Source organism: Triticum urartu, chromosome 4 (genome assembly GCF_003073215.2).
Source record: "Triticum urartu cultivar G1812 chromosome 4, Tu2.1, whole genome shotgun sequence".
NCBI lineage: Eukaryota > Viridiplantae > Streptophyta > Magnoliopsida > Poales > Poaceae > Triticum > Triticum urartu.
In genome coordinates, this window is record NC_053025.1 from 482336488 (window position 1) to 482408576 (window position 72089).

Below are 72089 nucleotides of genomic sequence, written 5' to 3' on the forward strand. Positions count from 1 at the left end.
GATCGAAGGTGATCTGTCAAGCCGACCATGGGTTGAATTTAGGGGCGACAGGCTCTACGGCGTAGACGTCCCTTAGTGCGCGCTTGCGCTCCCTCTTGGGGATATGCGTGACATATATCATTTTCATTGTTTTCACCTCAGGGGGGATTTCTTCTGCCCCCCTGTGTTCGGTGGGCGGGGCTCATCATCGTCCTTGCTTGGCGGCCCTTTCCCCTTATGTTCGGTATTTAACTTACTGGCATGTTTAAAGACCCAACAGTTTCCATTGGAATGATTGGCAGGCTTGTCGGGGTGCCATGAATCTGGCAAGGCCGGTCGAGTATTTTGTCCAAATTAGATGGCCCGTCCTTATTTCCTTTGAATGGCTTCTTCCGCTGATCGGGCTTAGAGCCACTGAATCCAACGTTGACCGATGTATCTTCAGTTTCTTCATTATTGTTTCGACGCTTGTGTTTGTTACGTCATGGCCTTCCGTTGCCATCCCTGGCTTTGGAGGTGCTAGGGTCGCTGGTACTGTTGCTGCTACAAGCTAACCAGCTATCTTCTCCTGCGCAGAAGCGGGTCATGAGTGCGATAAGAGCTCCATAGACTTCGGCTTTTCCTGACCAAGGTATCGGGCACGAACGCTGTGCTTAAAGGCTGCTAGGGCTTCGGCGTCCGGACAGTCGACGATTTGGTTCTTTTTAATTAAGAACCGAGTCTAGAGTTTGCGGGCTGACTCTCCAGGTTGCTGGACTATGTGACTAAGGTTATCAGCGTCCGGTGGCCGGACATAAGTACCTTGTAAGTTGTCTCGAAAGGCATCCTCCAAATCTTCCTAGCTGGCAATGGAGTTCTCTGGGAGGCTATTCAACCAGTGTTGTGCTGGTCCTTTTAGTTTTAGGGGGAGGTATTTAATGGCGTGGAGATCGTCACCGCGAGCCATGTGAATATGGAGAAGAAAATCTTCAATCCATACCGCGGGATCTGTCGTTCCATCATATGCTTCAATGTTTATGGGTTTAAACCCTTCTGGAAACTCGTGCTGCATTACCTCATCGGTAAAGCACAAGGGGTGTGCGGCGCCTCTATAGTGGGCAATGTCCCAACGGAGTTCGGATGGCATCCTTCTTTGGTTTTTGGCCCGGGTTTGGTTGTGCTTATCGCGCCAAGCTTGATGGCCATCATCTCGCGTTGGAGCACGTCCCCTTGATCCATAGATTGATCTAGTCTGAACGGCTCTATTGTCCAGGTCCTGACGTAAGTCATAGGTATAGCCCGGAGCTGCTACCTCTTTGCCTCGACGGTGAGGTGGCGCGGACTGGTGTTCGGCATAAGCAGCCGCTTTGTCTCGTCCATGTGGTGGTCGGTTTGGTTCGTCAGCGTGATTATATCTTCATGGTATTGGCTCAAGGGCCTCGTCGGAAAATTGTGATAGTAGCCGACGTTTTGGATAACTCTTTGTTGGGTGCTCGAGGCCGTATTCTTCGGCAGCCAGGACCTTGGTCCATCTATCGTTGAGCGTATCCTGTTCGGCCTGAAGCTATTGTTGTTCCTTTTTTTAGGCTCCTCGCAGTGGCGATTAGCTATCGCTTGAAGCACTCTTGTTCGAGGGGTTCCTCTGGCACGATGAAATCTTTGTTGCCAAGACTGACATCCTCCTCGGAGACCGGTAGATAGTTACTATCCTCCAAATCCTCATTCTCGACGGGTTCGTCGGGGTTAACATGTCCCTCCTCCCATTCATCCTGCTCGGACGCAGGCTCGATGGGGTCTTCAGGGTCTTCGGCGTCATCCGGAGTGTTGTTATCTCCGGTGCCGGTATTGCTTTCCTTTTCGCGACGCCATTTTGAGCGGCGCCGCTGATGTCGATGTTTTGATGGTGCATCGGCAAGCTTGTCCTCGGTCAGGTTGTTATCACTGTCGCCATCCTTCTTTTCAGGGGCATCCACCATGTACACGTCGTAAGTGGAAATGGCCGTCCAGCGCTCGGTGAATGGCGTGTTTTGGCCTGGTTCGTCTCCGGCATCGTCGTCCATACCGTCGATGTCTTCGGAGGCGTAATCTAGCATGTCGGTTAAGTCCTCGATAGTGGCTATTAAGTGGGTGGTGGGTGGGGCGCAAAATTCCCCGCTCTCAGCCCCTAGTCCGGGCTGGGCATAGTTCGGAGGTGATACTTCCGTAATGGCGAGAGATCGCATTAAGTCCAGAGCCTCGTTTAGGAGCGAAGGCTGGACGGGAAAACGGGGACCCGCAGAGCTAGGAATGGTAAACGCCACCTGGCCGTGCTGAATGGACGCAGACCTCGAGAGTTCGGAGATAGCATCCAGAGGTGGGTTCGGCTCCCCGATGATAGGAAGAGTCTTGTTTGACTCTAGGCTTGCCGATAATATAGTCGCCTCTGGGTCTCCGGCAGGGAGCTCCATAGTAGGAGAGAGTCCGATGGGGTTAATACTCCTGTCTTCGGACAAGGTGGTCCGCTCTGGATCTAAGGCCAGGGCAGGAACGATAGTTGATCCTTGAACGGTGCCTGATGGTGGACTCGACGGGTTTCCTTCTTGAAGGTGAGGAATAGCGGTTGAGGTCGTGAACCCTTCGAAGATCAAGTCTCCTCGGATATCAGCAACATAGTTCAGGCTTCCGAACCTGATCTGATGACCAGGGGCATAGCTATCGATCTGTTCAAGCTGACCAATTGAATTGGCACGCAGAGTGAAGCCGCCATACACAAAAAGTTGACCAGGGGGAAAGTTTCCCCGGAAACAGCATCGTTGTCGATGATCGAACGAGCCATCGAACCTTCCACTGACGACACAGTGGAACTCTCAACGAAAGCACCAATGTCGGTGTCAAAACTGGCCGATCTCGGGTAGGGGGTCCCGAACTGTGTGTCTGAGGATCGAAGGTAACAAGGGACAAAGGGGACTCAATGCTTACCCAGGTTCGGGCCCTCTTAATGGAGGTAAAACCCTACGTCCTGCTGGATTATATTTGATGAGTATAGGGGTGATACGTATCCAACGTATCTATAATTTTTGATTGCTCCATGCTATATTATCTATTGTTTTGGACATTATTGGGCTTTATTATCCACTTTTCTATTATTTTTGGAACTAACCTATTAACCGGAGGCCCAGCCCAGGATTGTTGTTTTTTGCCTATTTTAGGGTTTCGAAGAAAAGGAATATCAAACGGAGTCCAAACGGAATGAAACCTTCGGGAACGTGATTTTCTCACCGAACATGATCGAGGAGACTTGGACCCTACGTCAAGAAACAAAGGAGGAGGCCACGACGTACGGGGGTGCGCCTACCCCCACCCCCAGGCGCGCTCTCCACCCTCGTGGGCCCCCTGTTGCTCCACCGACGTACTCCTTCCTCCTATATGTACCTACGTACCCCCAAACGATCAGATACGGATCCAAAACCCTAATTCCACTGCCGTAACTTCCTGTATCCACGAGATCCCATCTTGGGGCCTGTTCCGGAGCTCCGCCGGAGGGGGTATCCATCACGGAGGGCTTCTACATCAACACCATAGCCTCTCTGATGAAGTGTGAGTAGTTTACCTCTGACCTTCGGGTCCATAGTTATTAGCTAGATGGCTTCTTCTCTCTTTTTGGATCTCAATACAATGTTCTCCCCCTCTCTTGTGGAGATCTATTCGATGTAATCTTCTTTTTGCAGTGTGTTTGTTGAGACCGATGAATTGTGGGTTTATGATCAAGATTATTTATGAACAATATTTGAATCTTCTCCGAATTCTTTTATGTATGATTGGTTATTTTTGCAAGTCTCTTCGAATTATCAGTTTGGTTTGGCCTACTAGATTGATCTTTCTTGCAATGGGAGAAGTGCTTAGCTTTGGGTTCAATCTTGCAGTGTCCTTTCCCAGTGACAGTAGGGGCAGCAAGGCACGTATTGTATTGTTGCCATCGAGGATAACAAGATGGGGTTTTTATCATATTGCATGAATTTATCCCTCTACATCATGTCATCTTGCTTAAGGCGTTACTCTGTTTTCATGAACTTAATACTCTAGATGCATGCTGGATAGCGGTCGATGAGTGGAGTAATAGTAGTAGATGCATGCAGGAGTCGGTCTACTTGTCTTGGACGTGATGCCTATATACATGATGATACCTAGATATTCTCATAACTATGCTCAATTCTATCAATTGCTCAACAGTAATTCGTTCACCCACTGTAAAATACTTATGCTCTTGAGAGAAGCCACTAGTGAAACCTATGGCCCCCGGGTCTATCTTCATCATATTAATCTTCCAATACTTAGTTATTTCCTTTGCTTTTTACTTTGCTTTTATTTTACTTTGCATCTTTATCACAAATATACCAAAAATATTATCTTATCATATCTATCAGATCTCACTCTCGTAAGTGACCGTGAAGGGATTGACAACCCCTTATCGCGTTGGTTGCGAGGAGTTATTTGTTTTGTGCAGGTACTAGGGACGCGCACGCAACCTCCTACTGGATTGATACCTTGGTTCTCAAAAACTGAGGGAAATACTTACGCCACTTTGCTGCATCATCCTTTCCTCTTCGGGGAAATCCAACGCAGTGCTCAAGAGGTAGCAAGAAGAATTTCTGGCGCTGTTTCCGGGGAGGTTCGCGCAAGTCAAGATCTGACTCCCGACAACGAGCCATTTCTGGCGCCGTTGCCAGGGAGTCTACGCAAAAGTCAACATACCAAGTACCCATCACAATCCTTATTTCCTGCATTACATTATTTTCCATTTGCCTCTCGTTTTCCTCTCCCCCACTTCACCCTTGCCGTTTTATTCGCCCTCTCTCTCTCTCTCTATCCTCCCTCTCTTTCTCTATTTGCCTTGTTTCCATTTACTTGTCGTTATGGCGAGTCCTCTATCTTCTCCGTTGTCTCCCGAGAATGAAGTTCTAAATTTTAAGCAAAGGGAGGGAGAAAATCTAAAAGACGCTTGGTATAGAATTTGCAATGCTCAAAATAGATCTACCAGGAAGAAATCTACTTCCGTTCTTCTTCGCAATATTTATGTAGGCGTTGCTCCTTGTTACAGATTTGTCCTTGATACCATTACCGGGGGGAATTTCTTGGGTAGCCACACTTTTGATTCTTATAATGCTATGATAGATTTATTTGGCTCACCACCTCTTTTGGTTAATGGAACTGTATTAACTTTGGAGCATGGAGTGCAAAGGCTCGAAATTATTGAAAATAAGGTTGCTGCTGTAGAGTCAATTGAAAATTTGGATAAAAAGATCCACAACCGAATCTCTCAATATGGATCTAAAGTAGGAGTCACTTTGAAAAATATTAAAGAGAAGGAACCCATAGTTAATGAGAAAATAAATTAGGATTCCACTAGAATTGATAAACTTGAGGGTATTATTACCAACTTGGGAATCACTTTTTCTCCCGTAAAGAATACTCCAAGTCCCCCTACTAAAATTTCCAAGCTTATGTATGTTCCTAAAAATAAGGGTGAATCCTCTAGTAAGGAAACTGCGGACCTCAAATCTATAAGTATTCATCCCAATCTTGTTGCTATCATTAAGGAACCATTTGTTACAAATGAATTTTTCGATCTTGTGCCTAAAAGTTTGAAAATAAATAAAAAGAAAGAAATTCCTAAGGATGGTAGATGCCTCATTGAAGAATTACCTACCAAAGATGGCAATACCTAGATCTATCCTTGCTTTTTATGCCTAGGTAGGGGAGTTAAACGATAGCGCTTGTTGGGAGGCAACCCAATTTTATTTTTATTCCTTGCTTTTTGCTCCTGTTTAGTAATAAATAATTTACCTATCCTCTTTTTTGGTTGTGTTTTTTGTGTTTAATTAGTGTTTGTGCCAAGTAGAACCGTTGGGAAGACTTGGGGAAAGTCTTGATATCTTGCTGTAAAAAACAGAAACTTTAGCGCTCACGAGAACTGCTGCCATTTTTATTTGGAAAGTGCTATTTAGTTAATTATTTTTGAATATGATTAATAGATAAATTCCTCACGTCCAGCAATTTATTTTAGAATTTTTGTGGTTCCAGATCTTGCGCTAGCTACATATTACTACAGACTGTTCTGTTTTTGACAGATTCTGTTTTTCGTGTGTTGTTTGCTTATTTTGATGAATCTATGGCTAGTAAAATAGTTTATAAACCATAGAGAAGTTGGAATACAGTAGGTTTAACACCAATATAAATAAATAATGAGTTCATTACAGTACCTTGAAGTGGTCTTTTGTTTTCTTTCGCTAACGGAGCTCACGCGATTTTCTACTTTAAGTTTTGTGTTGTGAAGTTTTCAAGTTTTGGGTAAAGATTTGATGGATTATGGAACAAGGAGTTGCAAGAGCCTAAGCTTGGGGATGCCCATGGCACCCCCAAGATAATCTGAGGACACCTAAAAGCCAAAGCTTGGGGATGCCCCGGAAGGCATCCCCTCTTTCGTCTACTTCTATCGGTAACTTTACTTGGAGCTATATTTTTATTCACCACATGATATGTGTTTTGCTTGGAGCGTCTTGTATGATTTGAGTATTTATTTTCTAGTTTACCACAATCATCCTTGTTGTACACACCTTTTGAGAGAGCCATACATGATTTGGAATTTGTTAGAATACTCTATGCGCTTCGCTTATATCATTTGAGTTATATAGTTTTGCTCTAGTACTTCACTTATATCTTTTAGAGCACGGTGGTGGATTTGTTTTATAGAACTATTGATATCTCATGCTTCACTTAGATTATTTTGAGAGTCTTAAATAGCATGGTAATTTGCTTAAAAATCCTTATATGCTAGGTATACAAGATTAATAATAAAATTCTCTTATGAGTGTGTTGAATGCTATGAGAAGTTTTATGCTTGATAATTGTTTTGAGATGTGAAGATGGTGATATTAAAGTTGTGCTAGTTGAGCAGTTGTGAATTTGAGAAATACTTGTGTTAAAGTTTGTGATTCCCGTAGCATGCATGTATGGTGAACCGTTATGTGATGAAGTCGGAGCATGATTTATTTATTGATCGTCTTCCTTATGAGTGGCGGTCGGGGACGAGCGATGGTCTTTTCCTAACAATCTATCCCCCTAGGAGCATGTGCGTAATACTTTGCTTTGATAACTTGTAGATTTTTGCAATAAGTATATGAGTTCTTTATGACTAATGTTGAGTCCATGGATTATACGCACTTTTCTTCCTTCCACCATTGCTAGCCTCTCTAATACCGCGCACCTTTCGCCGGTATCATACACCCACCATATACCTTCCTCAAAACATCCACCATACCTACCTATTATGGCATTTACATAGCCATTCCGAGATATATTGTCATGCAACTTTCCACCGTTCTGTTTATTATGACACATTCCACACTCCATCATTGTCATATTGCTTAGCATTATCATGTAGTTGACATTGTATTTGTGGCAAAGCCACCGTTCATAATTCTTTCATACATGCCATTCTTGATTCATTGCATATCCTGGTACACCGCCAGAGGCATTCATATAGAGTCATATTTTGTTCTAAGTATCGAGTTGTAATTGTTGAGTTGTAAGAAAATAAAAGCGTGATGATCATCATTATTAGAGCATTGTCCCAAGTGAGGAAAGGATGATGGAGACTATGATTCCCCCACAAGTCGGGATGAGACTCCGGACGAAAAATTAAAAAAGGAAAGAAAAGAGACCATAAAAAAAGAGAAAAGGCCCAAATAAAAAATGAGAGAAAAAGAGAGAAGGGGCAATGCTACTATCCTTTTACCACACTTGTGCTTCAAAGTAGCGCCATGATATTCATGATAGAGAGTCTCTCATTTCGTCACTTTCATTTACTAGTGGGAATTTTTCATTGTAGAACTTGGCTTGTATATTCCAATGATGAGCTTCCTCAAAATGCCCTAGGTCTTCATGAGCAAGCAAGTTGGATGTACACCCACTTAGTTTCTTGTTGAGCTTTCATATACTTATAGCTCTAGTGCATCTGTTGCATGGCAATCCCTACTCACTCACATTGATATCTATTGATGGGCATCTCCATAGCCCGTTGATACGCCTAGTTGATGTGAGACTATCTTCTCTCTTTTTGTCTTTTCCACAACCACCATTCTATTCCACCTATAGTGCTATATCCATGGCTCACGCTCATGTATTGCGTGAAGGTTGAAAGAGTTTTGAGAATGTCAAAAGTATGAAACAATTGCTTGGCTTGTCATCGGGGTTGTGCATGATTTAAATACTTTGTGTGGTGAAGATAGAGCATAGCCAGACTATATGATTTTGTAGAGATAACTTTCTTTGGCCATGTTGTTTTGAGAAAACATGATTGCTTTGTTAGTAGGCTTGAAGTATTATTATTTTTATGACAATATTAAACTTTTATCTTGAATCTTCCAGATCTGAATATTCATACCACAATTAAGAAGAATTGCATTAAAATTATGCCAACTAGCATTCCACATTAAAAATTCTGTTTTTATCATTTACCTACTCGAGGATGAGCAGGAATTAAGCTTGGGGATGCTTGATACGTCTCCAACATATCTATAATTTTTTATTGCTCCATGCTATATTATCTACTGGTTTAGACATTATTGGGCTTTATTATCCACTTTTATATTATTTTTGGGACTAACCTATTAACCGGAGGCCCAGCCCAGAATTGATGTTTTTTTGCCTATTTTAGGGTTTCGAAGAAAAGGAATATCAAACGGAGTCCAAACGGAATGAAACCTTCGGGAACGTGATTTTCTCACCGAACATGATCCAGGAGACTTGGACCCTACGTCAAGAAACAAAGGAGGAGGCCACGAGGTAGGGGGCGCCTATCCCCCCCTCCAGGCGCGCCCTCCACCCTCGTCGGCCCCCTGTTGCTCCACCGCCGTACTCCTTCCTCCTATATATACCTATGTACCCCCAAACGATCAGATACGGAGCCAAAACCCTAATTCCACCGCCGTAACTTCCTGTATCCAGGAGATCCCATCTTGGGGCCTGTTCCGGAGCTCCACCGGAGGGGGTATCCATCACGGAGGGCTTCTACATCAACACCATAGCCTCTCCGATGAAGTGTGAGTAGTTTACCTTAGACCTTCGGGTCCATAGTTATTAGCTAGATGGCTTCTTCTCTCTTTTTGGATCTCAATACAATGTTCTCCCCCTCTCTTGTGGAGATCTATTCGATGTAATATTCTTTTTGTGGTGTGTTTGTTGAGACCGATGAATTGTGGGTTTATGATCAAGATTATCTATGAACAATATTTGAATCTTCTCTGAATTCTTTTATGTATGATTGGTTATCTTTGCAAGTCTCTTTGAATTATCAGTTCGGTTTGGCCTACTAGATTGATCTTTCTTGCAATGGGAGAAGTGCTTAGCTTTGGGTTCAATCTTGAAGTGTCCTTTCCCAGTGACAGTAGGGGCAGCAAGGCACGTATTGTATTATTGCCATCGAGGATAACAAGATGGGTTTTTTATCATATTGCATGAATTTATCCCTCTACATCATGTCATCTTGCTTAAGGCGTTACTCTATTTTCATGAACTTAATACTCTAGATGCATGCTGGATAGCGGTCGATGAGTGGAGTAATAGTAGTAGATGCAAGCAGGAGTCGGTCTACTTGTCTCGGACGTGATGCCTATATACATGATCATACCTAGATATTCTCATAACTATGCTCAATTCTGTCAATTGCTCAACAGTAATTCGTTCACCCACCGTAAAATATTTATGCTCTTGACATAAGCCACTAGTGAAACCTATGGCCCCCGGGTCTATCTTCATCATATTAATCTTCCAATGCTTAGTTATTTCCTTTGCTTTTTTACTTTGATTTTATTTTACTTTGCATCTTTATCACAAAAATACCAAAAATATTATCTTATCATATCTATCAGATCTCACTCTCGTAAGTGACCGTGAAGGGATTGACAACCCCTTATCGCATTGGTTGCGAGGAGTTATTTGTTTTGTGCAGGTACTAGGGACGCGCGCGCAATCTCCTACTGGATTGATACCTTGGTTCTCAAAAACCGAGGGAAATACTCATGCTACTTTGCTGCATCATCCTTTCCTCTTCGGGGAAATCCAATGCAGTGCTCAAGAGGTAGCAAGGGGGTACAAGATTTGATCTACCTCGAGATCGTAGTGGTTAAACCCTAGATGTCTAGCCTATATGAATTATCATCGCCCCTATAAACTAAACCCTCCGGTCTATATATACACCGGAGGGGCCTAGGGTTGTACAGAGTCGGTTTTGCAGAGGAATGAAATTACATATCCGCACACCAATCTTTCCATCCACACATAGGAGAGTCCTACCCGGACACTAGGGAAGGTCTTTTGCCTTGTATTTTCACGGCCCATCAGTCCGGCCCACATTCAGTAGTTCGGACACCCAAGGACCCCCTAATCCAGGACTCCCTCAACTATTGCCTAGCATAGTTCCTTAGAGTAGTAGGCATTGAACCGCTTACCCTCCCCCTCTTCCTTGTAGGCACAGTCGTTCTTCTTCTCCTCCTCCTGCCCCTCAAAATTTTCGTATCGCTTATATTCATCCTTATCCTCCACTATACCTCCTAGATATTCCTGCCCCCCCCACCCCAAGCGTTGGTAAATTCTGCCTTGCCCTTCCCAGTGATGGCAATGAAAGCGTCATCCTTGATAGAGGCTATGAACTGCACATTGGCGCATGTGGTTGGCAATGACCTTGAGGCGGAGTAAGAGTGAGACACTTAGCGCGGTATGTTGGGAGAGAGGCAAGAGAGAGATCAAGGTGAGGGAGATAATTTGATCTCTCTACATTTTTTAGTCGCGAGAGGAGAGGCATATCGAGGGATGCAGGGGAGGTCGAGAGAGGAAGCTCAAGTAGCTAAGGGGGAGGTGTTAGTCAGGGTTTTTCATGGGTGGATTTGGACCAGATTTATTTTTGCTGAGGTCAATTGCACATGGGTAGAAGATATTAAACGCCTCCCGATGTCTTTCTACTACACACAGATATCTATAATAGCTTGTGTGCAACTTATCACACACGATCCGCTCTTTGCAACTGGAAGTGACCTACTATTATCGCATATGAGCTTTATTCCTGAAGAACTTCACACATTGGTTACTTCTTCAGATCATGCGATCATCCTAATTATACATGATTTTTTACGCCCATGGATCAATTGGCACCGAGTTTGTGCTTTATGATAAGGTCCGAAATAGCATTTTTGCAACATGGCAATAACTCTCCAATTGCCTAAAAGGTCCCTAGTAAAAAGTGGTGCATCGCTGGGAGATATTGCCTTAGCATTGCAATGGTTGAATATGCCAAACATTTTCCTGTTCAAACTGTGCAACTCTATAGGACCGTAGCACATGATGTCCCCTGTCACGGACAATAGAAAAAGACACGACTATATGATCAAAGAAGTGAAGAGGAGTATGAGACAATGCACAATAATGCTTAAGAATATTGATCATCCCAAAGTAGGTTTGCACATGTGTGAGACAAAAGGCATAGCTCATAAGGTGCACTATGTCTTGGTCTTTGTTTCAACCTCGTTTTTAGCTGAACGGGACACTAAAATATATGGCGCGCATGAGGGAGCGGGCCACTGTCTCCGCGTATACTTTCACATCCACATTGAAAAGTGGCACAATAACTCCCTGCACTTGAGGATTATCAGTTACCCATTCGGTTTCCTCCTAGAGCTCCGTACACAGCCCGGGCAACACTGGTGCGATCCACATGTGATATGATTTAGTAAAATAATGGAATTCATATACTAAATAAAAGGCATGATCTCTCATCCAGTTTCAAGAAATATATGCCGATATACATCGCCCAGATAGTGGTGGAGATGAAAAATAAGTGGTCTTGGAATTAAATATATGTACTAGTGAAAGAAGGTATTGCTATTTGGTAAAAATTACTTATCTTGAATGTTGTGAATCTGGCAATTATTTTTGTTTGGGGGGGGGGGGGGCATTCCATTTCATTTAATCAATAGTGGTTGTACAATCATTTGAAATGACAATGCATTGTCAACCAACAAGCCGTATGGTGTTGACCACGACCCATCGTTGCCATAGCATGTGTAGCCTTATTCTCGGATCTACCTAGTTTTGTGATTTGCATTAATATTTCTTGCAACATCTCCGAGACGGCCGCCACTTGAAACATATTCCTTGATCTTCCATTTGAACCCGATTCAAGGCGCTTCAAGATCTCCGCACAGTCTGTCTCCACCTGGATAGGCAAGAGAGTCCAGTGCAATGTTAGCTTCAGGCCCTTCGCACACGCCGATAGCTCAGCCTCCAGTGTGCCCGGGTAGTTATGGATCCATTTGCATGCTGTGTAGATAACCGCACCCGTTTGATCACGTAGTATGATACCGGCACCAGCCGTTCCATCTACCTGTACAAACGAACAGTTAAAGTTGAGCTTTGCAACACCCATTGGGGAGACATCCAACTAGGTTCTCCGGCTTATGTTGAGCACCTTTGTTGGATAAAAGAGTTGGTTGCTTCCCCTTGAGGACGTCCACCTCTGACCCATGTTTGATGAGTGGCAAGGAATCGACATAGCTACAGAGAAATTTCTTCGATGCCCCGATTAGGATCAGTGGCTTGTCATGGGTAAGTTCATTCTGAACATGCCATACACACCATAGTAGCATGAGTAGGAGCATACGCATGGGTCTCATCTAGTTGCTAGAGGCAAAGAAGGAGCCATTCTGGTTCCATACCTTTGACTGAATCATCAACAAGAAGGTCCCAAACTGATCTCATCGCAATCCAAAGATTACGTGCATGTGGGCATCGAACGGGTGCATGAAATGCGGGTCACCCCTTGAAATAAGCGGGTAGCTATCTTAAAAAAAATCAATGACTAAAGAAAGTATAGATCGCATCATGATCAAGATGATGGCACAGCTTATTTTCCCTGATGGCCAAGGCCCCTCTCACAACCTTCCACGTGGTCACCCGAACTTTTGGTGGGGCACTGCAGCTCCACAGTAATTAGATGGGTGAAACAACCGGTGGAGGAGTAGAAAGCATAACTGCTTGCCTAAGAAGTAAGACCTCAACTGGTCAAACAGTGTCGTTTGTCGGCGGCTCGGTCTTGAAGATTGATGGGTCAACTGGATAAGAGATTGTAATTGTGCTTCGTGATAAAGTCAAAAATAACATTTCTGTAACGTTGCAATAAATTTCCCATTGCCTAGAAGCTCCCAAGTCAAAAATTGGTGCATCGATGGAATAGCGCATGATGTCCACCGTCAAACATCTCGTAGATCAAATCGTGCAACTCTATAGGACTGTTGTGCATGATGCCCACCATCACACACAATAGTTCAAGACACCATTATATGATCAAAGAAGAGAAAAGGTGTATGAGACAATGCGCGATAGTGCTTAAGAATATCGATCGATCATCCCAAAGTAGGACGCACAACGTCCCGGACTTTGCTTCATACCTTGTTTTTCAGCTTAACTACTCATGGCAGAGCAGGAGGAGCGGAAGAAGCATAGCTCGTAGGGTGCGCTACGTCCCGGTCCTTGTTCCATAGCTTGTTTTTCAGCTAAACGCAACATTGACCGGAAATCTACGGCGCGCGAGGAGCAGGCCACTGTCTACGCACCTAAACACGAGGACGGCTGCTAATCACCCACGGGATGTCAAAATGACAAGACCAATCGTTCACATCATGCAACGAAAGTAGAACACCAGACAAGGACGAACCGAAGATTTCAAATCACACGCGGCATGGCAAGAGCTCGTTGCGTAACATGGACTGTTGACGGCGTGAACGCCACAAGGCCACGATAAGACCCGGCGTGCCCCACAGAGAAAAAATCTACACAGTAGTAGATCGGCTAAGATCTACTGGTCTTTTCCGACGCATTGATGATCAGATATTTTTGCTCCTTCCCACAGAAGGCGCAAATCATCACGATCAATCACCGAGACGATATTTCTGAGATCTTTTGGTGGTAGCCCGAGCGTGTGACGGAGAAGCCGATAGTAGAGCGAAATATTTTACGACACGACACGCGACATCCGTCGGTGTCCGCTCGGAGCTGGAGCCGCGCGTTGCTTTGGGACTACGACATCATGTGATGTGCCGCTGATGGCTCCTGCCGTCGCCACGTAAAGCCGGCGGGCGACAGCGAGGTCAGAGCCGGCGCGGCGACGGTGCGGCCGTGCGAGAAGAGGAGGCGCCGTCGCGGGCCCCCACTGCCGGACCACGACGCCACGGGCGCTCGTCGGGAGGATGGCGTGAGGGAGGTGGGTGTCGTCGCGGGTGGCGACGTGTTGGGCGTCCGGGGCCGGGGTCTCGCTGTCACGGAGATCTGGGTGCTCGCCCTCGGATTCGAGCACGAGATTTTATTTTCGTTGGCAAACAGGAAAAGCCTTTTGTTCAATTCAATGGTCCCTCGCGTCGCGTCGCGCTTTGAGGGATGCCAAGATCGAGCCCGGCCAATGGCGCGACGGCAGCGCCCCGCGGTGGACAGGACAGAGACGGACGTCTTGCTGTTGTTCCGACGGTGCTCGGCAGCGTCGGGTGCCAAGTGTTCGCCTCTGCGTCAGCTCACATGATCGGCCGCTGGAGACAGCTCAACAACGTGAACAGGAGCAGTACCAAGTTCAAGGAGTCCAAACGAAACGAGCATCCGGAAAGAAAAAAAACAGCTATGGAACAATGTCGTGCAGATCTGATCACGCCCTTCTCCGTGTTGTTCTGCAAGATTTATTATACGGTGGGCAAACAATCACATTTTTATTCTTCTAGCCTCCGAGAACACCAGTCAAGGGAGCAACATCATCGCACCGCTTGGCCCACAATACAAACCTCACAGCTTAATAAACCCTGGATCCTTTTTACTCTACATATAAGATTTATCTTGGTAAAGTTTGATCATATTCGTATTGAAAAAATATCAATGTTTACAACACTAGAGTTATGCTCCCTCCGTTTCACAATGTAGTACGTCCACGCTTTCCGAAATTCAAGTTTGACCGTAAATTTAACCAACGAGAACAACTGTGGCGGAAGCAAAACTTATACCACTGAATTCGTATTTTTGATATGAATTCAGTGATGTAATTTTTGTTCCCGCCACAGTCGGTCTTGTTGACTAAATTTATGGTCAAATTTGAATCTCGGGAAGCACAGGCGCACTACATTGCGGAATGAAGGGAGTACAATATGAAAATTAAATTCATAACACATCTAATTATATTGATTTTGTATTGTGAATGTTGGTATTTTTTATATATAAAGTTGATCAAACTTTACCAAGCTTGACTTGAGGCAAATCTTATATGCGAATTAAAAAAGACCAAAGGGAGTGCGATATAGAACATGGAAGAACACTATATTTGGCTGTGCTAATGGTGGGTGCAAACAATAGCAGCAATCTGAACTTCGTTGTCACACCAACTTCGCATGCAAATGATAACGTTTTGATGCTTTTGATCCCACGGAGTGGGAGCATTTCCCAACTTCTGTTGCATGTGATTCTCATCTGGCTTTGCCTTCCACCATTCTGAGCATGATGATGGTTGTACTAGATGAAACAGGGCATGAATTTGAACATGCCCCACTACAGAAAAATCAATCTAACAGCAAGGCAATTCTTAATCCGAAAAGAGTTCACCAAGTTGCAAAATAATCACACAATTCTGACCACAACTTTCTTCACATGGCTGATCTGAACAATGGCGAATACTCATGGAGTCTAGATTCAAGATGACCTCAGTTTTACAGGAATATTTATTTTGGTTGCCAACAACACAAGATATAACTGGACTCCTGGGCAACAAAGCGAAATATGGCCTCTTCCTTGGTAGTCTTCAAGCTGGATAGAACCCATTGACACTCATACCTCCATCCACTGAGATCGTCTGGCCTGTTATGTAAGTGGAACCAGGCATGCAAAGAAAAGCAACCAGCGATGATACCTCTCCTGGTTCTCCGACACGCCCCAGTGGAGTTCGACTCACAACGGAGGCCTCAAATTCCTTGTTAGCCAAAAGCTGCACCAAAAACAAATAGCAGAGGTTCAGGGATCAGAGTTACCATTTTCCAAGAGGTTACATGATAGGGCCCCGCCCCATGCACCGAGTACAGGCAGATGTGCTAACTACAAAGAGTTCATAAGCAATTGTTCTTGCACAAAAGAAGCTTTAACATGTGGCTGCAATATAATATATTCTTTCTATGTTTACTACTATAGGACTAAGAAGAAAATTTGAGATAACAGAATGTAGTTTTGATGTGCTTCTATACACATGTACAAATGACCATGAATGGCATCAGTTCTACTCCCTCCGTCCCAAAATGTAAGATGTTTTTTGACGCTATCATAGTGTCGAAATATTGGGACGGAGGGAGTAATAAAATTAAGAGCATATTCAAGGAATGAGAAACTGGAGCTGCCCACAGAAAAAAAGGGAAGGAGAAAAAACAGAGCGTGGCTTAGCTAGTTTCAGTTGGACACTACTGCTAGCTCTCAAATTTGTGGACATTTATGTTATGTGTACCACGGTTAGCTATAGCAATTATCGACACACAGTTAGGTGGCTTATATATTCAGGGTACCAGGCAATCTTCAGCAGGAATTCAGGATCCCAACTTTAGCATGGCCACCGCACAAGGACAGCATGCCCAAATCAAGAAAAGGAATTTAGGATCCTAACATTAAACTCTCATTTTCTGAATTGCTGCAGGCATGACTGTATATTGGTCTGTATCATTATTTTAGGACCCTGATAAGTACCGAATGTCAGGTACGAGCGCATGGCAACTCCGAACGTTTTCGACGGCAGGTTTAGTGACGCGAGAATGGCAACTTTAGTTGCCAAACATGGCAAGAAACTTGCCGTGTGTCACTGGAAATCGCCATCCTTGTGTGACTGGAATTGCCATTGAAAAACGTCAGGACCGGAGTGCCACGCACCTGACGTGTGGTACTTATCATTTGGGTTATTTTACCCTACTTAACAGTTTTAATCCTAACCATGCATGATTGACCCTCCCTTTCAGCAATCCTTCCAGGGTACACTTATTGTGGATTAGCGGAAGTAGATACATGATACACCTGCTCCCTGCTACCATCTTGTAACGTGGGAACCTAATACGTCAAGAGCTAAGGTATACTAATTATAACCATTGTGAAATAAGATAATACTGATAACCAAACAGCTGCACTCTGTTCGTTCTCTGATAGTAATGACGGTACAGGCTGAAACCAACATGACTTTTACTACCCTAAATGTAATTTGAATATAAGTATAAGCATACTTTTTGCGATAATTTCTATCGACTGGTCCTAAAACATGCACTTTGTTCATTCTCTGATAGTAGATGGAATGTATAGGCTCATATCAACATGATTTTGCTACTCTACATGTAATTTGAATATAAGTAGAAGCATACTTTTGTGCTAATTTCATCAAGAACTGATACTAAAACATGTTTAGTATCATAAATGAGTCAGCTTGCTCTGTTCAGATACTCAACGACATAATCATATCACTATAACTAAGCACAGGTTGCGCAGCAATGCTCTCAAGAAAAATAATGCAGTTAAACACATATATGGAAGAAAGCAATAGAATAATGCATAATTAGTCCTCAAGTCAAACAGGTAAGAAGGATAACCACGACGCAGTTAGAGTTGCTATAGTCTGCATACTACGTCACAATCATGATTCATAATATGTTCCAAAGTACTGTATAGACTTGAGAGGAATAATCAAATTGAGACCCTTACTCCTTCTGTAAGCGAAGTCGTTATGTACCATGGAGCAACAGAGTTTGTTCTTATGCCATCTTTTGCCCATTCACATGCTAGGTTCTTGGTTAACTGGTTGATGGCACCTGAACAAAACCAGTAGCTAGTTACGCATAGTAGATGTCTGAAAAATCATAGTAGATGCTCAGGAAGTCAAAGTCACAGGCGGGTAGTGAGCTCCAGTAGTTACCTTTAGTCATGGCATATAGAGTACCGCTAAATACGGCTACTAATCCACAGACAGATGATATGAAAACAATGCTGCCCAAACCAGATGCTTTTAGAAGAGGATGTGCAAGTTGGCAAAGATGATATGCAGATTCAAGATTAGTGGCCATCAAAAAAGAGTAATCTTCAGCGGAAAATTCAGTAGTTGGCTTCCTTATGTTTGTCCCCACATTGTTTACCTTAAAGAGGAAATGAAGAAAGTCAGAGCGAATCAGCACAAACAATATGCAGACCCAAGGTAAGTGGCCCTCAAAGAGAGTAAACATTTCTCGCAGAAAAAGAGTGACTAAACTTCTACAGGACATTCAGTAGTTGGTTTCCTTATGTTTGTTGCTCCAATGTTTACCTTAAAGACCAAGTGAAAGAAGACGGCACAAATCTACACAAGCACTCAGGTTATGGAATCAACACTACAAAACACATGGGAAATTAAAACGGAGATCCAACAAACAGTTTATCTTGCAGGGCACCCTGCAGTCCTGTACTCTGACAAAACCCGGATTTTGGTGGAATGCTCTATATTTGAATAAAATGCAGATCTTCAAGGAAAATGTTATTTCCCCGTAAAGGACAACAGGAGCACTGCCCACTCAATTAAAAAACAGTTCAATTTCACAACGCACATATGTAACAAGCGACAAAACCATTTTGGTCGACTAGAGAAGCAAAGAACCTAAAAGCTAGCCATTATCGTCGGAAACAACACGCTGGAAGGTAAGTACTCACGCATTCACTGCTCAACACCGAATATGAGACCACTCCATCTAAGAAATGATGTTTATCCGGATAAACTTTGGGCCGCTGCTCCACCAGTCAGCTAACCTGCCCTGGATGGTAGCTGTCTGAGTCAGCTGCTCAAGATTGGACCAGGCCGCCACCTTCTTCCACACCTGCTTGGAAAAGCTACAATCCATCACGACATACTCAGCTGATTTATTTTCCACCCTGCATTGGTTCAATCCACTTGTTTTTGTCAAGAGCACAGTGAACCTTACTATTCTTGAATCTCACGCTACTACTAGCAATGGTACAATCTCCGCCGCCACCTTCCCAGGAAGCCATCCAGATTCCAAGAACTTGGCTGTCTGGTCGTCTCCCAGGGTTACCAAAGTCGTGGCACTGAAGAGGGCCCGATCGAACGGCACCGTGTTGCCCGCCCAAGGTTTATCAAGATCTGTCTATTCAGACCATCAAAGGAAAATATTGACCTATGAGATTTAGCAAACTTCACCAACGCACCAAAAGTTAAACATCAGCTTTCGCACCTGTGGTAATACTAGTACAGCCAATACAGCCATCAACACATTTCATTCAACCTTGTGTTTACAAATTTTCAGATTTTGAATTCACCTGTTCTATGCAGAATTATTAAGATAAGAAACATAATTTCATTGGGAATGTCTGTCCGCAGCGCGTTTTTGTGAAATCAACATACACATGATGCTGAAAGTGAAGAAAGGTCCATAAATAAACACACGGACATGATTGATAGTGAGAGGTGGCCAGGTGGGAGTCAATGTAGTTCGCAAGCTACATCGGGCAATTGCACGGACCAGTGGGTTTAGTACTTGACTTTCCGAAGGGCTCCGTGTTTGGTTTGCCATGTTCCGTGCTTCATTACTGTTTCATTTGTACTAGGTTGGAGAATAGTACATGGGCAATTAGGGGGTGAATTTCAACTACGTGTGTGTGCTTAACTGCAACTCACAGCAGGCTGGTATTCCCAGAGAAAAAACCGATAATACAGTACTGCATTTCTGACGGATGGATATGATATATACTAGGAACGAGAAAGAAGAGAAATGAAGATGCGATTTGGTTCCAACTCACGAGGATGTTGAGCTTGCCGCCGAAGCGTTCGGCGACGTCGCCAATCAGGCGCTCCCGCTGCTCCCGGACGGAGAGGTCGCAGACGGAGGTTGTGACGCGGAAGCCCCTGGCCTCCCACTCCTTGAGGCGCTCGCCCAGCTCCGCCTCCTTCCGGGAGCAGGTGTGCACGGCCGCCCCCAGCGCCGCAAGTTCCTCCACCACCGCACGCCTGCGCATCACACGGGCTCCTCAGGCCGGCCATCGAGGGGATCTCTCGGGGTTTGGGGCGCTGCTGGGGAAGAGAAAGAGGTGTCCGAGGGGGTACCCGATCCCGCGGGTGCCGCCGGTGACGAGAGCCGTCTTGCCGTGAAGAGACCACCTTCCTGGAGCACCCGGCTGGCTCGATCCCGACGGCTCCGCCGCAGCCATCTGCCAACCACCCGCCGCTCTCTTCGGATTCTGTGCTTATCGGTTCCACGAACAGACGACCGGAGATGCACTGGTTGACACTAGACAGTGAGGTAGTGTGCGGTCGTTTCTCCTGGAGTACTTGTAGTATTTAAGTTTTTCTTTTTTTTAGGGAAATACCATAATTGCTGATACATGCACCCTCTCGCATACAATTAAAGAATTTGAAAGAAATTTAAAGAAACCTGTAATCGAAAAATAAAATAATAATAATTGTATATGATGTAGCAGCTGCGTTTTCATCATTTCTTACCTTTTTGGCATGAAAAGAAGGAATTTAAGAGCAACTCCAATGGGGCGACCCATTTCGTCCGCCCGCGTTCATTTGGGTCGGCGCGGACAAAAGTGGTGGCCCAACGCGTCGACCCAAACGGACGCGTGTCCGTTTTTCGTGCGCGGGCGACCTATTCCAGGCCCATTTTTGAGGCGGATTTGCGTCGGCGCGAACACGAGACGGACGCGCGCGCGCCTACTCCTCTCCCCGGGCCCGCCTGTCGGTGCGAGCCACAACCATTTCCCCCCATTTTTCCAAAAACACTCCGCCAGCGCGCGCCCCCCGCCCCCAACCAGCGATGGAGGACGCCATCGACCTCGACCTCGACGCCGCCGCCAGCCTCGCCTCCCTCGCCCCGTCCGGCGCCGTCGCCCCCTCCGGAAAAGGCAAGCCTCGTGCCCCGCGCAAGACCGCCGCGGTGACCAAGCCGAAGAAGGCGCTGATGCCCGAACAGCGGGCAAAGGAGTCGGCCAAGAGGAAGGGTCGGAGGCATGCCGCGGACGCGAGGGATGAGGCCGCCGCGCAGGCCGCCATCGCCGCCGCCGCGCAGCAGGAGTTCACCAACGCCCGCGTCGCCGCTGTAACGAGGGAGGCGCTTTACATGCTTGGGGTAAACCCTAGCCAGCACCACCTCGTCCAAGCCGTCGTCGCCGCGGCTAGCCCCGGCTCGTCGATATTTCCTCGGATGGTGCCCGACTCACCCCGCGCATCGGCTTGTAACCCGGTCCCCGGCTTCCACGTCTACCCGCAGGCCTCCCGCCTCTCCGGGGAGTGCTCACCCGACGTGAGCGTGGTCGCGCCTTCCACACCCGCGCCCGCGCCCATCGACCTCAATGCCACCCCAGTGGTCGGTGGCTCGTCGTCCAGCGGCGCGAGGAAACGCGCGCGACAGACGCCAGCCGGCGGTCTCCGGGACGCCCGCAACCTGTTCGACGAAATGTCATCCGCCATCGACGAGGACTACATGCAACACCTCATCTTCGAGGGTGGTGCGCCGGGCGCTGGCTACGATCCTGACGAGACGCAAAGCCAGGACGGCCGTGGGGCGTTCACGCCGGCCGCTGGCTATGATCCCTATCAGGCGGCCTTCATGCGTCATCAGGTCGGCTCGACCTGGACGGCTTCCCCCTCGACCACGAGTTCCCGGACGAATATGAGCTAAAGGAAGAGTACGAGTGCGGCATCGAAGTGGAGCCTTTGTTCGAGGACGAGCTCGCCAACCAAGCCGCCGGGCCGAAGCCGAAGCGCAAGAGCAAACGCACGAGGCATACACAGCTGCCGAGGACAAGCTTCTATGCGAGTGTTGGCGAGACATTGGACAAGACCCAAAGACGGGCGCCGAGCAAAAGCATTCAACCTTTTGGACTCGTGTGCACCGCGAGTTTCATGAGCGCAAGAAGTTTCCACCCTACCAATTTGTGAGCACGCGCGGGTGGGTCTCCATTTCCAAGCGGTGGAGGGTAACGCAACAAGAGTGCAACAAGTTTTGTGCCACCCTTGAGAGCGTCAAGGCCCGCCCCGTGAGCGGCATCGGTGTGCAAGACATGGTATGATAGCAAGCAAGTCGGCCTCTTTTGTGCCATCAAGATCATTTTTTACGTCTTCATTTGCTATCACTTGCCCATATGCTTGCATGGAAATATTTTGTAGGCATTTCAAGCTTTGGAGGCATTCAAGGTTCAACACAATGGCAAGTGCTTCAACCTCTCCCATTTGCTATCGTGTCATCAAGGACGAAGAGAAGTTCAAGGCACAATATGCCGCGCTCAAGGCATGTGGGGGGAAGGGCGCCGTGGAGGATGTTGGGTAGGGCGAGCCGGCACGACCACGGGGGAAGACCAACTCCAAGAAGGAGGACAAGCGAGATGCGGCCACCAACACCTTGATCGCAAGCGTGGACGGCATGATGAATAAGAAGGACTCAAGGGACGAGGAGCGCCGACGTTTCAAAGAAGAGCAAATGAGCGCTTTCATGAGATCCAAAGGAGGAGGCTTAAGATTGACGCCGAGAAGCAAGCCAAGATGTTCGAGCTCGAGGCCGAGAAGCAAGCGAAGATGCTAGAGATCGAGGCCGCCAACGCCAAGACAAAGGCGAAAGAAGTGGCTCTTGCAAGCATGATGACCAGGGTGGAGATCATGAAGGTGGATCTCAACGCCTTGTCGCCAAGGAAAAGGCCGTGGTTCGAGAAGATGCAGGCCGACATGCTCAAGTTCCAGGGCGACTGATCTATGGCGTCGAAGGCCATCTTTTTGTATGCCGGCAGGTGTGCCGGCATGACCACGGGAGCCGCGGTGGCGTGGTCGAACTCCAAGTCCCACCATTTTTTGCGTGCTGGCATGTGTGCCGGTCGGCTGACGAGCAAGTGCGCCAGCAGGAACTGTGGTATTTTCTGAAGCCGGCATTGTATGACGGTGCTGGCATGGTGCTGGCATGATCGACTGCGGGCCTTTTTTAATTCAAAAGTTGAATGCGGACATGAAATGGCTCGGCGCGTTGGACGCATTGCTGACCCAAATGCAAAACTGGGCGGACGGCGGGCGGGCGGCCGACCCAAACGGCCAAAAAGCGGACAAATGCACCGTCCGTTTGGGTCGCTCCATTGAAATTGCTCTAATGTGTTTTCTGTAATGAGATGACTATGCCGTCAATCGTGATGGCCAGGATTAAAAGAGAAGTCTGAAACTAGATCATTACCGGGGCTAAAGATTTGGGTATGTAATTCCGGGAGAGTAGTCTCATTCAGCGGCGGAGCTTTTTTCGAGAGCACGTGAAAGGCGTGCCTTAGCTTTATAGAAGGGGAGAAAAAAATTACAAGATATTACAAGGCTGCAGGCATCATCGAAGCGTGCCTACCAGCTCCACAGACACCACCTAGGCAACTACTCACAAAAGTGAAAAACTCCACTCCCTCTAGCTAGCGCCCAAAGCTGACGCTCCCTGAGAATGTTCCCGACTAGTTGTAGTTCATTACACGCGTCGTTCCTACCGAAAACCCTACCATTCCTCTGCTTCCATACACTCCAACAAATCAACATAACAAAAGAGTCAAAATCCTTCCGTTGAGTCTTGGGTATCCTCTTCCTCGAAGCTCCCCACCAATCTTCCACCCTGTCCTGGTCATTTGGCAGCAGCTCCAACAGTATGTCTACCTTGGTGAAGCACTGGAACCAGACCTGTCTGGTATAGACACATTGTGTGAGTATGTGGTCCACCGTGTCTTGCTCCTGATCACATAGAAAGCATGGAGATATCGTGTCTTGAAGGCCATGGCGCACTCGCCTGTCCGACGTCCAGCCCCTGTATTGGACAGCCAGCCACATAAAAAGCTTGCAGGAGAGAGGAGCCCCACTCTTCCAAATTGCGTCCGCAAGCTGGAATCTGATTCCCCCTTCACACATCATCGCATATGCAGAAGCCGCAAAGTAGGTGCCTGCAGGGTTCCATCTCCAGATCATTTTGTCCTCCTCTCCTACGTGCAGCTCAAAGTTCATGGTGGCCTCGCAGAGCCTGATAAGTTGAGCAAGCCCTTCCGTGTCCAGCTCTCCGCTCACGTCGTTCATCCAGTTATGAAGGTACAGGCCGTCCTTTACCAGTCGCTTGTTGATCACCTGTATTTTGACCTTGGCAACCAATAACAGTGCCAGCTCATTCACCGTCGATCCGCTAATCCATCTGTCCTTCCAAAAGAGTGCCTTAGTGTCGTCCCCTACCTGCCAGTGAACCATGCTAGAAAAGGCCGAGCTTACATCCTTGTCCATGAGCGCCATGAGTCCTTGCCATGGTCGAGTGTCATCATGTCTCCTGAGCCACTCCCACCTCATCCTAAGCGCGATACCGTGACGGTGGAGGTCAATTACTCCCCGTCCTCCCATCTGCTTCGGCCTGCAAACCCTCTGCCAGGCCACCGCGCACTTTCCTCCATGAATTTGTTCAGAGCCAGCCCAGAAGAAGGCTCGGCATCCATTGTCCACCTTTTCTAGCGCCCCCTTTGGTGCTTCAGCCATGAGCATATGGTGGATCGGTCTCGCCCGCATTACCTGGTTCACAAGGATCAACCTGCCAGGCCGAGTCACCAGACCTCTCCGCCATCCCGGAAGAATCTTCAATGCTGCATCAATAATAGGCTGCCAGTCGGATCTAGTCAGTTGCTTGATACTGAGCTGCAGACCCAAGTATTTGCATGGAAACTTAGCGATCTGCCAAGGCACCATGCTCCGAACCAAGGCCTCATCTTCCTCGCTGCTCCTGATGAGTATTGCAGATGACTTGGCAAAGTTGACTTTGAGGCCAGAAGCTTCTCCAAAGATCCTCAGCGGCGGAGCTACACACCAGGTTTGGGGCCTGGGTCGCAGCGCCGAAAGTATTCGTTGACCATAGCGGTTTTCTTTACCGTTAGTCATCGTAGATCACTATAGCGTGGAAGATGGCCCCGGGCCAGTGCTAGTCTGGCTTCGCTCTTAGTCTCGTTGTATTGCCTTTGTTTGTCATCTTTTAAAATTTTATTAATCCCTGTTCGAGGACGGTGCGTCAATCTGCATTGGCTGAGCAACCCATCCGAGTTTGAGCCCTGGCTCAGACACACGGTGCGTATACAGTTTCTTATATAAAAAAATGCCAACAAGGGTTAACTCTTGGATTGATCTTATTTTTCTTTACACAAATGATAATGCCCACACGTGTGACATGTTTGCATTTCGTCCACACACGTTGATCCTCGTTGATTCTGTTTGCACGAATCTTAAAGAAATCTGTTGGAATTTCAGTGCCACGTAGGCATAGCATGTTGTGTGGGCGTTAGAGCGCTCGCCCATACAACCCGCAACACGCGGTTGTCGGCTGCGCCGTGTGGACGAACAAGTTCCCGTCCACACAGTCACCACCTAGTCCGCCCGCGTGTGGGTGAACTGCTCTTCGCCCACACGACACTCGTACGTTGCTAGATGCAACTATAGTTGTCCGTACGTGGCAACCAGATAAACACACATGACAAGTATGATTAACCACACATGACAACTATGGTTGGACCACATATGGCAACTGCAGTTGCGCGTACGTGACAACCAGGTAAACACACATGACAAATATGATTAACCATATATGACAACTATGGTTGGATCACACGTGGCAACTAGATAAACACACATGTCAACTATTGTTTGATCACATGTGGCAAGTAGTTAATCACATACGGCAACAATGGTTTGATTATACGTGGTAACTACCATAAATTAGACATGACAACTATAGTTAACCAAAACAGAGAGAGTTGCCATACTTTTACAATTACATTTGTCATCCCGCATAACTAAAGTTGCCATCTCCGGGGTAACTAAAGTGTCATCCTGCGGGTAACTAACGTAGTTGCGCCATAACGTGTGGGCATATTTGCTTCATGCCACATGCATGAGATAGGGATGAGTAGTACTTGTTGGACGTGCGGCACAAAGTAACTGTGCTCACATGTATGAGCAGTTCTAATTTCACCCACACATGACCCGTGTGGGCTACCTCCTGCTTAAGTCACACACGGTCTGTGATCAGATGTCTAATATGCCATATGCATGGTGAATATCGATTCTTAATTACTAAGATGAGGCAAAATTGTTGCCTCCTTAAAAAAAATATAAGGATCCTTTTGACACAACAAATTTTTTTGCGGGCACTTTTGACACGTGCCTCCTTTAAAAAAATATAAGGATCCTTTTGACACAACAAATTTTTTTGCGGGCACTTTTGACACACCATGTCATACTTTTTTCTTTCTTAAACTGTGGTCAAATTTTCTTTTACTCGTGGATCTAAATCACATGTCTCATTTTCCGTCACTCTTTCAATTACTATTCTTCATTTTCATGTTACATCCGCCACTGCCTTAACCACTTGCCGTTAGGTATCGAGAAATAAGGGATCCAGTGCTTGCCGCGCCTCCTGAGAGTTCAGTTGATTTTGGCCGTTCGATGCGTTTGGTTGATGCGTTTCTGTCCGTTGGATCGATGCGGTGATGGATTCTGGCCGTCGGATCGAGCCGCGCGCCTGTAGCAATGAATAGTTACGTCTTGCGATAAATATCTGCTGCCACCGCCCGTAATTCCAGCGCCCCACCGAGGGTATTTTGGGTATTTCACATTGTGGGTTTGTGCGTGTCGATGGGTGGGTGGGTGCTTCCTCTCCTTCCGGGTCCTCACTTCCCCGATTGCCGATTGGGCGAAACCCTAGCCACCACTCCCCGTCGCGCCCCTCTCCTCCACTCCCCATCGCGCCCCCTCTCCTCCAATCCCCGCAGCCGACGACGAGGTCTCGCCCTTCGCCGAGCTTGCCACCACCGCTGCTCTCCCCTCGCCATCGCCGGGAGGAGTGTGTAGGCCGCCGCTCGCGTCGTTTCTCCGCAGCCGCCACCGCCCCCTTCCCTTCCAAGCCCGCGGAGATGACGGCGCCGGCGCTGGCGCTCGCGGTGGTCGGGTACTGGGACTGAGTCGCCGCCGCCACATCATCTTCTCCTCCTCCCGACACCGCATGAGTGCGGGTCGCCGTCGCATCAGATGAGGTGGGGCTACAACCACGCCCCCTTCACCTCTTCTACCCAGCCGTGCCACTCGGGACGACAAGATCCAGCCATGGCGGCCGAGATCCAGTTGGCTGCCATCTGCCATCGATATGAGGAGCGCTCGCGCCGCTGCTCCGCCGTTCGTCGTCCACTTGGCCGCAACCATGCACAAGAAGAGGTGATGTCACGGCAGCAGGGTCCTCACCTGTCTCCGCTCCCTCGTCTCCCCCTTCTGCTGGCAAGGGTGCTGAGCAGCAACAGTTCCATCTCCCTCCCCAACGCGTCATTGCCTCATCTTGAGCTGCAGTGAACCAGAGGTGCCAAGTCTCTCCTTACTCTTTCATGGCGAATCCATTTTTATTGTCACATGTTTGATGGTTTTCTCCTCTCAGCCCAGAGAAAGAGATTTGATGTGATGATTGAGGTAGAAGGCATGGATTGTTTGGGGCTTCTCTGAAATAAGCGTCTCTAATGCAGGAAAACAACATGAATGAGCTTAAGAGATTTAATGAAGAGATGAATACAGTCGGAGCCTGGGATTTTTATACACAGAGATGGTGCATAAATAAGCAAAACAAAAAATGCGCCAATGCTTTGCCAGAATTTCGTTGGTCCTCTCAAAATTGTGGGGAAACCAAGATTGAATTTAGAGATGTTTCATATGCTTGGTCGTTGACACACCTCTCTTCAAGGCAAGGTCATTTCCAAGGTGATCTCATCCTAAGTCACTCAGATATCATGTTATCCTCTTGCTGGAAGTTTATTTGTGACATCTCAGTCCAGCATAAGCTTGTTTTGAGGGGATGTCTCTTTTTGTGGTCGTTAGGTTTGATAGTCGTTGTAATAGCATTCTTACTATATCACCTGAATTTCTAATCTTATGTTCCTGCTATTATGCTCTCGCCGTAGGTGATTACAGCGCTAGGACCTGCCCCTGATAAGAACCAGGGCACCCGTTTAAACAGAATGATGACTGTGTGAGGCTTAAAATATCGCCATCATAGCAGGTATAGTTGAAAACTTTTACAGCCCTCCAAGCCCTATGGGCTGCGCCAGAACTTAGATTTTTGATCCCTGGCATAAGTTCCTGTAGGTATTGGCATTTAACCTTTGTTTACAACTACTAAAGGAATGCATATGGTTGTCCTTAGCACTTATAGTTGATCTTTATCTGAAAATAAACGCCATCTGTTTGCCAACTTTGCTTGGAACAGGGACATGGAAAGATGCAAGCGTTACTATCTTGCAAGCTCGCTCTAAAAGATAAATTTGAATGGATCTTTAATTAGACAACGCAAAAACCTTTCCGTGTTTGTTGAGCCCTGTGTACAGTATTTCCTAAGCAATCTCAATCCAATATGTATAGACTTCTATTTGTTTTTTAAAGTAATCATTATTATGCTTCGGCAGTTGACTCGTTCTTTGTCCTTTTACCATGTCTGTCCGTTCAGGTGTATTAGACGTAAGGGTTTATTTTTTGGGAATTTATTTAGATGTCAGGTTGCTTTCTGTACTTTGATCTGCAGCTCATGAGCCTTCCGTGGGTCCTATAGGATGACATGTACTCGATGTGTAGTTTCCATTTTATATATTTCACTCTTCCCTGGTGTTGTCTCTTACTGCTCGCACGGTTGAAAAATCCATTTTATTCACATGGTATCACACGATTCACACACCACATTATCTAGATTTGTTCAAGTACTTGTGATTTACTAATGCAGGGGTGATGCTGTCACTTCCATGGTCCACCAGAATGAAGATCGCACTCAGTGCTGCAAGGGGGCTTGCCTTCCTGCATGAAGCTGAGAAGCCAGTTGTCTACATGGATTCAAGACATCCAACATATTGCTCGACGGGGTACACAAACCGCGTTTAATCGCTTCGATGTTTACTTCCATTCGACACTGGTTTATATAACACATCGTTTCTTCACAATTTGACTACTACGGTCACCGAATCCTTGGAACAGGTAGCCAGCCAAGGTTGCTTCAGCTAAGGGTTGCGGATGTTTTGTTTGGCTTGCATGAATTAAACCATGCTTCCAGTTTTAAAGTACACTTGAGCCATAGTTCCTGATAGTTCCAAGCTGATGTTTGTTTCCCTTGCATGAATTGAACATGCTACTCTAAAATCAGAGAGCAGACAACTGTAGGTTTATTTTTTAGTTTAAGTATAGTAGCTACTAGCTATTGTATTTGCAATGCGAGCAGATTGTAAAATATGCAAACCCCTGATGTATACTAGGAAGTGTTTGTTCATTAGTATGGAAACATGTGTCGTAGTGTCTAGGACCCGCCGGTGAGCTGATCCACTCTTTAGTTTCCACCTTTTACTTTTAGCGTTTAATTTTGTTGTCGTTTCCTACGGATTTTCATTATTTCTCTTCTTTATATGTTCAAATTGTAAAGGAGGTAATATGCACGTGTATGTCCTTGCCCGTGGAACCTTCGAATGTTCGAAGAAACTTGCTCTGAGCTCTGTGTGATCAAGTTTATGTGTTTCTATTGTACAGTGTCCCGGACAAAAGGACCAAGTTTTGGCGGGTGGGCATCGGGAGTCCAGTTGGTTGGCTTCAGCCTTTGAGGTGCTGTCGGCTAGCGGCGCCGCTTCTGAGTGTCTCCTCAACTCACTCCCGTGGCACCTTCGGCCGGTAAGATTTCCCCTTCTCTCTCTGTAACGTCCTCGATGCGGTTATAGCTCCCACGTGTCGAGGCACGACTTAGGGACATAACCGCATTGAAAGCAATGTCGCAAGTTAGGCAATCATCACAACATCCCATGTAATATAAATAATAAATGGGAGATACATAGTTGGCTTACACTTGTCACGTCACACAAAGTACATAAATAGCATTATAACATTCAAACACTCATGGCCCGACTACGGCGCCAAAATAAAAGATAACCCAACATGCGACACGGTTCCGATCATCCCCAACTGGGCACCACTACTGATCATCAGGGAAAGACACGTAGTATCGTGGAGAGTTCTCGTCGAACTCTCACTTGAGCTCAAGCGCGTCACCTGGAGCGGAATCATCAGGCCCTGCATCTGGTTTGGAAGTAATCTATGAGCCACAGGGACTCAGCAATCTCGCATCCTCGCGATCAAGACTATTTAAGCTTAATAGATAAGGCAAGGTAAATATGTGGAGCTGCAGCAAGCGACTAGTATATATGGTGGCTATCCTGCTCGCAAAAGAGAACGAGAAGAGAAGACAAAGCGCGAACGAGTAATTAGAGGGCATCCTGCGGCAAGCATTACTCCAACACCGTGTTCACTTCCTGGACTCCGTCGAGAAGAGGCCGTCACGGTAACTCACACGATTGATTCATTTTAATTAAGTTAAGGTTCAAGTTGTCTATAACCGGACATTAGTAAATTTCCATCTGCCCATAACCGCGGGCACGGCTTTCGAAAGTTCAAATCCCTGTAGGGGAGTCCTGACTTAACCCATGACAAGCTCTCACGGTCAACGAAGAAATAGACCTCCTCCCGAGACGTTTTGATCAGACTCGGTACCTCGGTTCTTCAAGACACTTCGACAGGTTAAAACAAATTTAGTAACACCGCCCGAATGTGCCGACAAATCCCGATAGGAGCTGCACATATCTCTTTCTCAAAGCACATTCAGATTGTCTTAGGTACGGGTAGGCCAGCCCAGAGTTGCCCCTGGTGGCCACCGGCAGCTGACAGGTGGACCAACACTCAGAGAAGCACTGGCCCGGGGGGGTTTAAAATAAGATGACCCTCGGGCTCCGGAAACCCAAGGGAAAAAGAGGTTGGGTGGCAAAAGGTAAAACCAAGGTTGGACATTGTTGGAAAAGCTTTAATCAAGGCGAACTATCAAGGGGTTCCCATTATAACCCAACCGCGTAAGGAACGCAAAAATCTGGGAACATAACATCGATATGACGGAAACTAATGTGGCAAGAGTGGAACAAAACACTAGGCGAAAGGCCGAGCCTTCCACCCTTTACCAAGTATATAGATGCATTAAGATAATATAGTGATATCCCAACAAGTAAATAATGTTCCAACAAGGAACGGTCTCCAATCTTCACCTGCAACTAGCAACGCTATAAGACGGGCTGAACAAAGCGCCGGAGGAGAACGAAGCGCCGGAATGCAAAACGGACAACGGGGAAAATGCTCGAATGCATGAGACAAATACGTATGCAAATGCAATGCACATGATGACATGATATGAGATGCATGACAACGAGAACAACACACGGAGACAAACACCCGAACCCGAGAAAATAAAATAACTTAAAGCCGGAAACGGCAAGAGTTGGAGTACATATAGGGTAAATCACATTCGGGGTGTTACACTCTCTCTCTCTCTCTGACTGTCCGATTGATTTTTGTTTATTAATCTTTCTTATCCATAATGATTATCCCTCTTTGTTTTATTGTATTGTTAGCCAATTAAAAGTATTTTATTGTAGGTGTATATTTTTCTGTATGGTATATATTATGCGAGTTATTTCTAACACATCTTGATCATATTTTTAGAATAGCTGCTCCTATATTTTTTTAGTGCCTGCTGTACTTTGCTTAAATGTTTCTTCTTGGAAGGATAAGTTGTAAATAATGGATGAAGAATACCTTTTCGAGCTTAAGCATTTGATTTCTGGCAATGTGGTGTTTTCTCTTTACAGATGATCCTCTTGCTTTCTTTTTTAATAAATAGATAAGTTGGATCCAGTGTGTCTCCATGTGTCCATGTGTGTTTTGGGTGAATACGCAATGAAACCAGGGAAAGTGGCCTCTTTGTATCTTGGTTCTGTTTCTATTGTTAGTTCCAAAAGATACATTCACTTATTGGCGACTTTTAACTCTGTAACATGTCTATTCTTAGTGTAGATATTATTTTTATTCTAGCTGCATTGCTGTGAGCGAGCAGATTTCTTATGGGGAATGGTGATGATTGCTTGAGCTTTCATTTTGATCCCCTTTGTATCCCAAACATAGTTTTCGCACAGTCGATGTATGTACTGGTTCCGGATACTCCATGTAGCGGTTTTTGTTTGTTTTATTCATATAAGTACTAGATTCCCGTACAAAACAGAGATGAACTGCACTATATGTTTACTGATCTGTTGGGCCCAAATAAAGTGTCTTCGTGCTTCACTTTTGGCTACTTTGATTCTAATGCACATATGTGCATTCCTTTTTGTCATTCACTTTGTTATTCATTTGATTTTCCATTTCTTCATTTTTAATGACAAAGCATGCTTTTTTTTCTTTTCGAATTAGCTTAAAATCACAATCAAAGAGTTAAGTTTTTACTTAATTTTCATAAACAACTATATGGCTTAAGAAAGGTGAAGAGCAAGGCCAATCAGGATTTATGTATGGTTGGTTTCTTGATCCAGGATTGTTAACAGGGTTTACTAAAGGCAAGTTGGTTTTACCAAGCGAGACAGATAAATTTATTAATACTTGCAATATACGTCTCACAGATTATTTGCATCAGGTTCGTGTGAAGTGCCACCTGTGAAGTTGATCGACAAGGCAGTTGAATGAAGCCACTTATTAGCACCTTGCTTGCTCTTCTTTCTTTTTGGAGCCAAAAGATCCATCAGCGCTCCACTGCTGGGCAAGGCTATCTCGGTCATCTTCCGTCTGATACATAGGTCAAACCAGGACTCACACACTCTCTCGCCGATATTTCACTTCGCTCCCGTGAATACATTGTCTTCTACGCACGGCGGTGCTGCCTTGGATCGGCCCTCCATCGCGCCGCTTCGGTCGTCACCATGCATCTCAGCTCCAATAACCAGGTCAGGCCTCACCTACGCACCTCACATGGTTTCTATTCCTTCTGAGCCCTAAATATGTGCCTGCATCTGAGAACTTTCTTGGATCTATTCAGGTCACGATGGCTGATGATGAGCTCCAGGCTCCGCTGGCTCCACCAACAGCTGTCTGCGAGCATTTGCACAGGTCAGTTGAGATGCGTCACGTCCCCTCTGGTTTATCTAGACAGCTGCAAAAGTATGGTCAGAAATTAAAGAGGGGAGCCAAATGAGAGCACGGCTTAGAAATAGCCAGGGTAGTCCAAGGTCGAATCCAGGAAAATTTGACAATGGATTCAGTTAGTATACAAATATGCACATTGAATTAATATAATGGGCTATTTCCCCATGCCTGCACACACACTCGAGGGCTGGACGCGAGTACATGAGCTAATCAATTCTAGGTCCGTTGTGTTGTCTTGGGGGTTGATCAGAGTTTTGGAGGATCAACAGAGTTTAGTAACGGATAGCAGAGTTCTGCAATGGCCGCACTTTCAGAAAGGGAGGGCGTGGTCCTGTTTCACCTCCACGAGGCTCCGCCAGTGCCAGTATGTGACTCAGCAGTCTCTATAATCGAAGGAGATACTCTCAGATATAGGCAGTGCCATCCGCACAAAGAAACATATGCATGATCTAGGAATATCAAATAAATAATGATAATTGCATCCATGTCTTGGGATGATTTAAACTCTATTTCTTTGATACTGTGTAGGTAGGTTTCTTTAGAAAGACCAAGCATTATACGAATTTGCTTTCTGTCTTTCCACAATATATGATCGTATCAGTCTTACCTTCTGAGCTACTCTTGCTATGATTCGCACATACTTGATGGCAGCCTGATTACCAGAGACTTAGCGTCTCTTATTTATCACTATGCTTTTTTTTTCAAATCCTTCTCCTGTATAGTGATCTCAATTGCTTTAAGCAGTTCCCCTGACTTTACTTTTTGTGTTCTTGGGTCCCGCATAGAACAGTTCTTGACAGCCTCCTAGCACACCTTGGGCGCGCTACTAGATGGGGCCTCTCCTAATTCACAACTGCTCCTATGCCTATCAAGGTGATTTCGTCTTGCTGTACATGTATTGCACTTCTAGGATGCTTGAGTGCAGAAATCATTGTACTCCATATATCTCACAATTTGTTTGTATCAGGTTCATGTGAGGCAGATGAATTACGCCACATGTTAGTATGCTTAGTGATTATGGCTTTGTAGTTGGCTGTCCTTATGTGTTCTCGCTTTTTGTATTGAACTTTGTGTTGAATGGCCGTATTTTGCGGTTGGCTGAATGCACCGAGCTTGATCCTGTCTTATATTCTGATGTTGATCTTGAGATCCATTGTCTTTTACTTCTGTCACAATTGAAGGTTTCTTTACTTCATTATCATCCTGTATAAGTACAAACGCTATACTTGGGTTCCTATTGGCATGTTGTTACATGCTTACGCCGGCACCCTCGCGCCAAGGCGCGATCCCAATCTAGTGCCCATGATCGGACATCAATCATTAGTGATTTTTCATTAGTGATATTCATCAAGACATTTTTTTTGACAAAATCTCGGATCTAATTATCAATTGTTAAGGTAGTACAACGAGCATAAGAAGTAAAATTTGCATTCAGATTTGTAGACCACCTAGTGATGACTATAAGTACTGAAGTGAGTCAAAGATGTGCCATCATCCTCGCCCCTCCATCACCGTAGTCGGGCAAGCTTTATTATAGTAGACAGTCGAGAAGCCATCATGCTAAAGCCTCATAGGACTGACGCACCAGAACATCAACCACCGCCGAGAAAGATAAGCGCAGATTAGAAGGATCCTACGTACAGACAGACACACGGACGAACGAAGACCGGGTCCAAAATAATCCATCAAAGACAGACACCAACCGAATTCCACGAGATCTGCTGGAGACATACCTCCATACGCCCTCCTCCAGCGCTAGAAGCGCCATCGGGATGGGGGCTAAGAGGAGAACCTTATTCTATCTTCAGGAATCTGCTACCCGCATCTTTTTTTAAGCATGGCACAAGCCCTGACATAACTCAAACAAACACCTAAAAATGAAACCCTCCGTCGGCAAGGGCTAGAATTTACCCCGCATCCATTATCTCAGGACAACAGAAGACGAGGCAGGCCGACGACGGCACCAGCGAGAGGCTTGAGAAACCCTAGCTGAGCTGCACACGTACGCACGCACATACCACTTGGAGGAAAACGCAGCGTCCCGTGATTCTTTTCATCAAGGCATCCCTTGTGGGTCAGACAAGGCTTATACTTTATGATTTTTATTGAATCCAGTCATCTTGGATGGTCACATTGCTAGTATGTCAAAACTGATTGGTTTTTTTCTTTTGCGAGAAAAACTTTCAATCTATTCATTAATTATCATGACGGTACAAAGAGCACCAGAAACAACAAAAGTTGCATCTAGACCTATATATACCTAAAGACGACTACAAACACTTATGAAAGTGCGTTATATCGACTAGAGGGGGGGGTTGAATAGGCGATTTTTATGAAAGTCTTCAGAACATGGGAGTTTTGAAGACAAACGATAAAATTAAACCTATTACCATGCAGCGGAAGGTAGACTACACTAGGCAAACCATAGTCAAGTATTCAATGAAGTGAAAGTACAAAGACTAATAGCAGCTAGGTAGTAAGGATCAGGTAGGAAGATATTGTGAAGCCAAACAGAACACGCAGTCACTCAGTGAAGACAAATGATAGAGCAAACATACAATGACTTAACAAGGAGGAACAGTAAGTAAAGTGAAGTGAAGATGAAACCAGTGACTCGTTGAAGACAATGATTTGTTGAACCAGTTCCAGTTGCTGTGACAACTGTACGTCTGGTTGGAGCGGCTAGGTATTTAAACCTTAGGACACACAGTCCCGGACACCCAGTCCTGAACACGCAGCTCAGGACACCCAGTCCTCACCGTATTCTCCTTGAGCTAAGGTCACATAGACCTCGCCCAATCACTCTGGTAAGTCTTCAAGATAGACTCCCAAACCTTCACAGACTTCGTTCACCGGCAATCCACAATGTCTCTTGGATGCTCAGAACGCGACGCCTAACCGGCTGGAGGATGCACAGTCCTCAAGTGTAATAAGTCTTCAGATCACACAGACAAGAAGACTTAAGTGATGCCCAATTCTCTCTGGCTCTGGGTGGTTAGGGCTTTATCCTCGCAAGGAATTCTCTCTCAAAGGCTTCGAGGTGGGTGGCTCTCAAACGACAAAAGCCATACTTTCAATCTGAGCAGCCAACCGTTTATGGTTGTAGGGGGTGGGCTATTTATAGCCACTTGGCAACCCGACCTGATTTGTCCGAAATGACCCTGGGTCACTAAGGAACTGACACGTGTTGCAACGGTCAGATTTCAAACTCACACGGCAACTTTACTTGGGCTACAAGCAAAGCTGACTTGTCCGACTCTGGAAAAGATTCGCTCTCATAGTCTTCACTCGAAGACATAGGTTTTTGGTTTAGGCATCACTTCAGTCATTCTGACTGGTTCTCTTGGACCCCACTTAACAGTACGGTGGTTCCTATGACTCAACACAAAAGAAAAAAACCTACGAAAGATCTAAGTCTTCGAGCTCCATAGGCTTTATATCGTGTCTTCTCTTGTCACAGTCTTCAATGTGAATATCTTCATATACCACCTTTGACTTCAATGTCTTCATACATTTTTAGGGGTCATCTCTGGTAGTAAAACCGAATCATGAGGGACTTCTACCTATGTTATCCTGCAATTCCCACAAACACATTAGTCCCTCAACTAGGTTTGTCGTCAATACTCCAAAACCAACTAGGGGTGGCACTAGATGCACTTACAATCTCCCCCTTTTTGGTGATTGATGACAAACTAGTTGAAGTTTTCAACGGGGAATGTAATCTGTGAAATTGTAAAGGATAAGGAATTGTCTTCATAAGTTGCAAGGGCTCCCCCTGAAGATGTGCATATAAGTTAATTTGCTTTTGGAATGCAAATGCACATGGCAGGTGGTACTTGTGGAGATCCACTTCAACTTATGATGACAATCCACTATGCATGTGAAAGTATATGAAGATAATGACATGCATAATGGAAAATGGACGTCTGCAGAATGAGCTAAGTGCGGAATTTATCGTCGCACATGCGGAATTTATCTTCGCAAAACAAGGTGGCAAATAAGTAGCAGATGACCATCTGGTTTAAGTGTTACAACTCATAAGAACCAAATGTAGCAAAAACGAGAGTTGTAGGCACGAAGCAAAATATAAAGCACCCGCCCATATGGACCCGCTTGAAGACTATCAATCTCATATGCTTCTCCCCCTTTTGTCAGTAATGACCAAAAATGTTTGAAGACATAGAGCCTCTACTCGTTCCCATGAGGAGTAGGTGAAGTAGCAGGGTTGTTGGTGTTGTTTGGCGGTGCAGAAGAGCTTGGAGGTGCTGAAGGAGATGGCGGTGAAGTAGCATCGTCTTCTTCCTCAATAATTCTGGCAGTGACTGTGGCAGGAGAGGAAGAGAACTCAGAGTCTTCAAGGGATGGAGTTCCTAGCAGCACAGCCCTTCGAGGAGGTGTGGAGTCAAACTTGAATCTCTCAGAGAAGCCATCCTCTTGAAGATCAGCTTCAGAACACATCATCGTGAGCCCTTTCCATGTGCAGCGACAGGTTTCATGGGCAACGAAAGCATTCTTGGTGGCAAGATTTCGAGTGCGATTAACATCCACCCAGAGGCTTTTCATCTGACGCTTCAGCCAGTCTTGATGCCTATCCTGTTTCTGATGTAGAGTCACAAGAAGCTCTCGGGCGTTGAGAACACGAGTGCGCTTCTTGGGTCTTGGAGCAGTGGCACTGTCAGTGGCTTCAGTGGAAGCAGGGTGTGGTGCACGTGTAGTGCCAGCCAAAGGATACACCCGAGAAACTGCTTCAACGCCTTCAACGTTCTGTGTAAAACTCTGATGTTCTGCATTCTGAAGACTTAGAGGTTGCTTGGCAGGCTCAGAATATATGGCTTCAGTAGACATGTCCACGTCAGGCAAGAAGATCCGATGATTGCGGACTGAGGGCTGATAAGAGATGGCGGAGTGTAGCTTGATCAGCCGCATGACCCAAGGGGCGTAGAACTTCAAACCAAACAGATCAATGTCTGATGCAGCAAGTTGGCGTATGAAGAAGTCCTGTGCATTGAAGCATTTGCCATGAAGTATATAGAAGACCAAAGTCTTCATTGCACCCTGAAGCTTGGCATTTGGAGAGTGCCCTTTGATAGGCCAGAGAGTTCGCCTGATGATGTGATAGATGGTTCTGGGCAGGTACTCAAGGTCTTCAACGAAGAACTCTGTGGGATACGCAGCATCTTGGGGCAATGGCTTCATCATGCTGAGCATTTGACTCATATCAGGTTCTGGCCGCTGAAAGATGCTCTCAATAGCTTCAGCATGCAGCTGACAGCCTTGCTCGAAGAGATCGCCAGGAGTGGGCAAGCCAGTGAGCTCAATGATGTCAAATGCATTGGCTTCGTGATGAACGTTGCCAGTCATCCACTCCAGGATCCAAGTCTTCGGATCTCTGCTGTACCCTTTGATGTGAAGTGTGGCATAGAATTGTAGCAGCAGCTCTTCATTCCAATGCTCTTCATCAGTAACAAACTGCAGCAGACCCACTTGCTTGAAGCAATCCAACGCTTCTTCTAGACAGGGCAGACCAGCTATAGCTTCAACGTCAAGGCGCTTGTGTGGGAAGATGCGACCTTGGTTGTAAATAATGCAAGAGTAATAGCTTCGCTGAGGATAGCTCCAGAACCGATCAGATGATATCCTTTCCCTTGAGTAGGGGTTCCTGGAGCTATTGAAGAACGTGTTGTCTGCCCTGAAGCCATTGATGTTGAAGGAGCCAGGTGCTGATGCAGGACCTGGAAACCTTGGCAGTCTTGGGATTGGCTTCTGGACCTGAGGCCTGTGCTCAACATGATAGTTGAATTGGGGACCGGCAGCAGACTCAGGAACAGAAGTGGCGAGATCAGTGGCTTCGCTGTCTTATGAAGCTTTTGCTGGGGAGGGCTTCACATTAGCTTCGTTGTTGGTTGTGGCAGCCTCAAGATTTTCATCCTCCACTTGACTAGCTGGAGGGTCGGTCACAGGCACGTTCTCCTGGAGAACTGCTTCTTGGTGGAGCAGGGGAGTGGGATCTTGTGGTACTTCTTCTTCTGCGGCTGATGCAGCCGGAATGTCTTCAGCAGAGACTTGAGGCCTTGGACCTTTGCGAAGCCTGCGGAACGCAGACGACGCCTGTGGAGTTGGAGTGGGCTGGGCCTCATAGTCTTCTTCCTCTTGTGGGCGATCCGCCCATGAGGCATCCTGTGCAATTGGCGTCAGTGGACGACCAATGCTGATGAGTTTGCTGTTTTCTAACTAAGGAAGGACTGCATCATCTTCTACATTGTCATGATGACCAATGTCTTCAGCAGTGATGGGATCAGCTACTGGAATGTCTTCAGCTTCAGGAGCCTCTGTGGAAGCAGGCTCATGAACTGTCAGTTGACGTTCTGCGTCAGGATGAACCATAGAAATTGGTTTAACTATCAAGGGCTCTGTGGGAGCAGCCAGAGCTTTCTTGGTCTTTCGCTTTTTCTTGGTGGGGGCAATAGGAGAGTCTTCAGAGTGTTTCCTCTTCCTGGCTTCAGCCTCAGCAGTTCTTGTCTTCTTGAGCTCTGAAGCTATTGACCGGCTCTTTGGCTTCGAGCCAGTCATTCTTGTTGGGAAGACAATCAGAACTGCTTCTTACCTTGGTGCATCAGTTTCAGCCGTAGCAGGCTTCTTCTTCTTCTTTGCGGCCATCCTGGGGTCGATGCCAGGACGCCCAAGTGCCTTGCGCTTCTCAGCCTCATTATAGGCTTGCACACATCTGTCAAACAGAGTCTTCATGCGCTCACGCGAACCCTGAGCTTCTGCACGCTTCTTCACAAAGGCTTCCTTGAGCTCGTGCATCATTGTCTTGAAGTTCTTCACTTCTTGCACGCTGAGCTTGGCCATATGCTTCTTGAACTGAGCCTTTTCATAGTCAATCTTCTGCTTCAGCTCAACAATGCGCTGGGCAATAGCAAGTTCTGAAGCAATGGCACCTTGGAAGGCGACACTGAGGCCAATGGGTAGCTGCAGATCTTCAAAGCTGATGTTTGGCGTGTCAAACCACTCGTCAATGAAGTTGTGGATGATGGTGACATCAAAGAGAGGCAGATCATTGAAGATTTCTGCTTCTTCTTTGCTCTTGATGAGTTGCTCAAGAGCGTCATCTGCAAGATCTTCATCACTTGACAGATCAATGTCGTCGTTGCGCAGAATGGCAGCAGCTGTTAGCTCTTTGCTAGTGTGAGACAGAGGCATCTTGGCCTTCTGGGGCCTTGAGACGCGTGATAAGTCTTCAGACTGCACACTGTCTTCAGGAGGTGCAGTCGCCAATGGCTTCGCCTTTGATATTTTTGGTGAAGGGGCCGGCTTTGAAGCTTTTGGCTTCTTCAACTGCTTTGGCTTCGGCACTGCAGGCGCGTCATCAGACTCAGTGTCAGCTGCAGGCTCATTCACTGTAGTCCCTTGAATCAAGATGTAGCTGATGAGGCCTTCAAGGTTGGCGAAAGGACCGATGACATTGGGTTCTGCATGTCGTGTGCCATCTGCCCTTGGAGATGAGGGGCCAGGGTTGAAGTATAACCCAAAAGTTTTCTTGTTCTGCTTCGCTGAGTTCTGAGCAAACTGGAAGTTGCGCTTGAACAGATTATCATCACGACACCATAGCAGTGACGACGAGTGTGCATCAGCAGGCTATGGTCCATGGACCATGCATGGATAGAAGCCTTGAGCAATGGCTTCATCTCTGGACCTGGGTAGAAGATTCTTGAATAGGATGTCTCCTCACGGTCTCTTGATAGCGTTTTTCTCAGCATACTCCTGGGTCACAAATTTGTATTTGAACCATTGTTCTGCCCAATATCTTCGAATCCATTGGATTCGGGTCTTGCGCTGACCGTAATCCTCTTCAGGATCTGTCTTGTACATTTCTGAGAGTTCATCTGGCAGATCTCTGGAGGTCTCACCACGATGCTTTCTGCCACCCTTCCTTGCTGCTTTCTCTGAAGCCATAAACTTTAACTTGAAAGGCTTCAAGACGTTCAAAGGCTTTAAAGGTTTTCGTTTGCTGGACCAACAGGAACTGGCTTCGGGAGAATTTATGTGATGCTGTAAGAATTCTGCAAATGAATGCAGACTATGAGAACCAAAGGATTCTCCCACGGATATGTACCTGTGACAGCAATAAGGTGCGAGGGAAGGGGAAGAGGTCATATGCATTCTCAGAAGATTTTGAAGATAAATCAGTTTAGAAGACATTGACCTCATCGTGCGAAGACATTCACTCATAGATAAGAAGTTGGTTCCAGATTTGTACGAATCCACAGATCAGTACAAGTGAGGAATCTAACTACTTTGTGAAGCACAAGTGAATATACTAGGCATGTTTATGAGATGCAGTATGAGAGAGATCTAGCTTGTGTGAACAGAAACTGCTTGTGGTAGAAAGTGACAGATCAATAGGATCAACGGTGCTGTAAAAAAAGGGAGTTTTATTTACCATATTGAGAACTGCTAGACGAAGTGGGAGATGAGGCCGAGCAGTTCGATCTTCCGTGCCCTAACTTGGCGACGGAGGACACCTACGGCGACGGCGGAGAGGACGATGTCCGCGGTCGGTGTGAAGACGGCGTCGGAGAGGTTGCGGCAGCGAAGCGCTTCGTCGCCGGCGTCGTCGAGAGCTAGCGGTGGCGCTAGGGTTCGTGCGAGGGTGGAAGAAGAGATAATGACCGCTGTGAGTGTGTATTTATAGGCACAGGGGCGGCACTGTGCTATTACACAGGTGCCCCTGGCGATTCGCATTTGGGGAACACGTGGCCATTATGCGGAATTTTGGGGTTTGTTCCACGTCCCACGCACGCCTGGATTGTCGGGTGGTCGTTCCTACTTCTCCGGAATTCATGTGGAGGAATGAGCATTGAAAACGGACTTAATGATTGTCTCTGTATCTTCTGCTGACAAGGACGCAGAGAAGACATTCGACAGTTTTAATAGAATGCATATAACTTTGAGAGATAGAGTTTGAGATAGAAAGCATAGAGAGGTTAGGGTCCGATCACATTCACTTAGTTCAAAAGATTCAACATGAAGACATAGCTATAAGTGAATGCTGTAGAGGACAGTACCCTAGCATATATATATATATATATATATATAATCAACATAGTGAAGATAATCATGAAAATATGTTGAGATCGAAGCCAAACCAAATGTGAAGACATTGCAAGATAACGCCATGAGTGAAACACTTCAAAATAAAACGTTTGGTGGTGGCGTTACCCACCGTATAGGAAGTATTAGACCCAGACACGGCGCACAATTATCGTGGCGCTCCGAAGTCGAATTCCACATTAATATATTCACACTTAGAATGTATGTCTTCATTGATTGAAGATATACTTCACTTCGTGTGTTGCACATCTAAGTCATCAATATGCATAAGGGTTAGGATGTGTGCCTGATCATAGGACATTTGAGGATTCCAGGATATTTAGCTCACACCGTAACTTGCAAAACCTCTTTTCATCCAAGGGCTTGGTGAAGATATCTGCCAATTGCTCTTCAGTGTTGACGTGTATGATATCAATGTCTTCCTTCACAACATGATCTCTGAGAAAGTGATGACGAATTTCAATGTGCTTTGTCTTCGAGTGTTGAACTGGGTTGTTAGCAATCTTGATGGCGCTTTCGTTGTCGCAGTAAAGTGGCACTTGCTTCAGATGAATGTCATAGTCCTTAAGTGTTTGCTTCATCCACAGAAGCTGAGCGCAACAAGATCCAGCAGCAATGTATTCAGATTCAGCAGTGGAGAGAGATACACAGTTCTGCTTCTTTGAAGACCAACATACAAGTGATCGTCCCAGAAAGTGACATGTGCCTGATGTAGACTTGCGATCAATTTGTCACCAGCATAATCAACATCCGAGAATCCAACCAGATCAAACTCTGAGCCCTTTGGATACCATAATTCTAGAGTTGGGGTGTGAGCCAAATATCGAAGAATTCGCTTCACAGCTAAGTGATGCGACTCTTTTGGTGCCGCTTGAAATCGAGCACACATGCAAACACTAAGCATAATATCTGGCCTAGATGCACATAGATAAAGTGAAGAACCAATCATGGAGCAGTATACCTTTTGATCGAACTCTTTACCATTGTCGTCAGGACCCAGATGATGTTTGGCTGGCATTGGTGTTGTGAAGCCTTTGCAGTCTTGCATACCGAACTTCTTCAGGCAATCTTTGAGATACTTCTCTTGAGATATGAAGATGCCATTGCGTTGTTGTCGTATTTGAAGACCAAGGAAGAACTTCAGCTCCCCCATCATGGACATCCGATATTGCTCTTGCATCATATATCCAAACTCTTCACTGTACTTCTGATTGGTGCAGCCGAAGATAATGTCATCCACATATATTTGGCACACAAACAGTTCACCATCATATGTCTTCGTGAAAAGAGTGGGATCTAGGGAACCAGGTATGAAGCCTTTACTCTTCAGGAAGTATTTGAGTGTGTCATACCAGGCCCGAGGGGCTTATTTGAGGCCATACAGTGCCTTGTTGAGCTTGTATACCATGTCAGGATGTTTTGGATTTTCAAAGCCAGGTGGTTGTGCAACTTACACTTCTTCTTCAATCTTGCCATTGAGAAAGGCACTCTTCACATCCATTTGATATAGAAGTATGTTATGATGATTTGCATAGGCCAGCAGTATGCGTATGGCTTCAAGTCTAGCCACAGGAGCAAATGTTTCATCGAAGTCAATGCCTTCCACTTGAGTATATCCTTGAGCAACGAGACGAGCTTTGTTTCTGACAACTTGACCATGCCCATCTTGCTTGTTGCGGTATATCCATTTGGTGCCTATTATATTGTGCTTCCGTGGATCAGGACGCTTAACCAGTTCCCATACATTATTCAACTCAAACTGTTGAAGCTCTTCTTGCATAGCTTGAATCCATTCAGGTTCCATGAAGGCTTCTTCAACTTTCTTGGATTCTGCTATTGAGACGAATGCGAAGTGCCCACAGAAATTTGCTAGCTGAGTTGCCCTTGAACGAGTGAGTGGACCAGGTGCATTGATGCTATCAATTATTCTTTCAATCTGCACTTCATTGGCAACACGAGGATGTACAGGGCGAAGACTTTGCTCTTGTTGTTCATTATCGTTGTTGGAAGGAATGTCTTCAGGCTGAGCATTGTCTTCATGTTGATCAGGTGCTGAAATGATAAGTTCTTCTTCAGGATGAGCTTCAGAAGGTATAATTTCTCCAGTTCCCATTAGCTTGATTGATTCACTGGATGGAACTTCATCTAGCACATTTGGCAGCTGCTCTCTTTGTGAACCGTTGGTCTCATCGAACCGCACATCCACTGTTTCAACCACTTTGTAATGAAAGAGATTGAAGACTCTGTAGGAGTGCGAATCCTTTCCATATCCGAGCATAAAACCCTCATGTGCTTTTGGTGCAAATTTTGAGGTGTGATGTGGGTCCTTGATCCAGCACCTTGCGCCAAATACTCTGAAGTAACTGACATTTGGCTTCTTGCCAGTAAGGAGCTCATAAGATGTCTTGTTCAGTAGCTTGTGAAGATAAACACGATTGATTGTATGGCATGCAGTATCAATGGCTTCAGGCCAGAATTTTCTTAGGGTTTTGTATTCATCTAGCATCGTTCTGGCCATCTCAATTAGTGTTCTGTTCTTGCGTTCGACGACGCCATTCTGCTGTGGCGTGTACGGGGCTGAGAATTCATGTGTGATGCCCAAGGTATCAAGATATGTATCAAGGCCAGTGTTCTTGAATTCAGTGCCATTATCACTTCTGATGTGCTTTATCTTTGCGCCAAAATTGTTCATAGCTCGATTGGCGAAGCGTCTGAAGACATCCTGCACTTCAGTCTTGTAAAGGATTATGTGCACCCAAGTATATCTAGAATAATCATCAACAATAACGAAGCCATAGAGGCAAGCAGTAGTAGTTAGAGTTGACTAATGAGTAGGACCGAAAAGATCCATGTGAAGCAGTTCGAAGGGTCGAGTAGTGGTCATGATTGTCTTTGAGGGATGTTTGGCCCTCGTCATCTTCCCTGCTTCACAGACACCGCATAAGTGGTCTTTCTTGAACTTGACGCCCTCGATGCCTATGACATGCTTCTTCTTCGCAAGGGTGTGGAGGTTCCTCATGCCAGCATGTCCAAGCCTCCGATGCTAGAGCCAGCATTCTGAAGCCTTTGCTAGAAGACATACTGCAAGCTGTGACCCTGCTGAGAAATCTACCACGTACAAATCATCTTTTCGATACCCTTCAAACACTAGAGACTTGTCAGATTCCATTAGTACAAGGCAACGATATTTTCCAAACATTACGATCATGTTCAAATCGCAAAGCATTGAGACAGACATTAAGTTGAAGCCAAGGGATTCAACAAGCATGACTTTATCCATGTGTTGATCCCTTGAGATTGCAACTCTACCTAGACCCAATACCTTACTTTTACCAGTGTCAGCAAATGTGATGTGGCTCTTGTCGGATGGACGTAAGGTTGAGTCCATAAGAAGACTTCTTTTGCCAGTCATGTGATTTGTACACCCACTGTCAATAATCCATTCTGAAGACGCTGGTGTCGTACCCTACAGTGCAGTTAGGGGGATAGGCTTCACCAAGAGCATTGTGAAGCAAAAACATTTGACGGACCAGTGGATTATGAAAACTTAGATCCAGGTTAGGACTAATAGGGAGAGTAGCAAGCGATTCAGGTACGAAGTACATAGTAAGACCATTTGGGCATTTGATCTTGCGCCCTACAAGATGTTTAAGGTCCCCAGCAATAGCGTCAGACGATTTTGGTTTTCTGCTGGAGACCTTTCCCTGCAAAAGAGAGTTAAGCCTTCTTAACCACCCACATCTTCAAGGGTGGCTTAGAAGCAATAAGTCTAAGTGCAGCATCTGAGAATTTTGGCTTTGAAGCCTTAGCAAACAGTCTTGCAGGCGGACAATAGTACTCATAAGAATAAGCAGAATAGTTCTTAGTCTTATGAACATGGCGGTTTGATGAACCGCTCTCATATTCATATGCCTGAGTGTGATTTCCCTGCAAAACATTTGCGTTAGTGCGACTCAGGTGAGTCCTCTGTCTGTATGAAGCCTTTGGACCATATGAAGCCTTTGGTCTGAGGTTTGTCTTCTTCACGTGAGGTGTCATGATGACATTCACAGGAAGACTCTCCAGACACCTTTTCGGAACCCAGATCTTCTTCATAGGCGGTCCATTCCTGCAGTTAGTACCAATGTACCTGGCAAATACTTCACCATTCTGATTCTTAAACAGTATATAGTTTCCATCAAAGGATTCATCAATGATAATAGGGTTAGCACAAGTGAAACTAGATAGATTGGATGGATCTGCTGAAGGTTCCTTTGCAGTAACCCACATGGTTTTGGGGTACTGCTCAGGTTTCCAGTAAGAGCCATCTGCATTCATTTTCCTTACGAACCCTACACCCTCTTTCCTAGGGTTTCGGTTCAGAATCTGCTTTTTCAGGACATCGCATAGCGTCTAATGCCCTTTAAGACTTTTGTACATCCCTGTTTCAAGCAATGTCTTCAACCTAGCATTCTCATCAGTAATAGCGGTGGTATCCTCAGCAGAGGGGTTAGTTACCATATCAACAGTTGAAGATATTGCAACAGCAGTAGCAGTAGAACATTCAGCAACCGAAGTAGCATTATCACGCTCAAGGCATTTAAGACATGGTGGTTCAAATCCTTCCTGAGCGGGACTGATCTGTTTGGCGCGAAGTGACTCGTTTTCCGTTTGAAGATCTTCATGAACCGCTCTCAATTTCTCAAGATCCTGCTTCCTTTGAAGATAATCATAGGAAAGCTTTTCATGAGTTGTTGAGAGAGTTTCATGACGACTTTCAAGTTCCTGATACTTAACGCGAAGATTTTTTATGTCTTCAATTAAGGATTCAGATCGAGTCATTTCAGCACCTAACAGATCATCGCTTCTGTCTAACAGTTTTTGAATATGTTCCACAGCTTTCTGTTGTTCAGTTGCAATTTTAGCAAGTGTTTTGTAGCTAGGTTTTGAACCACAATCAGAGACATCGTCACTAGATGTTTGATAGTGAGTAGTGCGTGTGTTTACCTTGGCACCCGTGCCATGAAGCAGTAGGTAGAAGCGGAGTAGTCCTTGTCATTTGCATCGGTGTCGGTGATGAAGTCATTGTTTTCAGTGTTGAAGATGGACTTGGCAACGTATGCTGTAGCCAGACTTGCGACGCCTGAGTCGGATTCCTCCTCAGACTCCACCTCCGCCTCCTCAGAAGCAGACTCCTCCTCTGAATCCATTTCCTTACCAACAAACGCACGTGCCTTGCCAGATGAGCTCTTCTTGTGTGATGAAGACTTTGAGGAAGAGTTGGAAGAAGACTTTGAGTATTTCTTCTTCTTTTTCTTGTCGTCAGAGTCATATTCCTTGCTCTTCTTCTTCTTTTTGTTCTCATTGTCCCACTGTGGACACTCAGAGATGAAGTGGCCAAGTTTCTTGCACTTGTGACATGTTTTCCTCTTGTAGTCATGAGCAGGAGCTTCATCATTCCTTGAACTTGATCGGGAAGACTTTCTGAAGCCTTTCTTCTTGGTGAATTTTTGGAACTTCTTGACAAGCATAGCAAGTTCCCTTCCAATGTCTTCAGGATCATCAGAACTGCTGTCTGATTCTTCTTCAGATGAGGAGACAGTTTTTGCCTTCAAGGCACGAGTTCGCCCATAGTTTGGACCGTAGATATCTCTTTTCTCTGAAAGCTGAAACTCATGTGTGTTGAGCCTCTCAAGTATGTCAAACGGATCAAGTGTCTTGAAATCAGGACGTTCTTGAATCATCAGGGCCAGGATGTCAAACGAACTATCAAGTGATCTCAGTAGCGTCTTGACGACTTCGTGTTTGGTAATTTCAGTGGCGCCGAGGGCTCGAAGCTCATTTGTGATGTCAGTGAGTCGATCAAATGTGTGCTGGACATTCTCATTGTCATTTCTCTTGAAGTGATTGAAGAGGTTGCGAAGGACACTGATTCTCTGATCTCTTTGGGTTGAGATGCCTTCATTGACCTTGGAGAGCCAGTCCCAGACCAGCTTGGATGTCTTCAAAGCACTCACACGGCCATACTGTCCTTTGGTCAGATGACCACAGATGATATTCTTGGCAGTAGAGTCCAGTTGAACGAATTTCTTGACATCAGCAGCAGTGACACCTTCTCCAGCCTTGAGAACGCCGTTCTCGACGACATACCATAGGTCGACGTCAATGGCTTCAAGATGCATGCACATCTTATTCTTCCAGTAGGGATATTCAGTTCCATCGAAGACGGGGCACGCATCGGAGACTTTAATTATCCCTGCAGTCGACATAGCTAAAACTCCAGGTGGTTAAACTGAATCACACAGAATAAGGGAGCACCTTGCTCTGATACCAATTGAAAGTGCGTTATATCGACTAGAGGGGGGGTGAATAGGCGATTTTTATGAAAGTCTTTAGAACATGGGAGTTTTGAAGACAAACGATAAAATTAAACCTATTACCATGCAGCGGAAGGTAGACTACACTAGGCAAAACATAGTCAAGTATTCAATGAAGTGAAAGCACAAAGACTAATAGCAGCTAGGTAGTAAGGATCAGGTAGGAAGATATTGTGAAGCCAAACAGAACACGCAGTCACTCAGTGAAGACAAATGATAGAGCAAACATACAATGACTTCACAAGGAGGAATAGTAAGTAAAGTGAAGTGAAATGAAACCAGTGACTCGTTGAAGACAATGATTTGTTGAACCAGTTCCAGTTGCTGTGACAACTGTACGTCTGGTTGGAGCGGCTAGGTATTTAAACCTTAGGACACACAGTCCCGGACACCCAGTCCTGAACACGCAGCTCAGGACACCCAGTCCTCACCGTATTCTCCTTGAGCTAAGGTCACATAGACCTCGCCCAATCACTCTGGTAAGTCTTCAAGGTAGACTCCCAAACCTTCACAGACTTCGTTCACCGGCAATCCACAATGTCTCTTGGATGCTCAGAACGCGACGCCTAACCGGCTGGAGGATGCACAGTCCTCAAGTGTAATAAGTCTTCAGATCACACAGACAAGAAGACTTAAGTGATGCCCAATTCTCTCTGGCTCTGGGTGGTTAGGGCTTTATCCTCGCAAGGAATTCTCTCTCAAAGGCTTCGAGGTGGGTTGCTCTCAAACGACAAAAGCCGTACTTTCAATCTGAGCAGCCAACCATTTATGGTTGTAGGGGGTGGGCTATTTATAGCCACTTGGCAACCCGACCTGATTTGTCCGAAATGACCCTGGGTCACTAAGGAACTGACACGTGTTGCAACGGTCAGATTTCAAACTCACACGGCAACTTTACTTGGGCTACAAGCAAAGCTGACTTGTCCGACTCTGGAAAAGATTCGCTCTCATAGTCTTCACTCGAAGACATAGGTTTTTGGTTTAGGCATCACTTCAGTCATTCTGACTGGTTTTCTTGGACCCCACTTAACAGTACGGTGGTTCCTATGACTCAACACAAAAGAAAAAGACCTACGAAAGATCTAAGTCTTCGAGCTTCATAGGCTTCATATTGTGTCTTCTCTTCTCTTTGTCTTCTCTTGGATCCCACTTAACAGTACGGTGGTTCCTATGACTCAACACAAAAGAAAAAGACCTACGAAAGATCTAAGTCTTCGAGCTCCATAGGCTTCATATCGTGTCTTCTCTTGTCATAGTCTTTAATGTGAATATCTTCATATACCACCTTTGACTTCAATGTCTTCATACATTTTTAGGGGTCATCTCTGGTAGTAAAACCGAATCATGAGGGACTTCTACCTGTGTTATCCTGCAATTCTCACAAACACATTAGTCCCTCAACTAGGTTTGTCGTCAATACTTCAAAACCAACTAGGGGTGGCACTAGATGCACTTACAACTTAAACGAGTCGAGGGTGCACGTTCTCACTATATGGTACCCCGCACGTTGTTGCGGGAACATTTTATAACATACTTCAATGAGATTTAATTATATGGAACATGAATATTTAAATTCATAAATTTGAGGTAGCTAAAAATAAAATTGCACATGATTAATAGTATTCTATTATTGTATATCTATTGAATATAAACATCATAATATAATAAATATTATCATGCATGTTTGCTTGTTGAGGTTGGTTTTTTCCTATGCATGATTGCATGTTGAGGTGACATGATTGCATGTCGAGAGAAAAAATAATAAGGGTTAGCTATTTAGATATAGAAGATTCCCAATTCTTGAATATTGGATTGAAGCATCGCCACCCACCCCTACCCCCCTCCACACACGCTGGCACCTTTCATTACAACCTCTCTGTAATAGCCCTACTTAGTGGTAATGTATTAAAATAATTATGTTTGTGAGCATGAGCATTGCATTTCATAGTAATTATTTTTAAGTGCCAAATCAAAAACTTACTGAATGTACCCAAAACTCGCTTCACAGGAAACTCTAAGGGTTTTGCAAGAGCTTCATATCCAAATGTAGTAAATTCTCAAGGTTTAGGAAACTCTAAGGTTGCGTAGTAAACAGCTCGTGTTGGGTAGGCGGACATGCCCAGATGTACCACCGCGTACACTTGAGATGGAGGTGTGGGATCACCGAAGCATTCCCAATGGGGGATTCTTGCGGGCGTTCTCGGCCCTCGCTATGCTCGCCCCGGCGCCACTATCTACGGCCTCGGGTCTGCGCGTAGTGTTCTTTCAAAATCAGCCAACCCAAAATAAACATTCAGACGACTTGCATTTAGCTAAAGTGGAAAAACATACACATACAGATTGTACGTCAAGATAACCTTCCCATACAGGTTATACACACGGACACGGATGATCCACGTATCACGATTTGCTCAGAACCACCGTGCAGCTTCACCCCTTCTGCTAGTTCTCAGTCGGGTACATGCCATTTATAGTCATGCCGCCATCAACCGAGATCGTCTGGCCAGTGATATAAGATGAACCGGGCATACAGAGAAACGCCACCAGTGATGATACTTCTTCAGGTTCTCCCACACGCCTCATCGGAGTTCGACGGGCGATGCTATCCACGAAATCTTCTTTCGCCAAATCCTGCAGGATTGAACGGGACAGGCGAAGCATTACATTTTTTTATTTCCTTGGTGCTTCGAAGTTCTAATGTACCTCCTCTGTAAACTAATGTAAGACGTTTTTGCCGTTCAAATTGAACTGCAAAAACGTTCTATATTAGTTTTTTTTATCAAAGAAGAGTTTCCTCCTCCGATTTCCATTAAGGGAAACCATCACACGAGCTACAAGCACCAGTTCATCCTACCAGATTACTACTAATAAAATAGCAAATCAAACATTAACCATAACCAGGAATAGGCCACTAGTCCTATATTAGTGTACAAAGGTTGTAGTAAGGTGCAAGGCGGCAAGCCATGAAAAATGGTATTTAGATATATAGCCCTTAATTAGACTTGTATGTGTGTTTATACGATATTTAAGAATCAGGAATGAGAACAGTGGATGGAACAATCAGTTTCGACATACTAACAAGATGGCCAACACAAATAACTTCTGAGCAAGAGAAGTAAAAGGAAAGTTACTTCTGATGAACAACTAAACAAAAAGATACTTCTGATGAAAACTCATAAAGTATAGGCCTTACCTCTTCCACGAGTGAAGTCTTGATGTACCATGGAGCAACAGAGTTGATTCTTATGTTGTCTTTCGCCCACTCACACGCTAGGTTCTTGGCCAACTGATTCATCGCACCTGAAAAGCGGCCGCCACAAGAACGATCATTGATCGATGATCTACATGTTATCTTGTTCACATATGCTGCATAGCAGAGCAACAGTTACCTTTTGTCATGGCATAAATGGAGCCACTAGATATGGCTACCACTCCAGAGACTGATGATATGAAGACAATGCTGGCCACCCCGGATGCTTTGAGAAGAGGGTGTGCAAGTTGGCATAGATGATATGCAGATTCAAGATTAGTGGCCATTATGAACGAATATTCATCTGCCGAGTATTCAGTGGTTGGTTTTCTATGGTTTGTGCCCACGTTGTTTATCTGCATAACCAAATTGGGAGAGTAAGATGTATTTGAAATATTACCTCTGTCCCAAATTACATATCTTAGATTTATCTAGTCTAGATACAGATGTATCTAAGCACGAATTGTGGTATGTTTAGGACAAAGGGAGTACTAATAAACGTCATGGAATGAAACTTGCAAACTGTGGTAGTATGTTTGTCCAAGTGTAGACACAAGAGCTTATCCAAATATTAACGGCCAAGGTCTCGCGCGCGGCCGCCTCCGGCCGCCACTTCGGCAGCGGCGGCGCAGCGACTGCTCTCTTCGACCCCTCCGCACAGCGCCGCCCCTCCTCGCTTCGCCGCCGTCGGAGGGGACACCGGCGAAGCCCGCGTGGTCCCCAGGGAAGGTGGCGGCGGGGCGTCCTCGTCGTTCTCGCGCAGATCTTGCGGTGGCCGGTGGCGATCTCGCGGCGGCAGGTAGCTGGCGCCTGCTGCCCGTGGGGCGGCGTCCCTCACGGCGGCGGGGCTGCCCCTGAACGGCGCTTGGTGGTGGCCATGTGGCGGCGCGCGGGTGGGTTGGATCTGAGCTTCCGGTCTGCGTCCTCATCGTGGTAGCGATTGCCGTTGCCCTCAGCCATGAGGCGTGGTCCGGGACGGGCCGAGCGCCGGTGGTGCTGGCCAGGACACACGCTGGCAGCACCCTACTTCATCTCACGTCGTCTCGCTGGCCAATGGAGGTGGTCATCTTCGTCGTCAGAGATGGCCGGCCAGAGGCTTGGTGATCGGATCTCGAGATCCATCATCTAGTCCCGGCTGCGAGTTGGGGAGACATGGTTGCCGGTGAAAATCGAGCCGTTGGCAGGCGATGGCGGCGTTCTACGCCGTTACCTTGATGAAGGCATCGTCGTGTAACCACTGTCGACCCACTCGTGCTGCTCTGGGAGAAACCCTAGGATCTGGTGTTCCAGATCGGACGATGGCGGCACTGCGGTGTCGTTTCTCTCTTGGGGAGCATCGTCTGTGGAGCAGCGCTGGAAGTCAGAGGCAGGAGGTGGAGCGGCTTCGTCTTGCACGGAGCTTCGGTGGAGATGTTAAGTCATGCCTGACCGACAGGTGCTACGCTTTGTCATGCCTGGTCGGCAGGTGCTACGCACGACAGATCTTCCAAAGACTTCAAGCTGTGTCGGCTGGTGATACTTGGCAGCATGGTGCTGAGGTGTATCAGTGGCGACCGCGGCGTGCATAACTGTTTGCGCGCAGGGAGGAGGTGCCGTTGGGCGCCGTGGTGGCGTCGACGATAGTTAGACCGAGTAAGATTGATGCATCAGTACAATTCTGAAGATGGAGCGGTGGCAGTTGGCGGCGGCGGCCTCTGAGAGCACGCCGGACCGGCGAGACCCATGCCCGGCAGGCGTCCTGGATGGGTCCTCAGGTCTTAGATTTTAGGTTTGGCCGCGATATCTGTTTGGTATTAGGCCTAGGCTATCTGCGCTCCTTCATCAACTGGATAGGTGTAGCGACATTTTGTTGCTTAGACGGCGGCTTTAGTCTTACTGTGGTATTACTTTATAAGGTCTTGTGAGAATAATTAATAAAATGGCCGTATGCATCGTCCAGATGCAGAGGCCGGGGGTCATCCTCCTTTTCTAAAAAAAAATGTTTGTCCAAGTGTAATCACCAAGGCGAGGCAGAAACCACTAGTAAAAAGGAACTGCAATTCGGTTCTGCTACAACATGTAGCAGCACAAATGTTCAAAGGAAAACACATTACTGAAGCAAAACCATCTGAAGTTCTGCTTGAAAACGACCAAACAGTTGCAGTTTCATTTTAAATTACTGGTCATTCATGACGACAAACCAAGAAGAGCTTTGTTTTCTGAAGCCAAAATAATAACATGATGACACGCCACGAGTCACAGGCATACGGCTACAGAGACAGTATTCAGCACTTATCTTTTCTCACATTTACTCAGATCCACAGGACACTACACGCAGTATTTCCAAAGAGATATACTATGCCGACATATACAGGAATCAAAACATGCAAAGTTTGTGACGAAACTAGGAAAGATAACTACATACTCCAGGGGTTAGCAACAGATCGACAAAGGCGTGGGGACTGGGGAGAAGATATGGGGTGCTTCACGTACGAGGATGTCCAGCTTGCCGGCGAAGCGGCCGGCGACGTCGTGGAGCAGGAGCTCGCGCTGGTCGCGCACGGAGACGTCGCAGACGGAGCCCGTGACGCGGAATCCCCTGGCCTCCCACTCCTTCAAGCGCTCGCCGAGCTCGGCTTCCTTCCGGGAGCACGTGTGCACGGCGGCCCCGAGCGCCGCCAGCTCCTCCACCACCGAGCGCCTGTACATCAAGCGCAGAAAACCATCTGAAGCCGGGACGAGATCTGAAAAGAAAGGGGCGCGGAGGGGTGCGTACGTACCCGATGCCGCGGGTGCCGCCGGTGACGAGCGCCGTCCTGCCGTGGAGGGACCACCTCCCCGCACTGGAGCCGATGATGTCGTCTACCGCGGCCATCTCCTCCTCGTAGAGCCGAGCTGAAACAGCGTCGTTCGTACCGCAGGACTGATCATGACACCGGGATGCACAATTTAACCGTGGTGTAGCAATTATTGGGTTGCGCTATGTGCCACGTCGCGGCTCTTGGCATGGCCCCACAATGACTAGAGCGGTCTCCTTTTGCGCCTCTGTCGGCTCTACCCGACGCAGCTCGGCGTGTTTGGTTTGTAAATCAAGTGGAATGGAATTGTGAAAGAACGAATTGATCGAATCAGTGATCTTAAAAAAAATGATCGAATCAGTAAATCTTTCATTGATGATGTTGGAGGATTATATACAGCGTGAACCGACGTCGACGATGAAGGGACGCTTCCGATCGTGGGCGCGTGGGCGTGTTTCGAACGGTTGCGAGAGGCAAACCCGGGGGGGGGGGGGGGGGGGGTGGGGGGGGGGGGGGGGGGGGGGGGGGGGGGGGGGGGGGGGGGGGGGGGGGGGGGGGGGGGGGGGGGGGGGGGGGGGGGCTTGTGTAGGCCCCCCCGGAATCCAGGGCCCCCCACCCAGATACGCACTATCCCATGCCCTAAGTCAGGACGTCCAGCAGTCTCGGCGATGTTGCCTAAAAAGAGCAGCCTCGGTAGCGCTCGGTACATAGAAACGCTATCCATGCAAATCGTTATGCCTTGTGTAGGCCCCCCGGAATCCAGGGCCCCCACCCAGATACGCACTATCCCACGCCCTAAGTCAGGACGTTCAGCAGTCTCGGCGATGTTGCCTAAAAGGAGCAGCCTCGGTAGCGCTCGATACATAGAAACGCTATCCATGCAAATCGTTATGCTCAAAACAAAAATGGTGTCGAATGAAGTGGAAAGAAGCATACTTTGTCATATCTACGATAAGAGGAGCTCCTTAAGCAGGTGTGGTTATAGTGTTGATCAAATTTCTGGCCGCTAAGTTAATTTTGACATCCATGGCCCAAATCAGATAATTTCTGCCATCAATGGCAAGCTCAGCAAATTCCTTCAATGGCAAGCCATACTCTGCATGAAATTATCGTGCACATTAATTTAATCTCATGTAAATTAATTGTATGTAAAATAAAATGCTTGATTCGAATATAAAGGTCTAGGAAAAGCCTAAAAGATCAAAAATATGGCTTTCTACAAAAGATAATTACCATAAAATAGCGTAGATCTTTGTTTTGTAGAACACATAGAGGTAGCCTCCACGAAGTGGTGTAGGCACTCGTATGGCTATTTTCATACTATAATATGTGTGCTTTCATTTTTTGCTTTGAGGCAACCACTACCATGTAGTGTAGACCTATATTCTTATGATACTTTGCACAACCTTGTGTTAATTAAACACTTTGAAGGTAATCACCAGGTGGTGTAGACCTCACACTTGTGAACAAAGCGATAGCCATAATTGCAATCCATAAGATATGTGTAAAAACTGAAAGTAGTCATATAATTTTCAAGCATAATCAATATGTAGCAATTAGAAATTGCACCCATAAACATGTTGACATTACATAGTACTATGTTAGAAAATACTTACAAACACATATGTATAAAAACTGAAAATGGCATAAGCTAATCAGAAAAGAAAATGAAAAATAATGGCAAAAGGCTAGAACATTACAGCCTACTACCGTGGCTAACCCACCTTCTTTCTTTTCATTTTTTATTCTTCTTTTTTCGCTGCTTGTACAGCATGGGCTAGAGCCCGACTACTCAACCAGGCCTAGTGATTGCCAATCAACAGCCTGTACGCAAGAGTAGATGGATAAGGGAGGCGACAGACATCTCGTTCACATCAACTAAATCATTGATGATCCACAAGTATAGGGGATCAATTGTAACTCTTTTCGATAAATAAAAGTGTCGAACCCAATGAGAAGCAGAAGGAAATGACAAGTAGTTTTCAGTAAGGTAATGTCTGCAAGTGCTGAAATTGTAAGTAGCAGAGTAGTTTGATAGTAAGATAATTTATAACGAGCAAGTAACGATAGTAGTAACAAAAGTGCAGCAAGGTAGCCCAATCCTTTTGAAACAAAGGACAGACCAAAACGGTTTCTTATAATAAACAACATTCTTGAGGGTACACGGGAATTTCATCTAGTCACTTTTATCATGTTGGTTTAATTCGTGTTCGCTACTTTGATAATTTGATATGTGGGTGGACCGGTGCTTAGGTGCTGTTCTTACTTGGACAAACCTTCTACTTATGATTAACCCTCGCGCAAGCATCCGCAACTACGAGAAAAGTATTAAGAATAAATTCTAACCATAGCATTAAACTTTTGGATCCAATCGGTCCCTTACAGAATAGCGCATAAACTGGGGTTTAAGCTTTTGTCACTCTCGCAAGCCATCATCTAATTGCTACTCCACAATTCATTCCCTTAAGCCCAAATATGGTGAAATGTCATGTAGTCGACGTTCGCATGACACCACTAAGGGAATCAAAACATACATACTATCAAAATATCGAACACACATATCAAATTCACATGATTACTTGGAACATGATTTCTCCCATGACCTCAAGAACAAAGGGGGTAACTACTCACAAATGATAAACATGCTCATGATCAGAGGAGTATTAAATGGCATAATGGATCTGGACATATGATCTTTCACCAAATAACCATATAGTAATCAACTACCAGATGTAATCAACACTACTAGTCACCCACAAGTACCAATCTATAGTTCCAGTAACAAGATTGAACACAAGAGATGAACTAGGGTTTGAGAGGAGATGGTGTTGTTGAAGATGTTGATGGAGATTTCCCTCCCCAAGATGGGAGAGTTGTTGGTGATGATGATGATGATGATGATGACGATGATTTCCCCCTCCGGGAGGGAAGTTCCCCTGACGGAATTGCTCCATCAGAGGGCAAAAGTGCTCCTACCCAAGTGTATCGCCCTCGATGCGGCTATAGCTCCCACGTGTCGAGGCACGACTTAGAGGCATAACCGCATTGAAAGCAATGTCGCAAGTCAGGCAATCATTACAACATCCCAGATAATACATAATAAAAGGGGAAAGGTAACATAGTTGGCTTACACTCGCCACGTCACATCAGAGTACATAAATAACATCCATCAAACAAACACTCATGGCCCGACTACGGCGCCAAAATAGAAAAGAACCCAACATGCGACAAGGCCCTGAATCGATAACCCCAACTAGGCACCACTACTGATCATCGGGAAAGGAGACATAATAACGCTGAGAGTCCTCGTCGAACTCCCACTTGAGCTCGTACTCGTCTCCTGGAGCGGAATCACCTGGACCTGCATCTGGAATTATAGTGTTTGTGAGCCACAAGGACTCAGCAATCTCGCACCCTCGCGATCAAAACTATTTAAGCTTATAGGAAGGATAAGGCAAGTATATGTGTAGCTGCAGCAAGCGACTAGCGTATATGGTGGCTAACTTATTCGCAAAGGAGAGCGAGAAGAGGGGGCAAAGCACGAGCGAGAAACTAGAAGGAACAACCTGCGCAAGCATTACTCCAACACCGTGTCCACTTTCCGGACTCCGCCGAGAAGAGGCCATCACGGTAACACACTCAGTTGATTCATTTTAATTAATTAAGGTTTACGTTGTCTACAACCGGACGTTAACAAATTCCCATATGCCCATAACCGCGGGCACGGCTTTCGAAAGTTCAATCCCTGCAGGGGAGTCCCAACTTAGCCCATGACAAGCTCTCACGGTCAACGAAGGAAAATACCTCCTCCCAAGACGTTCCGATCAGACTCGGTATCTCGGTAGCTCAAGACAATTCGACAGGTTAAAACAAGACCAGCAACACTGCCCGAATGTGCCGACAAATCCCAATAGGAGCTGCACATATCTCTTTCTCAGGGCACACTCAGATAGGTCAAGCTACGAGTAAAACCAACTCTCAAGTTTCCCCGAGGTGGCCCCGCAGGCTGCCCAGTTCGGACCAACACTCAGAGGAGCACTGGCCCGGGGGGGGGGGGTAAAATAAGATGACCCTTGAGTCTGCAGAACCCAAGGGAAAGAAAAGGCTAGGTGACAAATGGTAAAACCAATGTTGGGCATTGCTGGAAAAGCTTTAATCAAGGCGAAATATCAAGGGGTTCCCATTATAACCCAACCGTGTAAGGAACGCAAAATCCGGGAACATAACACCGATATGACGGAAACTAGGGCGGCAAGAGTGGAACAAAACACTAGGCGAGAGGCCGAGCCTTCCACCCTTTACCAAGTATATAGATGCGTTAAAATAACATAGTAATATAGTGATATCCCAACAAGTATATAAATGTCCCAATAAGGAACGGCTCCAATCTTCACCTGCAACTAACAACGCTATAAGAAGGGCTGAGCAAAGCGGTAACATAGCCAATCAACGGTTTGCTAGGACAATGGTAGGTTAGAGGTTCAATCATGCAATTGGGAGGCTGACAAGCAAGTGGTAGGCATCGTAGCATTGGCAAAGCAAAAGAGCGAGCAAACTAGCATAGCAAAGATAGTAGTGATTTCGAGGGTATGATCATCTTGCCTGCACAGTTGTCAAAGCTGACTGGATCCTCACAAGCAAACTCAACGGGCTCCTCGGTAGCGAACTCGTCTCCCGGCTCTACCCAAACAAGACAAACAAGCAACAAGGATACAATCAACCACGTGCAAGACCAAGCAATATGATGAAATGATGATATGCTATGCGGGATGCGATGCGGGATGCAAAATGCAAGATATGACAGGAAATGCATGAACCTGGCCTCAACTTGGAATTCCAAGGGTGCCACTGGATAGAGGGGACGAAATCGCTTGAAAACGATATAAAGATCATTGGAATCGGAGTTACGGTTTGGAAATGGCAAGCGTTTTAAGATATGACACCGGTCTGTGATTTACAGCAAGTAGGCATCTAAAAGCAACAAAATGAACATGCTACCGCCACCAACCATGAAAACAAAATACATGGCAGTGATGTACACAAGATGGTTAACAAAACACTAGCACTGAGCCATAGGCAAATTCATCCATTAAGAGGTTCAAACAAGCATGGCAAAAACGAATATGCAAAACAGATTCCAGACTTAGTGAAATTAACACTAGCCTGAAATTTCAGATCACGATGCTCTCTTTGGAGCAGCAAAACAACATGATAAATGACCTGAACATGACAAGTAAGAACATGGCATGGAGCTACTAAACAAGCTTAACAAAACACCCAAAGTGACCTGGGGCCAAAAGGGTTCACAAAATACTCTACCGAGCTCACGAACATAGCTCGAACACAATCAGTTTTCAGACTTAGTGAAAACTGAGACATGCTGAAATTATAGCTCACGAAGGCATGTAAACGAGCTCGATGCACTCACTACGGTGCAAGTCATGGCAAGGCAAGCATATATCCAGAAAGAAGACACAATATTCTAGCTACAAATGGCAAGAACAAAGAAATAGCATGCATGGAACACTAACGGTAGCATCGGCAAAATCGCAAACAAGTTGACGATCTGCCCAGATCAACAACGAAGCAAAAGTTGAGCTCGATTGAGTCAACCTAGAGCACTCCACATATGCAAACAAAGACATGGATGGATAGAGAATAACTTAAATATCAAAACTCCCTTACTGATCATCCTCAAAAGAGGCACGGATCACTAGGAAACAAGCTGGACATATAGCATCACGAACTAAAATATCCCAGACTTAGTGAAAATCACTAAGTCCCTGAAATCAGCAATCTCAGGTACCTCTCTTCGCAAGCTTGCACAAGCCAACACACACATCCTAAAAATGCATGGGTGGCACCTCTGGAAAGAAGACAAAATGCTTAACAATTCATCCCAAAGGGGCACAGGCATATCATGCACGGATTAAACATGTCAAAAATGACAAAAGTGCATGATGAACTAACGGATCTGCAATTTAACTCACGAAGCCTCCTTCTAACAGCATTTTGGGCATCAAGATGAACTCAAATGCAAATGATGCAATGGAGTGAAATGATGTACATGTCGAGGCGAAGATTTTGATATATTATACGCCCAAAACAGAGCTACGGATGCAAAGTTACGGGCAGACAAAGAATGCATAAAAAAATACGGAGATTAGGGTTTCGGGGAGAGGTCAACCCCAGATCTAGATCCAGCCGCACTGTAGCAGTGGCGCGACTCCCGAGGTTCACCGGCCCGACTTGGAGCTCGCCGGCGTCGGACTTGGCGCGGAGGAGGGGCTCGCCGGCCGGGAGGGAGAGGGCGGCGGGGCCGGTGAGTCGCCGGCGGGGAGGCGCGGACGGCGGCGGGGTCGGCCGGCGTCGGGGATGCCACGGAACGGCGCGGCGGGGCGCTGCCGTACCGGGGAGGCGAGCGGCAGCGGGGAGGCGGCCCGCGGCGGCGCCGGTCACCGGCGTCGGGGAAGGAGGCGGCGCAGGCGTCGGGGTCGGGCGCGGGGAGCGGCGGCGCGGAGACGGGCCGCGGGGGCCGGCCTCGGGCTCCCGGGCCTCGGCGGCGGCGATGTGGGCCTCGCCCACGTGGCGGCGTGGGATTCGCTGCGGCGGCGGGGCGGACAACGTCCGGCGCGGGCGGACACGTCCGGCCCGGCGCGGGGGAAGATGGATCTCTTTTTTTTTAGGAGGACGGGGAGGAAGACGAGATCCGAAATGGGGGGTGTTTAAATAGACATAAGTGGAGCTAGGAGAGTCCAAATGAGGTGCGGTTTTCGCCCACGCAATCGTGATCGAACGATCTAGGACATGGAGCAGAGTTTGGTGGCTTTTGGGACAAATTTGGGGGGTGTTGGGCTGCAACACACACGAGGCCTTTTCGGTCCCTCGGTTAACCGTTGGAGTATCAAACGAAGTCCAAATGATACGAAACTTGACAGGCGGTCTACCGGTAGTAAACCAAGGCCGCATGACAAGTCTCGGTCCAATCCGGAAATGTTTAATCCCTACACACGAAAGAACGCTAGAAAAGGCCACCGGAGGAGAACGAAGCGCCGGAATGCAAAACGGACAACGGGGAAAATGCTCGAATGCATGAGATGAATATGTATGCAAATGCAATGCACGAGATGACATGATAAGAGATGCACGAAAAAGAAAACAACACACAAAGACAAAGACCCGAACCCGAGAAATAAATATAACTTAACACCGGAAACAGCAAGAGTTGGATACAAATATGGAAAGTTACATCCGGGGTGTTACAACACTCCACCACTACGAAAAGATCTCGTCCCGAGATCTAGGACTGAAAGAACTCCGGGTACTCAGAACGGAGGTGATCCTCGCGTTCCCAGGTAGCTTCACGATCGGAATGGTGAGACCACTTGACTTTGAGAAATTTGATTGACTTGTTGCGAGTCTTGCGTTCAGTCTCTTCAAGAATAGCAACTGGGTGCTCACGATAGGAGAGATCTTCTTGGAGGTCAATGTCCTCGAAGTTGACGGTGCGGTCAGGAGTCTTGAAGCACTTTCGAAGCTGAGAGACGTGGAACACATCATGTACATTTGCAAAGTTTGAAGGAAGCTCAAGTTGATAGGCGAGGTCACCTCTCTTGCTGACAATCTTGAAAGGTCCCACGTATCTAGGGGCAAGCTTCCCTTTGATACCGAAGCGACGAGTACCTTTCATAGGAGAGACGCGGAGGTAAACATGATCTCCGATCTCGAAAGCCAAATCACGGTGCTTACTATCATAGTAGCTCTTCTGGCGGGATTGGGCTGCTTTGAGGTTATCACGAATGACTTTGCACATTTCTTCTGCTTCTGTGATTAAGTCATTACCCAGCAGCTGACATTCACCGGTTTCAGACCAGTTGAGAGGGGTACGACACTTCCTGCCATACAGAATTTCAAAAGGGGCCTTGCCCGAACTTGCTTGAAAACTGTTGTTATAGGAGAATTCAGCATAAGGAAGACAATCCTCCCACTTCATGCCGAAGGAGATCACACAAGTCCTGAGCATATCTTCAAGAATCTGGTTGACACGCTCGACTTGACCGCTCGTTTGAGGATGGAAAGCTGTGCTGAAGCGGATGTTGGTGCCCATGGCCTTCTGAAAAGAATCCCAAAACTTCGAGGTAAAGATACTGCCACGGTCTGAAGAGATCACTTGAGGAATACCGTGCAGAGAGACAATGCGAGAGGTATAGAGTTCCGCCAATTGAGCTGCAGTGATCGACTCTTTGATAGGCAGAAAGTGAGCCACTTTGGTGAGCTTGTCGATGACAACGAATATAGCATCATTGCCACGCTTGGACTTTGGAAACCCAGTCACGAAGTCCATTTCAATGTGGTCAAACTTCCATTCTGGAATGGCAAGAGGTTGGAGGAGACCAGCTGGCCTTTGGTGTTCTGCCTTCACTCTTCTGCAGACATCACATTCATTCACGAATTGAGCGATCTCGGGCTTCATTCGAGTCCACCAATAAGCTTGCTTGAGATCCTGATACATCTTCGTACTACCAGGGTGGATGGAGAGGAGAGAGTTGTGAGCCTCGTTCATGATCACTTTACGAAGTTCACCTTTGGGCACAACAATACGATCCTCGAAGAAGAGAGTGTCCTTGTCATCAAGGCGGTAGCACTTGTACTTGGACTGACTCTTGGCAATCCCAATCTTCACCTTTTTCACCATAGCATCAAGAAGCTGGGCTTGGCGAATCTGGTCTTCTAGGGTAGGAGAGACTTGAAGGTTGGCGAGGAAACCTTGAGGAACAACTTGCAGATTAAGTTTGCGGAAAGCTTCACAAAGCTCGGGTTGATAAGGCTTGAGAATCAGACTGTTGCAATAGGCCTTTCTGCTCAAAGCGTCAGCAATCACATTGGCCTTGCCTGGAGTATACTCAATACTCGGATTATATTCTTGAATCATTTCGACCCATCGAGTTTGCCTTAGGTTGAGATTAGGCTGAGTGAAGATGTACTTGAGACTCTTGTGATCGGTGAAAATATCCACTTTCCTTCCCAATAGAAGATGTCTCCAAGTCAAAAGAGCATGCACAACTGCCGCCAACTCGAGATCATGAGTGGGGTAGTTCTTCTCATTAGGCTTCAACTGGCGAGATGTATAAGCAACGACTTTCTTCTCTTGCATCAATACTGCGCCAAGACCTTGGAGAGAGGCATCACAAAAGACCTCGTACGGCTTGGATTCGTCAGGTGGAGTCAGAACTGGAGCAGTGATCAACTTCTCTTTCAAAGTGTTGAAAGCAATATCACACTCCGGAGACCAAACGTACTTGACATGCTTCTGAAGAAGATTTGAGAGAGGCTTCGCGATCTTAGAAAAGTTTTCAACGAATCTTCGGCAATAGCTTGCGAGTCCGAGAAAACTGCGGAGTTGCTTCACATTCTGAGGAGGTTCCCCATTCACAATTGCGGATACCTTCTCGGGATTCAGGGAAATGCCCTTGGCAGAGATGATATGACCAAGATAAAGAACCTCATGGAGCCAAAATTCACACTTGGAGAACTTGGCATAGAACTGATATTCCCTGAGCTTATCGAGAACCAAACGCAAGTGCTTGGCATGATCTTCCTTATTCTTCGAGAAAACCAGAATGTCATCGAGATAGACCAAAACGAAGTCATTGGTGTAGGCGTTGAAGATGAAGTTCATCATGCGAGAGAACGTCGGAGGAGCGTTGGCGAGGCCAAAAGACATGACAGTGTATTCATATGAACCAAAGCTTGTTCTGAATGCTGTCTTGGGAATATCTTCTTCACGAATGCGAATCTGGTGATAACCCATACGGAGATCAAGCTTGGAGAATACTTGAGCACCCTTGAGTTGTTCGAACAACTCATTGATGTTGGGAAGTAGGTATTTGTTCTTGATGGTCTTCTTGTTCACTGGACGGTAATCAACACAAAGTCGACTCGATCCATCCTTCTTCTTCACAAAAAGAACACCACAACCCCACGGAGAAGTACTAGGCCGGATGAGACCCAATCTTTCTTGCTCATCGAGTTGTTTCTTCAACTCCTTCAACTCTTCGGGGCCGAGCTTGTAGGGACGTTTGCACACAGGTTCCGTACCGGGCTCAAGTTCAATAACAAATTCAACCGGCCGGTTTGGAGGCATCCCTGGGAGTTCTTCTGGAAAGACGTCTGGATATTCACAAACAACCGGAATCTGCGAAATAGCATCCAATTCACCCTTCTCATTGAGAGAAAACAACCGGATGGTATTATCCCGAGCGACAAAGACAATGACATCCTCAGACGAATGAGTGAGTTGAATCTGTCTGGCTGCACAATCAAGCTGAGCTTTATGCTTAGAGAGCCAGTCCATCCCGAGAATAAGATCGATATCCGAGTTACCAAGAACCATAGGAGAAGCAAGAAACTTGAACTCGCCCATCGTGATAGAGACATCTGGCACCTCCAGACTTGCACTCAAACGTTTGCCAGGAGAAACGATATCCATTTGTTTACCCAAATGAGAAGAAACGAACTCATGCTTGGTAAAAAATGGCTTTGACATGAAACAATGCGATGCACCCGTGTCAAAAAAAACTTTTGCAGGAATATCATTAACAGGAAGGTTACCCAAGATCACATCTGACGAGTCCTCTGCCTGAGCTGCATTCATCAAATTGACCTTGGCGTGCTTGGAATTATGCTTGACCACAGCTGTACTTGCCGATCTGACAGGAGGAGGAGGAGGAAGACGCCTCTGGTTGAAACACTTGTTGGCATAGTGACCCTTCTGTTGGCACTTGTTGCACGTGACCTCTGAAAGCAGACGGTGATACGGAGCACTTGATCTTGGAGCTTGAGACGAAGTCTTGTTCTGAAAGCCTGGGTTGGGTGGGTGGGAAGAACCACTGCCACCTTTGCTCTTCTGCTGATACAGCTGACGGAACGGAGGAGGAGGAAGCCAATACTTCTGCTGCTTGGCCACTTGAGTAGAGGAAGACGGAGTAACATCTCTGGCACGCTTCCTGGAAGCATCACACCTCAACTGAGCAGCCTCTTGCTTTAGTGCCATGTTGTAGAACTCATCGTATCTCAACGGCTCAAAGAGGACAAGAGCGAGCTGAATTTCTTCACGAAGACCACCCCTGAACTGATAGATCATGCTCTTCTCATCAGGCACGTCCTGCTTGGCAAATCGGGCAAGTTTCTGGAACAACTTGCTGTAGTCATAGACAGACAAAGAGCCTTGCTTCAGATTGCGGAATTCCTCACGCTTGCTTTCAACCACGCTCTGCGGAATGTGATGAGCGCGGAAATCTTGACGGAAATCATCCCAAGTGATCAAACGTCCACCTCTGGAATCCTTGTACTGCTGGAACCACTCTGCAGCCTGATCTTTGAGTTGGAAAGAAGCGAACTTGACGAAATCTTCAGGCCTGACGTTGCTGCACTCGAAATGCTTACACAGATCCACAAGCCAATCGTCAGCATCGGTTGCCTCAACACAATTACTGAAAGTCTTTGGCCCGTTAGCAAGGAACTGGTTGAGTGTAGCAAAGTGACTCTGATTGCTGCCTTGATTCCCTTGACTGCCTTGATTGCGCTCTTGGAGAATTTGCATGATCAGTTGAGTGTTTGCATTGGTTGCGGCCATCACAGCTTGCCATGCCTCTGGAGGAGGTGGAGGTGGTGGCGGGTCAGGATTCGGAGTCGTGCGCGTTGGAGGAGCCATCCTGAAGAGGTTGACCACCATTAGCACATGACAGATAAATATTGAAGCTGAATCCAACGGAATGAAAATTGCAACATATAGTCTTCACATCCGAACAAATGAACGAATGCATTTCTCTTGAAGTGGTCACATATTCCTAAATTGCGAAGCCACGAAGAATCAGGTAGAAGGGGTACCACAAAGAGGGATGGGATCATCATATGACGTCGAAGCAAAACGAATGCCACAACTGAAAATAAAACCAAGGGTTGGCTTGCGGAATAAGCCGGAACAAATACATGATAGAAATTTCGTCTGAAGTTTTCGTGGTGGGACCTACACGGGCTCGATCGTACAGCACCATCATGTACAAGGCAGTGCACATGACATACGAAGCGTCCCCGAGTCAGCATAGCCAAGGACTCTTTAAGACACAACGAGACCACTGTAAAATCGACCGTGAATAGGCGAACCACTAGACGTCGAACCCCAATTCCATATCATACATCTGTCGGAAAGATATCCTAAGGCTACTTGAATTCCCACCTATGAAATTCCCGAAATTTTTCCGGTTATGCAATCAGGTGTTGGGGATACAGGGGAAGCATAATATCTCACCCAAGCTAGCAAATCCTACATCCAGCTGTATTCATCCTTCAACACATAACCAAGAAACCTTCGGAAACCATCTATCTCAACCTTCGAAAAGCATCCGTTATACAAGTTATGGCGATACTCCCGAACTCCCGCCCCAGTACTGGGTGGCGTCGAGGTTATCTCACCAACGAACTTCATAAAAGAGATTTTCGATGTCGCGCACAAATCTCAAGTATACCAGAATTGCAACGATAAAATTGTGACGACAACACCTCGAAGCTCAACTCCCCGGGACACTGCCACAACCCCTAAAGACAGGAGGCACCAAGAACAATGTTCTCGTCACAAAACCATCGGAACAAAACCAAGATACTCGTGTGATCCTAAAATTTTTTTTAGTGAAATTTGAGAAGAGAAGAGTCAAAACTCTACGTCAGGATGCCTTACCAGAGTGATGAGGAGACTGGGAAGTAAAAAGAATTCCTAAGCTCTCCGATATATAATTCCTAAGGACTCAAAACATTTTTCTAGACACAACTCGGCTTCTAAAAACGATCAAGCAATGGGGCTCCTAAGGTCGGGAAGGCTCTGATTACCAACTTGTATCGCCCTCGATGCGGCTATAGCTCCCACGTGTCGAGGCACGACTTAGAGGCATAACCGCATTGAAAGCAATGTCGCAAGTCAGGCAATCATTACAACATCCCATGTAATACACAATAAAAGGGGGAGATAACATAGTTGGCTTACACTCGCCACGTCACATCAGAGTACATAAATAACATCCATCAAACAAACACTCATGGCCCGACTACGGCGCCAAAATAGAAAAGAACCCAACATGCGACAAGGCCCTGAATCGAAACCCCAACTAGGCACCACTACTGATCATCGGGAAAGGAAACATAATAACGCTGAGAGTCCTCGTCGAACTCCCACTTGAGCTCGTACTCGTCACCTGGAGCGGAATCACCTGGACCTGCATCTGGAATTATATGTATCTGTGAGCCACAGGACTCAGCAATCTCGCACCCTCGCGATCAAGACTATTTAAGCTTATAGGAAGGATAAGGCAAGTATATGTGGAGCTGCAGCAAGCGACTAGCATATATGGTGGCTAACTTATTCGCAAAGGAGAGCGAGAAGAGGAGGCAAAGCGCGAGCGAGAAACTAGAAGGAACAACCTGCGCAAGCATTACTCCAACACCGTGTCCACTTCCCGGACTCCGCCGAGAAGAGGCCATCACGGTAACACACTCAGTTGATTCATTTTAATTAATTAAGGTTCAAGTTATCTACAACCGGACATTAACAAATTCCCATCTGCCCATAACCGCGGGCACGGCTTTCGAAAGTTCAATCCCTGCAGGGGAGTCCCAACTTAGCCCATGACAAGCTCTCACGGTCAACGAAGGAATAGACCTCCTCCCAAGAACGTTCCGATCAGACTCGGTATCTCCGGTACTCAAGACAACTTCGACAGGTTAAAACAAGACCAGCAACACCGCCCGAATGTGCCGACAAATCCCGATAGGAGCTGCACATATCTCTTTCTCAGGGCACACTCAGATAGGTCAACTACGAGTAAAACCAACCCTCAAGTTTCCCCGAGGTGGCCCCGCAGGCTGCCAGTTCGGACCAACACTCAGAGGAGCACTGGCCCGGGGGGGGGGGGTAAAATAAGATGACCCTTGAGTCTGCAGAACCCAAGGGAAAGAAAAGGCTAGGTGGCAAATGGTAAAACCAATGTTGGGCATTGCTGGAAAAGCTTTAATCAAGGCGAAATATCAAGGGGTTCCCATTATAACCCAACCGTGTAAGGAACGCAAAATCCGGAAACATAACACCGATATGACGGAAACTAGGGCGGCAAGAGTGGAACAAAACACTAGGCGAGAGGCCGAGCCTTCCACCCTTTACCAAGTATATAGATGCGTTAAAATAACATAGTAATATAGTGATATCCCAACAAGTATATAAATGTCCCAATAAGGAACGGCTCCAATCTTCACCTGCAACTAACAACGCTATAAGAAGGGCTGAGCAAAGCGGTAACATAGCCAATCAACGGTTTGCTAGGACAATGGTAGGTTAGAGGTTCAATCATGCAATTGGGAGGCTGACAAGCAAGTGGTAGGCATCGTAGCATTGGCAAAGCAAAAGAGCGAGCAAACTAGCATAGCAAAGATAGTAGTGATTTCGAGGGTATGATCATCTTGCCTGCACAGTTGTCAAAGCTGACTGGATCCTCACAAGCAAACTCAACGGGCTCCTCGGTAGCGAACTCGTCTCCCGGCTCTACCCAAACAAGACAAACAAGCAACAAGGATACAATCAACCACGTGCAAGACCAAGCAATATGATGAAATGATGATATGCTATGCGGGATGCGATGCGGGATGCAAAATGCAAGATATGACAGGAAATGCATGAACCTGGCCTCAACTTGGAATTCCAAGGGTGCCACTGGATAGAGGGGACGAAATCGCTTGAAAACGATATAAAGATCATTGGAATCGGAGTTACGGTTTGGAAATGGCAAGCGTTTTAAGATATGACACCGGTCTGTGATTTACAGCAAGTAGGCATCTAAAAGCAACAAAATGAACATGCTACCGCCACCAAACATGAAAACAAAATACATGGCAGTGATGTACACAAGATGGTTAACAAAACACTAGCACTGAGCCATAGGCAAATTCATCCATTAAGAGGTTCAAACAAGCATGGCAAAAACGAATATGCAAAACAGATTCCAGACTTAGTGAAATTAACACTAGCCTGAAATTTCAGATCACGATGCTCTCTTTGGAGCAGCAAAACAACATGATAAATGACCTGAACATGACAAGTAAGAACATGGCATGGAGCTACTAAACAAGCTTAACAAAACACCCAAAGTGACCTGGGGCCAAAAGGGTTCACAAAATACTCTACCGAGCTCACGAACATAGCTCGAACACAATCAGTTTTCAGACTTAGTGAAAACTGAGACATGCTGAAATTATAGCTCACGAAGGCATGTAAACGAGCTCGATGCACTCACTACGGTACAAGTCATGGCAAGGCAAGCATATATCCAGAAAGAAGACACAATATTCTAGCTACAAATGGCAAGAACAAAGAAATAGCATGCATGGAACACTAACGGTAGCATCGGCAAAATCGCAAACAAGTTGACGATCTGCCCAGATCAACAACGAAGCAAAAGTTGAGCTCGATTGAGTCAACCTAGAGCACTCCACATATGCAAACAAAGACATGGATGGATAGAGAATAACTTAAATATCAAAACTCCCTTACTGATCATCCTCAAAAGAGGCACGGATCACTAGGAAACAAGCTGGACATATAGCATCACGAACTAAAATATCCCAGACTTAGTGAAAATCACTAAGTCCCTGAAATCAGCAATCTCAGGTACCTCTCTTCGCAAGCTTGCACAAGCCAACACACACATCCTAAAAATGCATGGGTGGCACCTCTGGAAAGAAGACAAAATGCTTAACAATTCATCCCAAAGGGGCACAGGCATATCATGCACGGATTAAACATGTCAAAAATGACAAAAGTGCATGATGAACTAACGGATCTGCAATTTAACTCACGAAGCCTCCTTCTAACAGCATTTTGGGCATCAAGATGAACTCAAATGCAAATGATGCAATGGAGTGAAATGATGTACATGTCGAGGCGAAGATTTTGATATATTATACGCCCAAAACAGAGCTACGGATGCAAAGTTACGGGCAGACAAAGAATGCATAAAAAAATACGGAGATTAGGGTTTCGGGGAGAGGTCAACCCCAGATCTAGATCCAGCCGCACTGTAGCAGTGGCGCGACTCCCGAGGTTCACCGGCCCGACTTGGAGCTCGCCGGCGTCGGACTTGGCGCGGAGGAGGGGCTCGCCGGCCGGGAGGGAGAGGGCGGCGGGGCCGGTGAGTCGCCGGCGGGGAGGCGCGGACGGCGGCGGGGTCGGCCGGCGTCGGGGATGCCACGGAACGGCGCGGCGGGGCGCTGCCGTACCGGGGAGGCGAGCGGCAGCGGGGAGGCGGCCCGCGGCGGCGCCGGTCACCGGCGTCGGGGAAGGAGGCGGCGCAGGCGTCGGGGTCGGGCGCGGGGAGCGGCGGCGCGGAGACGGGCCGCGGGGGCCGGCCTCGGGCTACCGGGCCTCGGCGGCGGCGATGTGGGCCTCGCCCACGTGGCGGCGCGGGATTCGCTGCAGCGGCGGGGCGGACAACGTCCGGCGCGGGCGGACACGTCCGGCCCGGCGCGGGGGAAGATGGATCTCTTTTTTTTAGGAGGAGGACGGGGAGGAAGACGAGATCCGAAATGGGGGGTGTTTAAATAGACATAAGTGGAGCTAGGAGAGTCCAAATGAGGTACGGTTTTCGCCCACGCAATCGTGATCGAACGATCTAGGACATGGAGCAGAGTTTGGTGGGTTTTGGGCCAAATTTGGGGGGTGTTGGGCTGCAACACACACGAGGCCTTTTCGGTCCCTCGGTTAACCGTTGGAATATCAAACGAAGTCCAAATGATACGAAACTTGACAGGCGGTCTACCGGTAGTAAACCAAGGCCGCATGAAAAGTCTCGGTCCAATCCGGAAATGTTTAATCCCTACACACGAAAGAACGCTAGAAAAGGCCACCGGAGGAGAACGAAGCGCCGGAATGCAAAACGGACAACGGGGAAAATGCTCGAATGCATGAGATGAATATGTATGCAAATGCAATGCACGAGATGACATGATAAGAGATGCATGAAAAAGAAAACAACACACGAAGACAAAGACCCGAACCCGAGAAATAAATATAACTTAACACCGGAAACGGCAAGAGTTGGATACAAATATGGAAAGTTACATCCGGGGTGTTACACCAAGTTCCGCCTCGAGGCGGCGGCGCTTCGTCCCAAAAGTACTCTCCTTATTTTTTCTAGGTTAAAATGACTTATATACCAAAAGATGGGCACCGAAGGTGGGCCGAGGAGCTCACAACCCACCAGGGTGCGCCCAGGTGGGTTGTGCCCACCTGGTGGGGCCCCTCTGGTAGTTATTTGCTCCAACAATTCTTATGGATTCCATAAAAAATCTTCGTGAAGTTTCAGCTTGTTTGGAGTTGTGCAGAATAGTTAGCCTGACGTAGCTTTTTGAGATCCAGATTTCCAGCTGTCGGAATTCTTCCTCTTGGTGTGTACCTTGCAAATTATGAGAGAAAAGGCATT

At 46.4% G+C, this 72089-nt stretch overlaps 1 protein-coding gene, 2 long non-coding RNA genes and 1 pseudogene across 5 annotated transcripts; 2 read left to right on the forward strand and 2 right to left on the reverse strand.

Annotated features, from left to right (window-relative positions):
- Nucleotides 1-15584: 15584 nt before the first annotated feature.
- LOC125552157 (tropinone reductase homolog At5g06060-like) lies at nucleotides 15585-20333 on the reverse strand. The gene is made up of 5 exons (XM_048715638.1): nucleotides 20123-20333; nucleotides 19819-20026; nucleotides 17951-18167; nucleotides 17740-17846; nucleotides 15585-16000 (listed from the first exon to the last, which is right to left on the reverse strand). The coding sequence occupies exons 1-5, from the start codon at nucleotides 20224-20226 to the stop codon at nucleotides 15818-15820; spliced, it is 819 nt and encodes a 272-aa protein (XP_048571595.1). The 5' UTR covers nucleotides 20227-20333; the 3' UTR covers nucleotides 15585-15817.
- Nucleotides 20334-26701: 6368 nt separating this feature from the next.
- Nucleotides 26702-28943, forward strand: LOC125552158. Its single transcript, XR_007303453.1, has 4 exons — nucleotides 26702-27401; nucleotides 27477-27793; nucleotides 27994-28091; nucleotides 28806-28943. It is a non-coding gene; the product is annotated as an uncharacterized LOC125552158 (long non-coding RNA).
- A 606-nt stretch (nucleotides 28944-29549) lies between these two features.
- Nucleotides 29550-34225, forward strand: LOC125552160. Of its 3 annotated transcripts, none has more exons than XR_007303456.1 (5): nucleotides 29550-29734; nucleotides 32554-32874; nucleotides 32967-33037; nucleotides 33864-33946; nucleotides 34041-34225. It is a non-coding gene; the product is annotated as an uncharacterized LOC125552160 (long non-coding RNA). The 3 variants fall into 3 exon arrangements; XR_007303455.1 differs by having other exon boundaries at nucleotides 29551-29734; nucleotides 32568-32874; nucleotides 33859-33946; XR_007303454.1 differs by having other exon boundaries at nucleotides 29552-29734; nucleotides 32568-32874.
- Nucleotides 34226-50829: 16604 nt separating this feature from the next.
- Nucleotides 50830-54780, reverse strand: LOC125552161 (annotated as a pseudogene).
- Between the last annotated feature and the right edge of the window lie 17309 nt (nucleotides 54781-72089).

What these genes read in the sequence shown, in the direction of transcription:
- LOC125552157 (XM_048715638.1), bottom strand. Translation starts at nt 20,226, where the DNA reads ATGGCTGCGGCGGAGCCGTCGGGATCGAGCCAGCCGGGTGCTCCAGGA. An exon ending in GGCGGCACCCGCGGGATCGG is followed by an intron (nt 20,027 to 20,122) that starts GTACCCCCTCGG and finishes TGTGATGCGCAG; the next exon opens with GCGTGCGGTGGTGGAGGAAC. An exon ending in CGACTTCGCTTACAGAAGGA is followed by an intron (nt 16,001 to 17,739) that starts GTAAGGGTCTCA and finishes TTTTTGGTGCAG; the next exon opens with CTTTTGGCTAACAAGGAATT.